Here is a 72089-nt window from a genome sequence, read left to right as displayed (position 1 = left end):
CCTGATTGTGTTCCCTCTCTCGCTGGCTGTCTCTAACACTGTCAAATGAATAAATAAAATCTTTAAAAAATAAATAAAAAATAAATTAAAATAAAAAAGATTTATTTATTTATTTGAAAGTGAGAGAGAGTGGGGGGAAGGGCGGATGGAGATAATCTTTAAGCAGACTCCCCACTGAGTGTGGAGCCCAATGGGGCTCAATCCTCAGACCCTGAGATCATGACCTGAGCCGAAACCAAGAGCTGGATGCTTAACCAACTGAGCCACCCAGGTGACCCAAGAAATCAGGCATTTTTGGTTCCACTGAGATAAACTCACCCAGGGATGGAGCAGTTGTGGTAGTTTCCATTGACTTTATGTTAATGTTGTTACCAGTAAGTTACCATTTATGACATAATGACTATATGCCAGGCATTCCACTACGTATCTCACATACATTATCTCACTTAATCCTCCCAACCACTAAACCATTATGATCATTATCTCCATTTTACTGATAAGGAAACTAAGACTTTCAGAGTTTAAGATTCAAGGGCACATAGCTAATAAATAGTAGATCAGGGTCTTACACCCAGGTTTGTTCGATTCTATAGTTTAGGTACCCCCCCCACACACATACACAATTCTTTATTGCCAATCATATTTAGTATATAAACAATTGTTAACACAAATTACATATAAAATGTCTCTTTTTTATAATATAGTTAAAAATACTCTTCCCTCTAATGTCAACCTTCCTCTTGAATTTATTAGAACTCTGAAGCAAACACACTGGGCCTTACATCAGGAGAGATAAGTTCTGGCCTTGAATTTACCACCAATTTGCTGTGTGATTTTGGGAAATTCATTTCCCTCTTTGGGCTTTAGTGTTGAGATCTGCAGAATAATGGAACTGAATTATATTATCTCTAGAGTCACTCACCATTTTGAGATTCTGTGAACTGCCCATTGGTTGAGAAAGACTTGTCTTCGTGAAAAGATATATTTTATCACAATTTCAATGATCATGATTTTTCAAATTAATGGAATTTTGAGAAATGAGCTTCATCTTTAAAAATTGAGTTATGGTTGAGAAAAGTAACCATCTGAATAGCCTAGCTATAAAGATGGGAAATGCCAGACATTGTGCTAAGTGTTTTCACTAATGCCATGTCAATTCTGAGATAGGTCCCTTTACTCTCATTTTACAGAAAAGAAGATTAAGGCTCTAAGAAGTCAAGTTTCTTGTCTAAGGTTATGTAGTTAGAAAGTGGTACAGAAGTGACTCAGACCCAGACCCCTTTCTGGAATCACAGGCTGTCAGGGGTGGAAGAGGTTCTGTAAGTCATAGCCTAATGTTCTGTCTAAAATTAAGTTAATCCTGGGCTGCTCAATCCTGTAAGTAACTTATGATCCTTTTTACTGGATATAGGTTTGAAATGTATCCTGCATCTCCTGTGGTTTAGATGAAGAGAGAGGAGACAGGCATAAACTCATTAAAAGGAAAAAAAAAAAAGTGAGATCCAATGAAATAAAGGAAAACCTAAGTTTAACACAGTGATTAGGAACTCAAGGCTTTGAAACAGACTGACGTGGGTTCAATCTTGACTCTGACACTACATAGATATGTGACAAGGCAAAGCATTTACTTTAAACTCAGTAAGCCTCAGTGGTGTCCTCATCTGTGAAATAGGAATACAGTATCTACTTCACAGCCTTACTATGGAGATTACATGGGATACTCCATGTTAAACTGCTCAGCAGAATACCAGGTACATAGAGAAAAGTAGGCTACTGTTCTTAGGTCTTTCTCAATGAACTAAAGGGGAGGACATAAAACTGTACCCCTTACTTAGCTCTGACCTCTAGGGCTCCAGCCTTCTCCCTCATCCCCCACTGCCATCACAAAGAAATCACATTTCACTAAAGACAAACTGTGCTCATGGTTCAATAACTGGCCTCAATGCTTTAGCCAGTCATTCCAGGTCTGTGTAGCAGTCGCATTAATAACGAACTCTTTAAGAAAAGATGAACAAATATACAGGTACCAACAACCCCATCATAGAGCTTCAGTACTCAATACAAATCTCAGCCTGCTTGACAACATCATCACAAAACCAGGTAGAAACCTATGCAAGCTTTCACTAAAAAATATTTGGCAAGAACTAGGAATGTCAAAAAATGAGGAGGGAAGGCAAAGCATGAGGTAAGGACAGTACTTCAGCCTCAGATATGAAGGAGATGGATGGTTAGTGATAAGGCTATTCCAGTTACTGGTAGCATGGATGATTTGTCTTGCATGAGCTTGTCTAAAACAATAATTCTTATTTACATGCAATTTTTACACTACTTTCCTTGGAAAACATGAAGGCTCTCAGCCCAGTACCTCAAGTTCTTCCAAGGAACAATTAAAATAAATAGTTCTCGGCTACAGCAAGGTGGACAAGGATTGAAATAACCAGAAAACAATAAGGACCGTGGGCAGCAGATGGAAAATGGCGCAGAGACAATAAACTCTGAGTAGAAGCATAACAAGGGAGGGTAATCTCACTAATGGTGGTAACTTTTCCTCTCACTCCAGAAAAGGCCTGATTATTTCCAGGTTGTCTCCTCCAACCTTCTCTCTGTCACCTTTCCTTTTATATGTCAAATTACAAGGGTCTGGAGGACAGGATCACACTTTCATCCCTGTGTGTTTGACCATACGAGCTCAGTAAATGCTTTTTGAAGGAATGATTGAAATCAGAGTAAACTCTAAGGTGTACAAGCACCTAGACTTACAACACTACATTTTCTGGCTCCTTAAACTCCATAATTTTCATGTTCTAAAATTTGGCATGGCTATGTCTCATTGTCTTTTTTTTCTCCTACGAGTATAAACAACTAAACAATGTGGTCATGAACGTTGTCTACTTGTGAAGGGTGGGAAGCTGTAGAAACAAGTTTTATGCTGCTAATGGTCTCAAAGTCCTTTGGCTCAATATTTAGTCCTTCTTAACTACAAATTAATTCGATTAAAGTTTGAGAGGAAATACATGATCTTATGCCCCTTTCTATTGAAAGATTCTGCTAAGACTTTTAGGATATTTGGTTGACTATTTTTAAATCATGAAATATACATAAAACTATATATAAGATATGTTTGGGTTTTTTTTTTAAGATTTTATTTATTCATTTGTTAGAGAGAAAGTACAAGCAGGGGGAGTGGGAGAGGGAGAAGTAGGCTCCCCACTGAGCAGGGAGCCCAATGTGGGGCTCAATCCCAGGACCATGGGATCATGACCTGAGCCAAAAGCAGGCTCTTAGCTGACCGAGCCACCCAGATGCCCCAGATATGTTTTTGGATGTAGGAAAGAATTCTAGCTTAGAATTTAAAATGAAAACAAATGCTGTGGGTAAGGTAGCATGGTATATCAAAAAAGTTGTTGAATGGGAATTAAAGCATCAGAATTCTGGTTATGTCTCAGCTTTAACTTGTCATGTGATGTTGGACACATTGTTCACCCTTTCTGGACACCTTCTTTCCATTTTGTAAATTGAGATGGGTTATTAACCTCAAAGGGTTCTTCACAGCCCTAAAACTGAAAGGTTGGTAATAAATTAATATGGAGCCAAATTTATACCACACATGTATACAATGCTCCCAAATACGAAAGCATACAATATGTGCTATTTAAAATCTGCCACAACACAGGGCACCTGGGTAGTTCAGTTGGTTAAGCGTCTGACCCTTGATTTTGGCTCATGCCATGATCTCAGTGAGATTAAGCCCCGTGTCAAGCTCCATGCTCAGGTGAAATCTGCTTGAGATACTCTCCCTCCCTCTTCTTCTGCCCCTCTCCCTGTTTGCTTGCTCTTTCTCTCTCAAATAAATAAATAAATAAAATCTTAAAAAAAAAAAAAGAGGGGCACCTGGGTGTCTCAGTCGATTAAGTGTCTGATCCCGGGGTCCTGGGATAGAGCCTCATGTGGGCTCCCTGCTCAGTGGGGAGTCTGCTTCTCCCTCTGCCCCTCCCCACTGCTCATGATCTCTCTTTCTCTCTCTCAAATTAATAAATCTTTTTTTAAAAAAGAAATTCTTAAAAATAAATAAGTAAACAAAATAAAACAAGCCACCATCACAAAAAAAAAAGATTTAAGTTGTATAGCTGGGCAAAGAAATGTCTAATGAAGTAACTATCAAGGAAGAAAACAAAAATAAATTTGGTTCTGAAGGAAATAAATGAGGAAGGAAAAGATTTTGATGACTTTCCAAAACTAACTTAAGTCAAGTTGTTCAATAAAATTTAGCAATATTTATTCAAGATAAAAACTACAGGAGTTGAACAAGTTGTTCTAATTTTAATATCAAATGAAGGATTAAAATGGAAATTAATGCACTAACTCCCACAAGATGAAGAAATTAAAAAAAAACAATAATTTCAAGCAACACAGTGGTAACTTACAGAAGTATTTTAGTTATTTCTGACTAATCAACTAGTAACCATAATACGTATATCAGAACTATTTCCTATAAAGTAATCTGAAAAGATAAAATATCCTTGATTCCTAAAAAAAACAAGCCATATAAACATTTCTATAACATTTTTATAAAATACACATTAAACAGTGCTCTTGAATTGTCTTGAAAATCTAATCAACTCTCACATAACATTCAATCCATGGGAAAATGTCATAGTTTCAAAATAAAACAGAACTCAAAGTGAATTATCTGATTATGGCCCATTATCTGATTATGTGTACTGTAAATACCAGAGAACAGTGTCCTATAAATCCACTTAGGGCATACAAAGCCCCCTATCTGTATAATTCCTTAGGGCCCCAATCTCACACTTCCCCCTTTGCTACAGGCACACCAGGTACAGTATAAAACAGGAAAGGCTGCACATTCTTTTTGTTCACTGTTTTAATTCAAAACCATTCCCTCAGGTCTGTTTCTTGCCACTGACTCTACACTGCCTTCCAAGTTCTGTCTACTAGACTTGCTGCCCATTTTCATCCTTACATTACCTGCTGAATTTGTCACTAACTACCACTTTCCTAAGTTCGACCTTGGTTTCTCTCAACAACACTGTGCTTTTTTATAATATGATTTCCTCTGGTCACCTTGAATAAGCATTCTTAAAGAGTCCACATTGGCCTCAAGACCTCCTGCTCCAGTGTATTCTATAGACCGGGCCACCATTAGCTCTATCCAGCCCACTGGATAAAACAAGACCAAAATTTTTACAATCTAATTGGCAGGGATTGTTAAGGGGTTAAAATCACATAATATGGAAAATGCCTCATCACTGCCTGATTATTTTAAATATTCACTGGCATAAAGAAATAAGAGTATATTACTGGTTAAAATCACGTAATATGGAAAATGCCTCATCACTGCCTGATTATTTTAAATATTCACTGATACATAGAAATAAGAGTATATTCATTTGGCAGGATCATAAAGGATCATTCACCCGGTCAACAAGTAATTATTAAGCACCTACCCTATATCAAGCCCTGTGTCAGGCATCAGGATACAGTAGTAAACAAGATATATTCCATGACCATAGATACTTTAAAATCTAGCAGGGATGAACTTTGACGAGTAATTATGAGATGAAGGTTATGAAGTAGAGGTATAAACTCTACAGAGATGTATAAAAAAAAGGAGGCTTAGCTTATTTTGGGATGTCAAAGAAATCTAGGTGAGGAAGTGAAACAGGGAAAGGACTTTATTAATTATTCTACCTAAACCCTCAATTACAAATAAAGCCATTTCAGGGGAACCTGGGTGGCTCAGTCAGTTAAGCATCTGCCTTCGTCTTGGGTCATGATCTCAGGGTCCTGGATTGAGCCCCATGTTGGGGAGCCTGCTTCTCCCTCTCCTCCCCACCTGTGCTCTCTGTCACACTCTCTGTTTCTCTCTCAAATAAATAATTAAAATCTTTAAAAAAACAGAAACAAATAAAGCCATTTCAAGCTGGAAAGAGGAAAGGACCATTTTGCCCCATGAATTAAAGGCTGACTGGGTAGTAGCTGACTCTATACATACTTCTCTCTCTATCTTGCTACCTATTCTCTAAATAGAACTTTCCAAAACAAATATTGAGTTAAAAAGACTACGATAGAGAGACAGGGGTGTTGTAGGCAAGCAATCAAAACTGTTATGGTAAATAAATATTTAGGAACATTTAATTCAATTCAATGAAAATATTATAAGTAAAAGTAGACAGCACGAAGTAAAATAAATGTTAGTATACACTGACATCACAAGTATTCACTTTGACAGTTTAAATTCAGCTCATCTCTAAAGGCCCAGCCACTTTTTATGTTCTCCAAGAAGCCTTAAATCTGGCCACAGGCAGCTCCTCAGAACTCCTGGCACACTTGACTCCCTGCACCACTCCTATGCCATTAATGTTTATTGCATTATCATCTTTTCATTTTCACACTGTTTTAAGCTTGAGTACAGCAGGAACTGCACATCAAAGCCATATGCATAGCCTTTAGTGCTGAATAATCAAGGAATCATATCATATTATGTTAAGCAGAAATCTAAGATGGCCCTCCAAGATTCTAACCCATGATATATACACCATGTGTAATTCCTTCCCCTTGAGTTTGAGTAGGACTTTGCATATGTTGGATTCCAAAGGTGAAGGGAGTTTTACAGATGTAATTAAGGACCTTAACCAGTTGACTATGAATCAATCAAAATCAAGATTATACTAGGTGGGCCTGATCTAATCAGATTAGCTCTTTAAACAAGAGTGGAAAGTTCTTTTCTTCTGCTACATTTGAAAAAGAGCCACCATGAGTTCTACAGCTGCAAGGAAATGAATTCTGCCAAAACTCATATGAGCAGGAAAGAGTACTCTTAACCTCAGATGCAACTACCATTTCAGCCAACACCTGATTGCACCTTCTGAGCAGAGGACCCCACGAAGGGTATCTATCCTACTGACCCATGGGAAAATGTGATATAAAAAGTGGGTGTTGTTTTAAGCCACTAAGTTTGTGGCAAATTATTACATAGCAATAGAAAACTAATACAGTATTATAATGTCTGTACTCATTGTGTATACCTGTGCAAGATGGTCTGGAAAGAGAAAAGCTGGTTCCTTCAAGCAAACAGTGACAAATAGTGTATTAGTCAGCTTGGGCTGCCAAGAAAAAATACAACAGACTGGAATCTATTTTCTCACAGTTCTGCTGGTTGGAAGTCTAAGATCAAGGTACCAATGGGGTCGGTTTCTTGTGAGGGCTCTCTCCTTGGTTTGTGGATGGCCTCCTTCTCCCTGTATCCTCTCCTGGCCTTCCCTCTGTGCAGATGAGTGTCTCTCCCTCTTACAAAAATACCAGTCCTATCAGATTAGGGCCCCACCCTTATTACCTCATCTAATTTTAATTGTTTCTTTAAAGGCCCTGTTTCCAAACAGTCACATGGAGGCTAGGACTTTAACATATGAATTTGGGGTGGGGTGTAGGACATAGTTCAGTCCATAACAAAGAGGTAATGCCAATGGATGGCAGAGGAGCCAGTGAGTGGCAGTGGAAAAGGAGGAAATGGGACACAGCAGAAAATGTATAAAGGAATAAGGGCCTGATGTTTACTTGGATGTTGAAGATAAAGGAGCAACCCAAGCTGAAGCAAAGTTTTCTGTCTTGGAGAGATCCATCAAAAGGGATGTAACCGACATAAAGGAAATCATTATTACTTTGAGGACTATTGTCCTCTTGTTTTGGTTTTGGAGGGAATAATCAGGAAAAGAGGGGCAGAAACAGGGCAAGGATTTTGTTGAAATTAAGGAATCAGCAAGTCATACACACAGTTTTTATCTCCTAGATAAGAAATACAGTCTCAAAAACGTAAATATAAAGTTCACATTTTAGCCAAAAAAATGATTGATGTGCAAATAGTTACAGAAAGTCTTAGCTGAAATTAATGAAGAACTTATGGATTTTTTCTATTTTTAAAATGCAGTTCTATTTGTTTCATTTCCCAATAAAGAATCAACCTATTGTAGGGACGCCTGGATGGCTCAGTCGGTTAAGCATCTGCCTTCAGCTGAGGTCATGATCCCAGAGTCCTGGTATTGAGCCCAGTGTTGGGCTCCCTGCTTGGTGCGGAGTCTACTTCTCCCTCTCCCTCTATACCTCACTCTCTCTTTCTCTCAAATAAATAAATAAAATCTTAAAAAAAAAGAATCAACCTCTTTTATATTGTTCAATCCAGTTACATGTGAAAAAGTGATCAAATATAAGTTTATCAAAACTGGAAATATTTTGTATAGAAGTTCTAAAGCATGTTTTATAAAACATAAACCTCATAAGGAAATCTATTACAGAGTTTTGTGGTAAAAAAAAAATGTACATCTAGGGGTGCCCAGGGAGGTGCAGTCGGTTAAGCATCCGGGTCTTGGTTTTAGCTCAAGTCATGATCTCAGGGTCTTGAGATCAAGTTCTGCATCAGGCTGGTGATCAGGACAGAGTCTGCTAAAGTTTCTCTCTCCTCTCCCTTTGATCCTCCCCCCTACTTTTCTTGCTCTCTTATATAAAACAAATAAATATTTTTGAAAAATGTACATCTAAGTCACTACTTGAGAGCCATAATGCCCATTATCTTATTAAAGATTCTGAAATCAATGAGGATAGTCTAGATCAGCGGTTCCCAAATTTGGTTGTATATTAGTGTCACTGAGGGAAATTTACAAAAACACAGATAAACAGGATTTACCCTAGGTTAACTGAGTCCAGTCGTGGTGCTGGGCCTAGATGCTTCTAAATTTAAATTGTCCTCAGATAAATCTGATGCATGGCTACAGTGTTGGTCTGGAACAGGTTAGTAAGACATTTACGCTAATCTTGTGCTTTGTCCTTCTGTCATCATGAACAATTAAGTGATTCCTATTAGATGTTGCTATTAGCCTCATAAGACAAAGGAGGAAAATAAGATTTTTAAAAGTTAAGAAGGCCCTTCCTATTTACTGGTAAAAATGGTGTAACCCAATCCAGGACGTTGCAACTCCAAAGCATGTCCTTTCCACTACTCTAAGCTTCCTTCCAGTGTTTGAGAAACCTCATATTTCATTCAGAAATCTATGACTGCATTCAATGAATATTTTATTAGTATCTACACATTCACAACATAAACAGTTGTGAAAGCACAGTCTCTGCCTCTAAGAAGCTTAGAAGCTGGTTCAGGGAAGGAGAGAGTAGTGAGCAAAGGACAGAAAGAAGAGGAGGGAAAGAAGACAAACACTGACATGACTATGATAAAAGCAGTAAATGGTTTGGGAGAGTTTCTAATAAAATGCCTGGGAAGGAGGATGGGAACAAGGCTATGGAGTAGGACAGGGGCAGGGTCTTAGTATACCTGAATGAGGGAGAAGATAAGGAATGGCTTCATGGGGAAAGGGAAGGGGTATTTGACCTGGTTATTACAGGCAAACCCCCTCCTACCACTTACAGAATGGGGAGCAATACAGTTAGAGTGCCTTCTCTTCATCTTCCAGGGATGTGCCCTCCAGCTGCATGGTCCACTCTCTGAAGGACCAACCTGGAAAGGTTCCCCAAAGAGGTCATGGAAAAATGGTTGGAACACTTTAGTTGGAGAATTCTGGAGTCCCAGTTACTTGGAACATGGGGTAGAACACAGAAAGGGTTACTGTGTAGGCTCAGGAGGACACAGGCCTTTTGGTCTTAATGATTTTGTACCTTATAGTGAGAAATATGGCTAAGGAAGGCCAGAATGGGCTCCCTAAAGCCCAGGCTGTCCAGAAGGCAGTACCTCTTCAAGTCACAATCAGATAGGATTCAGAGACAGTGCTGGAGGAGGGAGGAAGAGGCAGGGAGAAAGGAGAGCAAACTGATATACTGCCCACACGCCCATGTGGATGTCACCTTCTCCTGGAAGATTTCTCTTGCAGCCCCTCCTAAATTTTAATCCCACCTTCTCCCCTTTGGCACTGCATTCACTTGTGCTACAGTTACGTATGCACCTGTCTTCTGTCTCTGATGGACTGAAAGCTCTGGTCCAATTCATCACTGTATTCCTGAAACGTAACACAGTGCCTGGTGCAGGATAGGTACTCGATCCATGTTTGTTGGATAGAAATAATTAAAGGAAAAACTTATAAAGAACAAAGCCTATAGGAAAATGCTCATGATCAGTGCTACATAAAAATCATTTTTCTTTCAGATGCAGAGCTACCCTGAGTTTCAATTATTTGGCACTTACTTTCTGACAGGCGTTGTGATAGCTCCCAATAATGCAAAGATGAATCAGATATAGCCCACAGTTAAAGAACGTACAGGCTATCAAAGGACATATTCAAGTCAACAGTCACACTGCAATGTGGTAAGTAGTAGGTTAGAATGCAGCACAGGGTTAATTCTATGGGAATTCCAAAGCAGAAGTGCCTGACCCTTCTGAGGATCAGGATGAGGGGGGATGGGAAAGCAGTGAATGGTCAGGGATAATGACAGCTGAGCTGGGACCAGGACTGGGCCTCCCCACTCTTTTGGAGGTGACTGAACACACAGGACTAGATGGTGGATCTTAGTTCTTCCAGCAATATTTATTTGAACAATTCAGCATTTCACTGAATAGCAGGTGACTGAGCATGAATTTAGAGAGAAAGGATCAGTAGGTGACACCTTTAAAAAACAGCCACCTCCTGCAGTCAGTGGTTACCCCCACCAGGAATGAGATCTGAAAAGGCAGCAGGAGGGATGGTTACAATGAGTTTGCAACAGACTGGAATGCAAGTCCAGAAAGTGCAAGACAGAAGACAAGGAGCTGCCACGGGGGAAAATTCACAAGGAACTGACCTAGTTCTTCAGAAAGGGCTCCTCTGGACACATGGCCCCGCAGGCTCCTGACACTCAAGAATGACCATTGCTTGCAGTCTTGGAAGCTACTCAACTAAGCAGATAATCACACTGTGAAGCAATGGCCCCTCCTTTTGCCTCTATCCCACTGAATTAGTTTGTTAGAGGAGCTATAACAAAGTACCACAGACTGGGGGTTTAAACACCAGAAATTTATTTTCTCATAGTTTCAGAGGCTGGAAGTCCAAGATCAAGGTGTTGGAAGTGTTGACTCCTTTTGAGGCCTCTCTCCTTGGCTTGTAGATGGCCTTTTTCCTGTGTCTTCACATTGTCTTCCCACTATGTCTGTGTCCTAATCTGTTCTTCTTATAAGGGCACTGGTCATATTGGGTTAGGGCCCACCCACATGACCTCATTTTATAGAAATTACCTTTTTAAAGGCCCTATCCCCAAATACAGCCCCCATTCAGATTCTGGGGTGCTAGGGGTGAGGACTTTGATGTGTGAATGGAGAAGGGGACCTGATTCAGCCTGCAGCATCTACTGAAAGGGGCACTTCTGTTCTGTGTTAGACTAAGTTTTCTGTTTCTGAGGAATTTAAGAATTCTGAGTGGGAAAATTACCTCCCCAAGGTTGCTAGTATCCCTTTGGAAGAGGTAAGTGCTCTCTCAGGTAACTAATGGAGCCGGGAAGGACAGGTCCTGAAGAAGGCAGAGGTAGATTGATGAAGCTTAGTAAAGTTTGAGCATCAAGGTCTGCTACCATGAGTCCTAAGAGCTATAGACTAGTTAGCAGGAGAGAAAACGCATGACTGCCATCAAGAAGCATTTCTAGATGAACATTTCCAAAAAACTGACAAATAGATTTCAAGAAAAGAAATCTGAATATCCAGGTCTCCAGTAATGTGTTGTGATTATGTTTCACGTTCTTAACAAATATTTACTTTTATACCTAATTTAGTATTCACAATTTTGCATTCTTTCTCTCAAGTTTTGGCTTCCCCTCAAAACTAGATGTGCCTCGCAGAAGAAGATGAAACAGATGAAATTCTTTCTCATAGCTTGGACATTGAAATGTCCACAAATCTAGGGTGGATGGAGCTCCGGAGTTGGGTGTTAGATATGCCATCTACTAAGGAGAGGCAGGGGAGGGTTGGGAAGGCAGAGTGGACAGAACCTAGACACTGGTGCTGTCTATTCTTCATGGAACTTATCCACCTTTGAAGTATTCAGTGTGGGCCTGATACTCACACTAAAAATGTCCACTGTAAAGACACAGGGAAAAAAAAAAAAAAAGCTTTCACTGGAAAATAGTTTAAAAGCCTATATATTGGCTCTAAAATTATTTTTAACAAGAACTAAGGGACTCTTTTTCCCAGCAACTGAATTCCCCAACTCATCCAAACCAGACCTTTGTAAAATCAGATCAAGGCGACACACAGGACCATACAACTTGTGTTCACCAGAGCTGGCCTGGCCCATTCTGGTGAATAATCCCAGCTGCACAATATGCACCATGCCAAATGCCAGACTTAGAGGCCCCGCACTGCAAGACCTATGCAAAGGAAGCTGTATTGCCTTACATCAAGGCTACTGGGATGCAAAATCTCATTCTCCTCATGCTATTTTGCATTCTAAATGCCAGTCCCTCTAACTATGGCTCCATTATTCCTGGCAATGAGTTTTAACTTGTGAATAATTACAGCTCACTCCTCAGTTTCAGTTTCGGGACTAGTTGAGTGTCAAACATGGCTGTCAGAGCGATGAAGACCAAACACCAGATGTATTACTTAAAATAACTAGATAGGAGGAGGTGAATGAGATAGATCATCACAGTGAACTATCTAATATTTCCTCCAAACTTCAATTTACCCATAAGCAGAGTGGACAATTGTACACACGCCCAGCCAACCAAGTTGCCCTGGTAATCTGACCACACAGCAGAGATACTCTCTTTGCAGCTGGACACATCTGAAAGAAATTGAATCTAGGAGCAGTCACACCAAACTGCCTGCTTCCAAACTCACCCATTAGATAAACCATGTCTATTCCTATGGGAAGAAGTGAGTGGAGACAGGAGGGCAAAAAAAGCCCAGGAGGGTCCCTTTGGCCAGAACAATGGACACAGGGACTGGAGGCTTCCATCCTATGGTATGGGCAACAAATATCTCCTGTCTAAAAAAATGTTTTGATCTTTATATCAAGCAACTCAGTGTTCAAAAATATATCAAAAGAAGATAATCAGTGATACAAAGAGTTATGTACCAATATCCTCATTTTAACATTAGAGCAGGACAAAAGTCAAAACAATAAGGAAAAAGAATAGTATGTCTCTATTAAAATGTTTTCTAAATGTTTTTAATAAAATGAAAGACATTCATGTTGTAATGGTGAATTTTTTTAAAGGCAACAAAAGCATACTGCAACATAATATCAAAACTTTTTTCAAAGTGTTTCCACAAAAAATGTAAAATGGATAAGAAACATTACATAGGTGTATTTTTCTTATATTATTACATATTTTTCAAATGTTCTACAAAGAGTAAATATTATTAGTATAATCAGAACAAGATTATTTTTTCAATGTGCCTAATGTAGCCAATCCATGATGTTCACTATGTACATGAATTTCATAAAATAAAAAGGAATTTCATATTTAAGTATCACTCTTCAGTCATGGATTATAAAAAAAAGAAACCTAAACCTGTATAGCATATTACTATACAGACAACAAATATCAACAAAAAGGAAAAAAACACAACAAAACAACAAACAAAAAAACAAAAAAAATAGCACCTCACCATAAAGATATCAAATATTCATATCTGTATGGATATCCCCATATTTCTACAATATAAAATGGAAAACATATATTTTATCCTACTGTTATAATCTACCTAAAAAGATGAGGATAAATATCTAATATACTATTGACTCTAGCAAAACTAATCAATGATCAAATAAATTACTGTCTGCGAGCCAAAGCAGTATCAACATTTTTTTAAGGATTTTCTTTTCTTTTCTTTTCTTTATTTAGAGAGAGAGAGTGTGAATAGGAGGGGTAAAGAGAGAGGGAGGGAGAGAACCTCCAGCAGACTCTAGGCTGAGTGCAGCCTGATGTTGGGCTCAATCCCACAACCCCGAGATCATGACCTGAGCCTAAATCAAGAGTCAGATGCTCAACTGACTGAGCCACCCAGGTGCCCCTCAACATTTATTTATTTATTTATCTATTTATTTATTTATTTATTTAATTTACATTCAATTAATTGATATATAATGTATAATTAGTTTCAGAGGTAGCGTTCAGTGATTCATCAGTCTTATATAACACCTGGTGCTCATTACATCACATGCCCTCCTTAATGTCCATCACACAGTAACTCCATCCCCTTACACCCCTCCCCTTCAGCAACCCTCAGTTTATTTCCTATGATTAAGAGTCTCTTATGGTTTGTCTCCCTCTCTGATTTCATCTTGTTTTATTTTTCCCTCAACATTTAATTATACACTATTAGGGTTGCCAGATAAAATAAAGTCAGTTCAATCAAATTTGAATTTCAAATAAATAACTTTTTTATTATAAGTATGTCCTTTGCAATATTTGAGAGTCCATGCAATATTTGGAACATACTTACACTAAGAAATTATTCATTATTTATCTAGAATAACAATTTAATTGGCCACCCTGAATTTTTATTTGCTCAATCTGGCAAAGCTGTTCATGAAGTCATTTCAGAAAGCCATGTTCCCTCCCCTAAATATCCATTACTCCAGTTCCAGCAGGGGCTAGAACAATTGAATTAACCAGAAAGCACTCATCAAATGAAAACTAGAGCTTCCTAATTCAGAGGGAAACACTCCCAGGAAGGATACCTGAACAGATCCCATGCTTGTAAAACTTGCTGTGTACACTGCAGTATAACTGCCTTTGCAAACTTCTCCCTATCCTGATTCCTGTTGCAAGTCCCAGGTCAAACAAGAGCAGCAGGGAATCCAAGAGCCCTCATTTCCCAGCTAAATACTAAATGGAATACGTAGGAGCCAGCAATCCTCCCCCCACCTGAGAGCCACCCCGCTGCACTGCTGTACCATGCAACAGCTTCAGGAGGGTGGTCTGCACCAGCAGTGGTTCCTCTGCAAAGCACAGACGTCAGAGAAGCCAGGAATGGCTAGAGCGCTGTCATCACTGGAAGAAACAAGGAAGACGTTGTCTGGCTTCCTTCTTATTCCAGAGATGGTTATCACATATTGTGATCAGAGTAAAATGGAGGCTGAACAAGGGCAGGAAGGGCACTTGGACAAGTGATGTATTATTATCCTCTGGCTCTTATTCCATTGTATGAACAATAAATACAGATACAGAACAAAAGATGCAGCTATTCAAATCCTCTCTATCTCACATATACATAAGAACTCAATCTCCAAGAAGACTTTGGTAGCCAGGTGGCTCTCTGGATCCTTATCAAGTGCTGACCACAAACTCCAAAATATTTCTACCCATTGTTTGGTGCATTACTTCCAGGAAAGTTGTTTTAAAGGAAGATCAGCAACAATACTGAACTCTGAGAACCGTAACAGCAGGAGTAGGAAGGAATCCAGCAGAGGACACGTTCTGCTGTCTGAGCTTTTAACCAGATGACCCACCATGCCAACAGGGACTCACAAGGGCAGCTGCAGGTTCCTCCCTGGGTAATCTGCCCTCTCCTCAATTCTCTGAGACCTGCCCCATCCCAGCAAGGAGGTTTTATAGCCTAGTGTAGAAAGTGACAAAGTAGACAAGTAGACAGCAGCATGGTTAACTCCTGCTATTCAATCACAAAAATGGCCTAAGACTCAAGCCAATAAATTATACATTTATCACCCCGCAATTATACATTTATTCATCCTGCAACTGCCCTGTTCACCTACAATTGTCCAGTACACACAAAGTGAGGATAACACCAATGTCCAACAGTTTGAAATCTATACTATTAGCCCAATGCTGATTGGATGCAAACCAAGAAAAAAAAATCATGCTTTTTGTATTCTAATTCTTGTAACTTAAATATCATTTGCTTTCAAAACTATTTGTGTATATGCGTGTGAATTTTGCATTTTGCTGCAAAGCTAACGTTATCCTCATGTGTGCGTAGCATATTTTCTTTTAGCTCTTTCCTCTGTAATACTACATACTTTACTTATATGTCATTTGCCTTAAGACCCTGTGACAACCCTGTTTCCAGTCCTCTTCACCCAATCTGGCTTCTCAGTTGAAATAGTCTTAACTATCGAAGCTGATTGTCTCCAAATGTCCTGTGGCTGGAAGCTTCCATTCAGCCAGCCCAATAGCATACCCAAAAAAGCAGAAAGCTGAAAGAAATCATTCTGTGCCATTAAGAATAAGTTCTATTCCCATCTCTCTGATCTATTTTTACTGACACTGATGAAGAAGAGGCATTATTCCAGCAGGCTCTGAAAATCCTTAAGACATTGAAAGGACATTGACATTGAAGACATTGACATAAGACATTGAAGTGTTCTCAACAGAACACTTCCAATAAACATTTGCAAATCAGACCTGCTCTTAGAGAACCTAAATGTCTAGGCTTTCTATTGACACAGGCACCCACCAGATTGCTTCTTCTTCCCTGACTCCATGTGAGTATGAGGTGGCAAATACTCTAATTCATCTTGGTTATCACTCTGTAATATGAATGGACAGCATCTAAATGAAAATGACTTTTTCAGCCTGCTTTCCCTTCACAGAAATGAAAGTGGGGTTAATCTACTATATATTTGTATCAGGAAAATAAAACTCTATTGATGTGCATCGTGAAAGGAGTGAAAGGACCACCTCCCTCTTTCGGTACAGTGTTGGGGTGGGGAGCGGTCAAGAGAGAGAAAGGCTGGTTGAGTCCCTGGCTTCTACTTGCCAGAAGAACTGAAAGGGAATTTGCCTAGTGTGCGTGTCAGCTTTCTCATCTACGACACAGGAATGAAACCCTGCCTACCTCCTAGGCCCATTGTAGGAAATGAGTGAGATCATGTGAGCAAAAATATTCTACAAACTGTAATGACCCCAATAGCTGCAAGTTCACAACATTTGAGCTCTAGCTACAGAGGAGAGTCAGTCTCTAAAGATTCGCCTCGAAGCAAGGGCGGAAATGGTGACTTGAAAATAATGCTTTTATTTTAATCTGAGTGTGTTAAACAATGTATATCTGCACCAAGCAGATATGTTACTCTGGAGGAAAAAAATAGCTTGCTGGTATTTCAGTTTGTTTATTTTATGCCAATCCTACAGAATAACACAGCCCTTCTCTCCATAAAAGCCCTTCCCGATCAATAATGTGTTTAATCTCAACGTTAAAGAGGTATTTAAATTAGCACATGATTCTCAAGTTCCTTCTCCCAGAGAAGTTCCACAGAGTAACCTTCTAAATATTGCTTTTGTCTGGGCCAAATCAACTTGAGATGCCAGAAGTACATTACTACAAAGCTGCTTATAAGACAGTGCCATCATAACAAAATGGTGAAAACCAGAGCAGTTTTTATTAATAACAGCAGAACCTAATTTCATGGGTTTTAATTTACCATTTTTACATTTTACTATGACATTATCCAGATATAAATTGTTATGATGAGAAGCTATTCACTAGGGACAAAAAAAATTACAACTCTGCTTTCAAAAAAAGATTTTGCATATATCAGTGAAGGACACGCTAATAAAGATTGGTCTGGAACATTTCTCTTTATGACGATTGACTTATCAGCAATAGTTACTGCCGCAGAGTTGGAAATTACATAATTGCGAGAAACTGTAGATATTTGACTTGGCAAGAACCCTAGGTTTATCTGATTTATTTTTGTAAGAATTGGGCCCCGTGGATATTTAGAAATGTTTAATGAAAGAACAGTAGAATATAAATGAAACAAGCAAAAATCCTCTTTTCAAAGGCTTCATTTAACTCCATCGTCACTGTTGTGATAACACAAATAAACCAAAGACAAACCTCTGGTGATAGCATTGGGGAAAAGCACTGCTCTAAATTAAAACATTATGAGCTACTAACATCTGGACAGTTTCTCCCTCTTCGCAATCATTCTCGTCCATTCTCTGCCTACTATTTATCAGTGGGCACTGCATAACGTGACATTGAGCTTTGGAACACATCCACAGTAATGAGCACAAAACACGATGGGGCCATGTTCATGTGCAGGCATGTTCTGACCTCTGTACTCGGTAAAGAGGCCATCCCTTGGAGAGAGAGAGAGAGAGAGAGAGAGAGAAACTAAGAGACAGAGACAGACACGGAGAGACAAAGGCAAGTGTTTTGTTAAGCCCAGGCTGTTCTCCTGCCTTTGGATCTCCAGTGCCTGGTCAATGCTCGTTACAAAGCTAATTCTCACAGAGTGCTTTGTTGTAGAATTGAAGCAAATGGTTACATGGACTGACTAGCTGGATATAATAAGAAAAATCAGAACACAAAGACCTGAGTTTTTCTCTGGCTGTGTCATCAACACTGTGACTTTAGTTAAGTCATTTCTTCTTTCTAGGCCTTGGTTTCCTCATCCGTAAAATGAGTTCCTTTTGCTTGATGGTATCTGAAATATCTCAAATATCATCTACTCTATTAACCCAATTTTTTAGAAGCTTACTGTCCCACCAGAAATGTCATACTCCCTCCCCAATACAACAAATTGTTTACTGTATTTACTCATTCAATTGACTTATTTTGTCAATGCCCCCCAATAGAACTTCATCAGTAGCTAATTTTTCTGTTATGTTCTTCTTGATTTCCCCACCTAGCATAGTTCTGATAGTATCCAAGCAGTGGTGGGCAGAATCACATAGCCAAAAAAAAAAAAAAAAAAAATTCACATTTTGGAGTCAGGCCAATAAGAGTTTAGATTTTGGTCCCTTCATTTTCTCAGAAAGTTACTTAGCTCCCATGACACTTGAACCTACAAAGCGAGATTCCTACTTCCTTCATCACAGAGTTGTTGTAAGGCTAAAATAAGATAAACACATAAAGCAGTAATTTGGACCTAGCAGTTTCTCAATATTGTGTTTTTGCTTATAATCCACCTGCATCTTGCAGATCCATTTTAGAAATTTAGGTATGTCCCCTCTTTCCCATCCCACAGATTCACATTGTGAGATCAGGCCCAGAAGTGAATGGGTTAAGCAGACCCTAAAGGAAGGGACACCTACCTATTTCAGAAATTAGTCATTTATCCTTCATTCCTTCGGAAACATTTATTGAGGACCATGATGAAGCACGATGGTATCATGCATCAGAATACAAAATATAATCAAAGTGTTGTAGGAAGACAACATATAAATGACAATTAAAATGTCATGTAATATGTTTGATAACAGAGGGATGTACATGAAGATATAGGAGCATCAAGGAGCATCTGAATCTGGTTACAGTTGCCACTGGCTTGGTAGTTTCAAAATTCTCGTTTCCATTAGTAAAAGGGGAAGATAGTGCTGGGTTAAATACTCTCCCCCTTGAGGACCTTTTTTTTAAAGCAGAGTACAAAATGATAGGAATGATAGGAATTGACTCCCTCCATAGGAATATAAGTAATGGGATTTTAGTTGAATACTTATTTCACAGATATCTATGAATGTAAAAGGATTATTAAGTAAGATCAATTTGTACATTAAAACATAACAAGCTTGTGGTTTTCTCATCACCATAAAAATGTTCATGCACACAAATACTTCAAATGTCTATAACAGCTTTATATACTCAAAGTCATAAGAGTAGCAAAGTTCCTCATTTTAGAATGTTATTCAGATTTAATAATGAATAACTATCATATAGAACAAGTCTTTTCAATGATCCAGTTGCTAACTGACTGGCAAAATGAGTAGAACTCTAATCTAATACTTACATAAACACAGTAAGTGTTGACTCTGTTTTCAAATTTTTTTTCAATAAAAATGACCCAAGTTCTTTTTAGATCCTTTGTATTCTATCTTTCATTGTCTCTTGAGCAGTAAAACAATGGTTGTAGCATGTCAAATATTTAAAATTTGGTCTGGAAGCTATGTGGAGGTAAGAAATTGGGGCAAGAAACACTAGAGGCAGGGATACAAGGAAGAAGACTTTTAATTTATTTAACGAAACCATATTTACACAGTGTTATGAGTTAGCAATTCTAAAACTAAAAAACTCTAAACTCTAAAGTTGAGGAATAAATTATGCTGGGGGGAACCGAAAGAAGGAAGTTACAAATATGAAAGGAAGGTTAGAATGAACCCTGTAAAGCTGGATTGTGATTGGAGATCTCAGCATCAATTTACGGTTTTTAATATCATAGATAGGTAGGCAGACAAACAGATGTATAAATAAACATAGGTGTGCGCATGTGCCTCTGTGTGTGCGTGAGTGTACCACGTAGCCCATCCACAGGAAGGGCCTAGCAGCAATGACACACTAGAAGCAACAAGCCACTTAATGCCTTCATACTGGTTTCTATATACTATCGTTCACTAAAAGGAACTAGAACTCTAGAGAAATAGCTGATTCCAGGGATGGAAGAGAAAAAGTATAAGGTAAATGTAGAGAATTCTGTTATTCTCAAAAGTAAGAAAGTGCTGAAGAATCACGGAGACATTTCAAAGGTATAAAGGAAGCCACTTGGAAGGGTTCCAACTAGCCAAATCTGGGACAATATGAGCACCTAAAAAATATGATAACAATGAATACATCCATTGAATAAAATACAAATATGAGTCTACACATACAGAAATGAGTAAATGCATGAAAAGAGAAGGTACTTTATTAAAGTAGAATGCCATCTAATAAGTAAAGAAGGAATGGAGCTAGAAAATCATCAGTAAAGCTAAAACTAGAGGTGAAAGTTGGTGAGGATGGGATATTTGCACAGTCTCTCAATGTAGCTCCTCGCAATTATGCATTACACACAAAGGGGCAATCAACAACTTCATTATGGAGAAACCTGGAAGACACAAATTCAACCAAATCTTCAAATTAAAATCACCAATATTGGGACAAACTGAAATTGTGATCCTCCTGATGAGATGCACTGAGAAGGGCACAGTATCGCTTCAGGGGCATTATTCCAAAAATACCTGAATCTAATGAAAAGGAACAGACAGAAAAACCCAAACTGAGGAGCATTTTAAAGAATATTTTGCTAATAATTCTCAAAATGCAAGGTCAAAAACAAAACAAAAGGAAAGGCTGAAGAATTTTACCAGAGATAGAAGATTAAAAAGACATAAAAACTAATGTAACTTGTGATTCTGGATTAGATCCTGAATAAGAAAACCCATAACTATAAGAAATATTATATTGCGACAGTTGCCAGATGGGAACAGAAACTCAGGATGAGATAATAATATTAGATCAATGTGAACTTTCCTGATTTTAATAAGTACATTGTAGTTATGAAAGAGAACCTCCTATCTTAGTAAATGCACACTGAAGTATTTAAGGGCATAAGGGGCACAGCTTCTCCAACTCTCAAATTGTCAAAAAAAAATTATCTATCTATCTATCTATCTAGAAAGAAAGAAAGAATGAGGAAGAAAGGCAGAAAGAATTAAATGGAATAAAATATAAACCATCGGTGAATCTGAATAAAGGGAATGCAACAGTTCCTTTTACTATTTACTTGTCTGAAAATTTTTAATTACATTGAAATCAACTAAATCATGCATTTATTCAATAAACATAATTCTGGCTCTCAATCAGTTCACAGTATAGTAGGGAGAATTTAAACTACTACGTGGGACACCTTGTGCTGGTAAAGATATTTACTGGCACAGTGGTAACCCAAAATAAGAAGTGGTCACCTCAGCTCGGGGAAATCAGTGAACCGAGTTCGGACGTTCCTATCAGAAGTGATGAGGTTTGCACCCAGAGGAGGGTGTCAAGAGTATTTAAGAGATGTCATGGGGGGCGCCTGGGGGGCGCAGTCGTTGAGCGTCTGCCTTCGGCTCAGGGCATGATCCCAGTGATCTGGGATCGAGCCCCACATCAGGCTTCTCCTCTAGGCTTGGGAGAAGCCTGCTTCTTCCTCTCCCACTCCCCCTGCTTGTGTACCCTCTCTCGCTATCAAATAAATAAAAATCTTAAAAAAAAAAAAAGAGAGAGAGATGTCATGGAGGTGGAATCAGTAGAACTCAGGGACCAGATGAATGGCAGGATGGCAGAGCGAGGAGAAGCTTTGCATGCCTCTTGTGTTCCTACTCAGGTAACAGAGCTCATGGGATAAGAAAAACAGAATGAAGAAAATATATTAGAGGGAGAGAATAAATCCAATTTTGGACATATTGAATCATCATCAGGCATGATCATCAGGCAGCAATGACACCTCTATTTACTTAAAATAGTCTTTGTCAGATATCAAGTAGACTAATTAATCACTGAGGACACTTGGCCGAGAGTTGGAAAACCCCAAATAAGTACAATGTCATTCAAACCTCCCATTGGTGGAAATACAATCGGGGTCTAATTTTAGGGTCATAGAAAGCACCTCCTCAAACCCTAGTCTGGCCTCTGATACAGAAAGTCTTTCCAAGGGACACAATATCTTTACACTTGTTTTTTTTTTGTTTGTTTTTTTTTTTAATTCATCCAGGAAACATTTACTTCAAACACTGACAAGGCACTGGAGATACAGAGATGATTAATTCATAGGCCCTGTCCCCCAAGGCTTATCACAGACTAGTTGAAAAGAAAAATAATTATAAATTGGTGTGCTTAGGATAGAGGCAGCACAGGATGGTGTGGAAGGGACCAGAGTATGACAGTGAACATGGGATTAGGGGTGTGGCTCGTTTTGAAGATATTAAGGAAGTCAGGCTAAAAGATGCTAAGAAGTGACCTCACTAAATGTGACAGGGAGGAAAAGGGATCTAAGACAAAGTCAGGATGGATTCTACCTGAGCTACCTGAAGGCCTTCCACAGGAATAAGAACACAGGAGTAGAAGGAAGCTTTTTTGTTTTAATGGGGAAGAGGAAGCAGCCAGCAGAGGGGACTCACTAGAAAAGAAAGGAGAGGCTATCAATCTCAAAGCCAAACTCCAAAAAACCGAAAAATGTCACGAACGCCAATTTTGTCCATATGCATTAGCAAAAATACCGAATGCAAGCTGCACTGGACTTGGGACTCTGCTCTGGGTTACGCAGCATAGACACATTCATCTCTGACCTTTATTTTGCAATAATAGCGAGGGGAAGCACCTCTGAAAACAAGCTGCTTGCTCCTTAAATAGCAAACACACATATTTTCTCACCAGGAAATCACAGAGACCCCAAATCTAAAACAAGCCAAAGGAAAACAAAGAGAGAAGCCTACTAGTCTCCTGTTCATGGGGCCCTGAAGTTCAGGGCAAGGCCCTCTCTAGGTGGTCATGGGGTCCTGATAAAATCCTCCCAGAGCCCCTGAAATTTGTTTATGCAGGTGAATCAGGAGGCAGGGGCCCTGGGAAGAGGGTGGTTACTGAGTGTCTGCTCTGTGCCAGGCACTGAGCTTCACCCTTCATGTTCCTTGTTTCCTGTCTCTCCAGGAGGTCAGTATTATTATCATTCCTATTTCACAAATGAGGAAACAGGCTGTGAGGTTAAGCAACTTGCAGAGGCCCCTGGGGAGTGGCAACACTAATGTTCAAAGCTAAGGCTGCAGATGACAAAGCTGTTTCTTTTCTCAGCAGTGTGCTGCCTGTCTCAAGGAGGTAAGCGCGCTTGCTGGGCGTTCCTCTTGGCTGGAAGGGAAGCACCTAGGACTGCCACCTCTGATGTGGGAAACAAATGCAGAAGGAAATGGAGGTAACATTAAATGTCCTTACAACCTGCAGCCCGTTGACAAACACTTGAGGCAGGCAGAGTATGATGTTCCTCCAGAAATCTCCCAACTGTCTCAATTTTAATGCCTTGCTAGAGGGTAAAATATCCTTGGTTTGAGAACAGCAAGGTCTCCAGTATCCTGTGAGTCTTCTTTAGCTGTGAAAATCCTTTTGGAACTTCTCTTACCTTTACTTCCCCCAACCCCAAAGTTGCTCCTCACAATCTCCGGGCAGCGGCTCTTTCTGCCCATGGGTCCTATACCCATGCTTCAATAAAACCACCTTTTTGCACCAAAGATGTCTCAAGAATTCTTTCTTGATGGTCGGCTCTGGACCCCAACAGCACTACTCCAAAAACTACCTCACCTCCACACAGGAGATAACCTGAGGACAATGCAGGGGCAGTATGATTAACGTGTGTATGGGCAGGTGTCTCAACCATCCCTTTTTTGTCGTTTTCCTTTCCTTTCCTTTCCTTTCCTTTATTTATTTATTTATTTATTTATTTATTTATTTAGATTAACCTAATAGAGAAAGCCCCTTAGTCCCTATAGTTCCTCTCAGATTATGGGCTGTCTGAGCAAGCTGGTAATGTCTTGAAGGTCTAAGGCCAGGAGGCATTTCAAAACTTGCTCTGGAAAACAGAAGCATCAGAACATCACACGGAACCAGAGAGCTCAGAAGGCTGCTGTGAAACCCAGGACACATCTTCCTTCCCACACGGCAGTTCCAGGTGCGGTGGTTATTATGTGCCATGAACATGAGGAGGGCACATACTGAAGTCCCATTTAGCACTTGGTTCATCTGACCGGCATGCAGCAGGAAACTGGATAATTTTTTTTTTCCCCTTGGATGAGGCATAGCAAGCTGATTAATGATGTGAGGGAGAGTGGGCTAAGGAGGGGAGTTCTACAAATGTTTCCTTTCCGAGAGCCATTGCAGGCATGGGGAAAGAAAGGTGTGCATTGTAAGGGGGTGGCAGGCAGTACTGGGCTAATTAGGGTTTGGTTAATGCTGGTGAGTGCTGTTACTAATGGGAGAAATGGGATCATTTGTTAACTTTACTTAGGAAAGTGAGTGTTGAAGGCAGGATGGAGAAAAAAGGTGAGCATGGCCCATTCTACCTAAGCCAAATGAAAAGTGGAAAAAACTCCTCATGATTTTCCTTAAAAAAGCAAGACCCCGATTTCACACGGTTACCAAGCTCCCTCGCCTTTGTAAGAAAGTGATCACCAATTTCTACCTTGCCTGCCTGTTTTTCAGGACCTTTGGCCATCTTCCAGTTGACCTTTTCTCCCTGTTCAACATGCAGATTTTTAAATGGAAGTTGTCTTGAAGGCATGTGTTATTAAGAACTTACTGTGAACTGTGCTCTGTGCTTTGACTTGCATGATTTCATGCAAGTTTTACAACACAATTGTGAGATGTATATATGCATCTAATTCCTATTTTACAGATGCAAAGATTAAAGCCCAAAGCCCTAATCTACACAACCAGGTGGCACTTTCATTCTTCAAGGCCTTATGTTTTGTAGAGCATCTTTACCTTTAAGACTCCCCAGGATAATCTTTACAACTTATTTTCTAAAGCACAAGAGTTTTCCTTTTCTTTTAATTCTTTCCCAATCCATCTGACACATTCCATTCCAGTGTCCCACAGAAAGAGTTCTCTGGCCCTTTGAATTCATAGTAACCCCTGAGTCATGTGGGTAACCAAGATGGACTGACCCAAGAAATATGAACTTGAAAAACAGCTTATTCTTTGCTAGTGAATTCTGAATGGCATACTCTCCTCTCTGGATAGCCTTCCCAGAACTTGTACATTGCAGACGTGACCTACATAGGTGGAAGGCTGACATAAAAGTCATCTGGGCAGAGCCTAGTGTATGTGCCCATTGGCCTTCAGTCAATATTTTGAACAAAGAAGTTCCACTTATCAGCTTTCAGCAAGAGTGCTCTGCATAGGCACTATGCACAGGGTCGATATGATGACCCCTCCTTAATCATGTTCCCAGACCTGTAAAGACATGGTCTCACCCAATAGGGTTTATATTTAGAAATATGAAGACTCATTCTTTAGACTATTGAATTAACTGCACAGGATTTCAGATTGACCTGTTGTTAACCTGGGTATTGGAGAAGTTCCCTCAAGAGGAAGTACAATTAAGCAGTTATTGAAGCTTTAAAAGCAGGTAGGACTGAGAATCTTGATTCTACCAATTGTCAGTTTTGTGACTTTGGACAAGTTACTTCACTCTGCTTGGTAGTTGAAAAGTAGTAAATAGTATAAAATGTGTAAAGTGTCTTTTAATTCCTAAAGATTTCAAACCATCCCTAGGGAGCAGCATCCAAAAAGGGGAAAGAAAAATTAGTCGCTGAAAACCTGTGAAGACCTGAACACTTACACAATGTTACTTCCCCAGAATTATACAAGATAAAGCAAGTCATGGGCAGGCCTGAATTCAAGGGGTGGGAAATAAACTCTACTTCCTGTTGGGAGTGGCTGCAAAATAATGTGCATGACTCAGTCAGCCACAGAACCAGGTACTCTGAGCCGAACATACTGCAGGTATTGCCCATGTAGTTCTCCCTTAAAAACTCTCAAAGTAGGCATTACACACCCATTTTATAGACATGAAAAACAAGGCTTAGAGACATTAAGAACTTATCTGAGATTAACCAAGTAGTTACTAGCACATCTCGATTTTAACAGGTTTTACTCCAAAACCGACACTGATAACTTAGATATATACATTAAAGGCCAATCTCATGAGCAATGCCTCCATTTCTATAGGAAGGAGCTAAGAGAAATATATTACTTTATCTTTACATTTATTTTTTTAGGACTATTCCAAAGAAAACATCTTGAGTTTATACACTCTCTATTAGGTGTCAAGGTGCTTCCAGGTCTGTTCAATGCCAGCCTCAACAATCTATCGAGAGAGAAGTGTCAACCACTCCTCCAAAAATGTCCAAAGACACAAATCCAAGGAACTTAGAAAGAGGCTCAAACAACTCTTCATATATTACTTTTCCCAGCCCATACTCTCAAAAAATAGGAAATGTCTTTAAATCAAGTGCTAAGAGCAGCCCTAGTTAGCTCATGTTCCCAGAGATAGATGATGTCCGTTAAATGAGTGTTGTAAGCAAATTTTTAAGATGACTCCTCCACAAAAAAACACTCCCCTTTGAATAGCTCCCTCCCCTGTGAATACAATGGGACATTACTTCCATGATTATGTTATTGTACATGGCAAAAGGGATTTTGTAGCTATAGTTAAGGTTACTCATCAGTTGACTCTAAGTTAACTGACAAGGAGATTATCCAGGTAAACATAACCTAATAATGTGAGTTCTTTAAAAACAAAGAGTTTTCTCTGTCTGGTAACAGCAGAGAAAGGGAGTGAGATTCAAAACATGAGAGGAATTCAACCAAGGCAGGTTCTCCATTAATGAGATGAAGAATGTAGGGCAAGAATCTGAGAATGGCCTCCTCACGCTGAGAGTAACCCTTGACCAACATCCAACAATTTGGACTTCAGTCCTACAGTCACAAGATACTAGATTCTGCCAACAACATGAATGGGCTTGGAAGCAGATTTTTCCCCAGAGCTTCCAGATAAGAGCCCAGCCTGGCTGACACCTTGATTTCAGCCTTAGGAGACCTTGAGCAGAGAACCCAGATGAGCCTATCTAGATTTCTGTTTTACAGAACAGTGAGACAATAAACTGACATTGTTGTAAGCTGCTAAATGAGTGAGGATTTATCATACAGCAGTAGAAAATGAAAACAGCAAACCGATCCAAGTGGCAGATGGAGGCAATAGGACAACCTGAGTCTTTCCCTTTCTCCAGAACCCTCCTCTATCATCTCAGGCAAGGCATACCTGTTGACTAATCTTAGGCCTGATATTCCCCAAACTATTTACTCTGTGATATGGGCAGTGTCCATGGCTTACTATATTAAATTTTCTATGATAGTCTTGATTTGAAATATATCATTAGACCACATGTTTTCATTTTCAATACCTCGCCTTATTTAGGTAGTAAAGCATTAGTCATAGGATCACAGCAATGCTTTATGCAATATTCTGTTCACTCACCAAAACAAAATAATTAACACCCATTATTGCTAGGCACCTTATTATACTAACAGTCATCTTCACAACCTCTCTGACAGGTAGATATTATTCCAATTTGGAGGTCAACAGAACTAAAGTTTGAATGGAGTTAAGTGGTCCAGAGACACTGACCAGCAGCAGTTGGATTTGAACCCAGCTCAGTCTTACTCCAAAGTTCAGAACACTATTGGAGAGTGATGCATAGATCTGTAAAATGGGCTGTGAAGAAAGCATATTAGTGATTACCTCATGCTGGAAAAGGGGCAGATGGGGCATGATATCTCAAGGGTGCTAGTTTATTTTTGAAATGATGACAATATTCTAACATCGATTGTAGTAATGGTTGTAAAACTCTGTGAATACACTAAAAACCAATGAATTACACACTGTAAATGGATGAATTGTATAGTGTATTAATTATACCTCAATAAAGCAGTTTTCTAAGAAGAAAACTGAGAAGGATCTTGTAGAAGAAGTTGAGGTATATGAGGCAAGGGAAGCAGGTGAGGAATGGGTGTGGGCTAAGTTATGGAAAGCCTTGCATATCAGGCCAATCTGACTAAAATCTGTTCCTTCAAAAATAATGGGTCCCTACAAAGGGTTTTAAATAAGGGAGTGAAAAAATCCTATTAGTGTTTTAGAAAGATACCTCCAGTGGCTCTGCAAATGAATTTAAGAAGAGGGATGCAATACTGTAGACCTGGAGGTTGATAAAGAGACTCTTGCTTAACTCACTGAGAAGATGGACTTGACCTAAAGCTAATAGAATGGAAGAAGGCCTAGTGTTTGAGAATCAATGCAGACAGAAAAGAAATGTAACTTTTTGAAAGCCTGAGATAAGGAAGAAGGAGAAGCAAAAGAAAACTGGACTTTCTAGTCTGAGAGGCCAGCTTTGTAAGGACAATGCTGCCTGGCATTTTATAGAGCCTGGGGGAACTGGACCCATGGCAATTCTGGGCGGTGGAGGGAGAGGGAGTTGGGTACCTGTAAATTCTACTTAGATCCAAGGGCTCAGCCCTCTAGCCAAATATAAATGATACTGATATGTGGGTCCTATACCCAGAGATTCCGATTAAGCCTGCCTGTGATTATGGACTGGGCAGTGGAATTTTTAAGAGCTCCTAAGTCATTCTAACATGCAGCCAAGCATGTGAACCTCTGGCTTGGATGTTCCTTTCCAGCTGAGGCTGGCAGAAGAGGGCACAGCTATTCCTTGCCAAATGCTTATAGCCTAGCCAATAAAACATGGCTCTGCTGAACAGAGGTGTAGCCCCATCATCAGTTACTTGGGGTCTGACGGGACCATCCAAGAGGCAGTTTCACTGATGGTGGGTTTTACTAAAACAGATAAAATTTAAGGTAAGGAGAAGACTATTTGAACTGGTTAACATGGAATCAGTGGGCTAGCTAGAGCTGTACTGTAGAGTAAGAATTCCTAACTACTCTAGTGCAGTGATTCTCAAAGTGTGGTTCTCAGACCAGCAACATCAACTTCATCTAGGTACTCATTAGAAATTCAGATTCTTGGGCTCTAATCCCAACTTAATGATCACAAACCTTGGAAATGAGGCCCAACAATCTGCGTGTATTTTTTAAAGTAAGCTTCTTAAAAATTTTGAAATAATTATAGATTCATAGGCAATTGTAAGAAATAATACCAGGGGTGCCTGGGTGGCTCAGTTGTTAAGCACCTGCCTTTGGCTCAGGGTGTGATCCCAGAGTCCTGGGATCGAGCCCCACATCAGTCTCCTCCGCTGGAAGCCTGCTTCTTCCTCTCCCACTCCCCCTGCCTGTGCTCCCTCTCTCGCTGGCTGTCTCTCTCTCTGTCAAATAAATAAATAAAATATTAAAAGAAATAATATCAAACAATCCCATCACCCTTTGCCCAATATATCCCGATGGCATCTTGCCAAACTGTAATACAGTATCACAGCCAGGATATCAACATTGATACAAACAGGTTAAAAATACAGAATTCTTCCACCATCATAAGGTATCTCTCATGTTGCCCTTTTATAACCATATCTAATTTCTTCTTGCCCTCACCTACTTCTTAAACCCTGGCCACTATTTTCCCCATTTCTATAATTTTATCATTCAACGATGTTATATAAGTGGAATCAAACAGAATATAACGTTTGGGGATTGGCTTTTTTCACTCAGTATAATTCTCTGGAGAGTCATCCAGGTTATTGTGTGAATCGAGGGTTTGTTTCTTTGTATTGCCGAGTAGTGTGATGTTTGTGTAACCATTCACCTATGGCAATCTTGTTTCAACAAGCCGTCCAGGCAATTCTGATGCATGTTTGTTTTTGAGAACCACTGATCTCTAGACAAAGAACTTAAAAAGATAGGGAAGAAAAAAGGCATTTTTCTACTTCGACTTCCTACTCTGAACTTACAGGTCTTCTCAGAGAGATGGGAAACCACTCCTTTTCATCTTCACCACTACTGTTAACACAGTACTCTGTATCCTGCTATGGCTGCTATGCATTTCTTAAGGGATTGATGTATTTATTTAAGAAATATTTATTGCGGTGCCTCCTAGTAACTGTTTCAGGCACCAGGAAGACAGCAGTGGAAAAGGTATACCGGTCCCTGCTCATGAATAACTTTCAAGACAGTGAGGCCAGAGGAGACAATAAACAAATATAGTCAGGTCGAAATAAATGCCGTCAGCTTACAGCCCAACCAACCCGAGGTGGCCCTCTTGAACACAACTCCAACATGAGCACTTGGATTCTGATAGGCCCATCCAGCTACATGTTTGAATCTACTGGTCACTGTGGAAAGATTTTGTACGAGGAACTTTACTTTAGCTGAGAAAGAAGGTACTCAGGAAAATATTATTCATAAGAGCAAAATCTTGGATATACTCCAAATATTCAATAGTAGGGAAATACTTATGCAAATTGTAGCAGACCCACTCTAGAGCATATGGAATCATTAAATTGATGGTTACTCGGAGCAGGTAATAGCATGAAAATACCTGTGTTTAATCTTATATAGAAAAAAATCAAGATACTGTGTTATGAATCCTATATAATTCTAATAATATTTTACAAAGGAAGAAAGATTAAATTTCAAACAAATGGATGAAAAAAACTTTGGAAGAATATAATTGTGATTATGACTATCAGGATACTGAGTTCACAGACGCTTTCTTTTTTTGAACTCTCTAATTTTCACTAAATTTTATTATCTTTGAACCTATCTATCTACATACATATAAACATTTTAAAATACTAATAAATGTTGACATTCTGACATGTTAGTGACTTTTGTGTCTTTACACTCAGAGAAGAAAAGCTATGAAAGCAACAGAGCCACTTTCCACAATATTAATTTCAATAGATCAGGGTGGACATGGTGAAGAAAAAGATTCTTCAGGTCTTCGCAGTATATTAGTGCCTAGTTGTATTACTCAATATGTATCCTATGTTATGAAAATCTCCTGGCTAAAGGAGAGTTTACTAGTGTCCTCAGAAATTTTGCATAATATCACAACCTCATAAGAAAATAAGAAATAGCAGGATAGCCAAGTAGGAGTCATGTCCCACAAATGACTCTGCAATGCTCTCTTAGCTCTGTCAAGGGAATGGGTATATTCCTCTCAGAAACCATGGCAAGAATCAAAACACATTTGCCAAAAATAGATGGAGAATGCCTATTTAGACATGTTTGTGGTATTCCACAATGTCTTTTAAGCCTTTTATTGAGCTCTTTTTTTAAAACAAAAACTAGAACTGACAATGAAAATTTCATTGTAAAAACCAACTTTGGGTGATCTGGAAAGGGTGCATGACAATGTCAGAACATTGCAGCATCTTGGCTTTATTATTAAGGTTGAACTCACGGAGAAGCAAATCCAAGACAAACAGAAGATATGTTGCTGTGATGGTTTTTTTATGTAACAACTGGACCGGGCTAAGGGACGCTCAGATAGCTAGTTAAACATTATTTGGTGTGCGTACATGATTGTAATCTGGAAGAGATTAGATCTGAATCAGTAGACTGGGTAAAGAAGATCCACCCTTACCAATGTGGACAGATTTCATCCAACTCACTGAGGGTTCAAACAGAACAAAAAAAGGTGGAGGAAGGGTGAATTCTCTCTCTCTTCTTGAGGTAAAACATCCGTCTTCTCCTCCTGCCCTCAGACATCAGAGCTCCTGATACTCAGACCTTCAGACCCTGGGGCTTAAACCAGTGGTCCCTTGGGTTTTCAGGCCTTTGACCGTGGATTGGGAGTTCACCATTGCCTCCCCTGGTCATTCAAACTGACGCATATCACTGGTTTTCCTGGTTCTCCAGCCAGCTGATGGCATACTGTGTGACTTCCCAGCCTTCACAGTCATATGAATCAGTTTCCATAGTAAACGACTTCTTATATATCTGTGTATCTCCTATTGATTCTGTTTCTCTAGAGAGCCCTGACTAACACAGCTGCCTACACATATGTGTAGTTTTCAGTGCTCCACAATAAAGTTAATCATCAAAAGATAATAAAGAAAAACAAATCAGGAAATTTGAAAAAATACAAATAATTATTTAATATCAACCTCAGCACTCAGAACAAAATGATATATTTAAATCTCAGTACATAAAATAATTCAAAACATTCATGAGGCTCATATTCTATCCTAAGCTGTGTGTTATGGGAAAAGACCAATAATCAAGGAACTTATTGAATATATGGATGCTGATTTACATGGAAGAGTCATGGAAAGGACCAGAAGGAAAAGCCTATCTTGGCTGTAGACTAGAAGGACCAGACAGAAACCAAAGACTCTTTCATTCCCTCCTCTCTGAAAAGTCTTCCTCCTGTGTCTCAGAGCTCCCCAGCTTTTGTTCCTAATTGCTACTCTAACTGCCCCCTCCACCAGTAGGGCTAGAGAGTTTAGGGTATGGGAAGAATCACCAAACTGACATTTGATTGATTATACATGTATATGAACAACGAGTATTTAAACTTCTGTTCCTACAACCAGATTGCATTGGAGACCAGAGATGTCTATTTGAATTCTCTAGTATAGCTACAGCAGAATTATAAATAAAACAGTAATAGCTAACAATTTTTAATCACTTATAAATACCAGGCACTGTCTTGAGTACTTCATACTAGTTCAACCATCACAACTACCATTTGATGTTGATCATTTTCTCCACGTTATAAATACGGAAATTGAGATTTAGGAAGGTTAAACCACTTGTTCAGGGTCACCCCAAGATCCTGGCAGGGGCTGAGTTGCAGGAGGACAGTGGAGAAAGAATTCAAACCCAGGTCCTCTAAACTTGAGCCTGCATGTTTCACTTCCTGGAAGACCCCTTAGAGACCTTCGCTCAAAGTCAAAAACTTCTTCTGATTTTGAAACAAAGTTATCAACTCCAATTACAAGAGGTGGAAATCTGCCTTTGTTCATGATGGTTCCACCAACTCAGGCTGGTATGTGAGTCTCTTATTTAAAGCTTGGGTGATGATAAAATCAGAGCCATAAAATGCATTATATTAGTAGACCCTGTAAACCAGAGTTGGGGGCTGGATTTACATATTTTCTGTGTATATACAAGAGGGACAAATGAGTGTTTAGAAGTTCAAGGATGGGGCAAATGGCAAGAAAGATGGGGAAAATGGCAAGAAAGATGGTGCGAGTACCATTCTACTACACTGTGTCTGGTCATAGGGAGAATGCTTTGAATTTGTGACATAGAAATGGTCTTGGCACTGTGAAAGACCCAACACTAAGGCTAAAAACGAGTCTAAACTCCTTGTCTAGAACGAAATCTCAGCTATCAAAAACAGTCTGCAGATTGCAGAAAGTTCTCCAAAATCTGTCAGGATGAACAATAATAAATGATTGGGTCCACAAATGAGTTTACCATTCATTTTGGCACTGCCAGAAAATGTACAGCCACAGTGGGGTTTATATCATGAGTAAAATAGTAATGTTTAAAAAGAAAGAAGCAGTAATATTGATATTGTTTCATATTAAACATTTTAACATTGTTTAGACATCACTTCCTAAAAACTCTAAGAATGGTTATGAGTGGATGTACTCAAATATGAAGAAATACTATTGCTTTTTTTATAATCACATATTCAGATTCAGTTTGTTACTATGGAATCACATATGATGTCATAAATTTGACATTCTAAATGCAAACCTAGGCAGAGCAACAGAAACATCAGGAAATGGAGCTGGGGAGAGGAAAACCTGCATAACAACAAAAGAAATTCAGGACTTAAAAGCAATGAGTCAAACATCTCTGAAACAGAAAAAGAAGGTGAGTGAATTGAATGTACTAGCATCTCGCCAAAGAGCTAAGGAAATGTAGACATCAACAAATGTAGATATCATTACCTCTGGGAATGTTCTGCAACAATTAAATCACTTCAGATAACGACTACTTGTGGAGTACAGGGAAGGAAAATAAAGAATATGAAGAATGGAGAAAAATGAGATTAAAGCATTCAGAATCAGTCAATCTAATAATTCAGCATTATTAAGCATATGCTCATATGTTAGTGGCAAAAGGTGAAAACACTGTTGCTATCTTTGAAGAATGCACAGCCTAGTAGGAAAGAGAATACATAAACAAAGTACAATTCGGTGCTCAGTAAAAGTATGTACAAAAGACACAGGCAACACGAAGGAATGTTTAACTCTGGGAACTTTTCCCAGGTCATGCTGAGCTGGGTTTTGAAGAACATAAGGAGAAGAGGAGGTTACAAGGAGATAGGGTGATACATAGGCAAATACAAGTGATTTAGCACAAGCAAACATAGAGATAAAAGTGTACCATGGAGGGCAAGTTGGAGGTAGACAGGATACACCATGAGGCTCCTGGTCTGTAAAACCAAGTGAATGAAGAGTGTACACAGAAATGAAGCATAATTAGATTAATCCTTTATAAATATCACTTTAAATAGATAGGGTCAATGGATCTAGAAGTTGGGAGGAGTTGGGGTTATGAAATCTAATCAAAAGTCTATAATTCTAAGAATTCAGGCCCATAATGATCTGAGATCTGGAACAAGGCAATGATAATAGGGATGGAGAAAAGGGATTGAGTTTTAAATATCTTTTGCAGTTATAAGTGACAGGATGTGGGGAGTGGCTGGTGACGATGTGGGGAGTGGCTGGAAGGATTTTAGGATCAGTTCCAGGACCACACAGCTCTGCCATTCTCTGCAGTCACAAACTCAATCATCCAACTAACACTGATGCAAAAAGAGTATTATGCATCAAACTGAGGGCTTCAGAGGGGAGGGGGGTGGGGGAATGGGACAGACTGGTGATGAGTAGTAAGGAGGGCACGTATTGCATGGTGCACTGGGTGTTATATGCAACTAATGAATCATCGAACCTTGCATCAGAAACCAGGGATGTACTGTATGGTGACTAACATAATATAATAAAAAAACATTTAAAAAAAAAGAGTATTATGCAGACTGCTCCCGAGCACATTGGTCTAAGCTAGAAGATGAGCTCTTAAACACAGAAATAACACTAATCTCGATCGCAATACAGCTACCGAATTAGCATGAAACAATACAAATAATGCTCCAATACGATGGTATTTCCTGCAATTGAAAATGAACATATTTGAATAGTGTCCATGACACAAATCATCTCCCTGTGCTCTCCTACAGTCTTCCCCATTAGTTTGTTCACAAGAAACCTCTTTTTACTCTAGCTTGAAAATATGTACAGAAGGCAGGACTGTCAATAGATCTGCACAGGATTAAGAACCTTGATTTTAAAAAACAGGCTATTATGGGTGAGGTTTAGATCCACAGAAGATTAGAGTTAGGGTTTATTAAGGAAACAAACAAAAGAAGTTTCAATTCTACACAGCCAAAGGAAAAGTTCCTTAAGTAGCAACCTTCAGAGTAGTAGAGAAAATAAGTTATTCTGTGTGAGCATGCCACATTTAAATCAAAGTCCTGCTGAGCTCTGGAAAATTCTCCCATAGCCTTTTGCCTGATATCATTTGTTTAAATGATAAATGCCTCATGCCTCAAATCTATAAACCAACAAATTTCTATATTAAAGATTGTTTACATAGTTCTCTGATATGTGTTATTTTTATTAACGTCTGTTAGAACAGAGGGAAAAATGTCTAAAATTTATATATATCTATATATATTTTATACTGGCAATGAGACAAATTCTAATTTTTATTCATCCTTTTATTCCCAAACTCAAGGTTTCTAATGCTCCTGAGATTAATTAATAAACATTCTTTGTTTCCATATTAAGAATGAGACTGGATCGAGGAACTCAAAAGACAGCCTAGACACAGACAAAAGAAAGGATTCTGAGAAATCAGGAGTTCGTCTGAGCACTCAGGTGAGCTGACCTCTTTTAGAGTTGGAGAGAGAATTAAGGAGCAGAAAGCATAACGGAAATTTAAGGGAACAGGAAAGTTCTGGGAGAGAAGACTGAGCTGCCAAGATTTCTATTAAGGGACACCTAATGTCCTCATGAAGAGGTTAAGGACAAACTAGGAGAAGTTGGTCCCTGCCTTCCCCACCAGTAGACAACCCCACCGCCATCTTCTCTGCTCAGCCTATGGGAGGAGACTGATCTTTGCGCAGATCAGGGAGGGGAGGGGAGTCTGGCCATCGCATTGACCATTTTCTGCACAATCTTTCAGATGAGGCGTGCAGTCAATCCGAATCACTTGCTGAGATGTTGCCCCATGCGAGGTCACTCGTCGTGTNNACGCTGCCTTTGTGCAGCTGAGGGAACAGTACCTCTTGGCCCCTGCCGCACAATACGTATTTATATTCACATGTGCCTGTTGTGGGAGCAGGGCCGGCAGATCACCATGATCAGGGTGAGCAGAGATCAAACTACTGATTTTGGAGGGGAACCACAGGCAATCTGGGTGAGGGGAAGGATACGGGGAATAGAAACTTCCACTTGCCTCTCCATAGTGTCTTCCAGTCTGATTCCTCCCAAAGGAAATGCTAGAGTGCTCTACTCCCCCTTAGGCCGCTGCTTGGGAGCCCTGATGCAGCCTCACTTAGATGCTAGCCGCCCATGTCTTTGTAATGTGCTCAAAAATGGTAAATGTGTCTTCTTAGCTTCAGCTAACAGGCTTAACCTTAAGGGAAGAAGTGGGCAAAAGATCAGAAAAATGGTCAACTCTACCATGTTCCATATAAGAAGAGTCACAGGTGAAAAAATACGAGACCAGATTTGTTTCTTAGTTTTGGATTCTCCTCCAGGTGGATCTCCACTTTTTGCTCATCACAGAATTTAGGATTGGGCCAGAGCTAGAATAGTACCTAAGGGTCAATGTTGAATTAAGGTCATATAGGACAGGGACCTTCTCATCGGGTTCTACTATGTTTAGCTTGAAATGGTTGTTCTGTAGGCATGTGCATGGCAGGAGTGGGTGGTGGGGTATTACACCCCTGGGTCTCTTCTTTCCTCCAAAGGGATCGCAGGAACTATCACTGCCAAAGACTGATTCTCGAGGGTACCTTGTGCGAAATCAGTGGTCCCGAACTTCACGAAGCCCATCCACCAGAGGTCCATCAATAGACGAACCCCGAAGCAAGAGCACCAGTCTTAAGGTAGAGATGGGAGATGAAATGAAGGAGAACATGATATAATAATGATGATAACGATAATAATAATAGTTAACATTTATTGATGCTTTCTATGTCCCAGGCCCTGTTCTATATACTTCACATGTTTTAGCTAATTCAGTCATCATTACAACAAACAAAAAAAACAAATCCATAAGCCTCATTCCACAGTTGAGAAAATTGAAACACAGAGTAACTTGCCTAAGATCTCATATTAATAACACTAATAGAGGTAGATTAAGACCCAGGGTCACTAAGTCTATAAGCTGTACACTTATTTAATGATTAAGCCCTTTGACTTCTCCTTCCTTTCTTCATTCATTCAACAATTATTTAATGAGTAATCAAGCCTTAGAAGACGGAATAGATCAATGTTTATAGCAGCAATGTCCATAACAGCCAAACTATGGAAAGAGCCCAGATGTCCATTGACAGATGAATGGATAAAGAAGATGTGGTATACATATATATAATGGAACACTACTCAGCCATCAAAAAAATAAAAAAGAAACTTGCCATTTGCAACAACGTGGATGGAACTAGAGGGTACTATGCTAAGTGAACTAAGTCAATCAGAGAGAAACAATTATCATATGATCTCACTTATATGTGAAATTAAAGAAACAAAACAGAGGATCATAGGGGAAGGGAGGGAAAAATAAAACAAGATGAAATCCAAGAGGGAGACAAACCATAAGAGACTCTTAATCACAGGAAACAAACTGAGGGTTGCTGAAGGGGAAGAGGGTGGGGGGATGGAGTAACTGGATGATGGACATTAAGGAGGGCATGTGATGTAATGAGCAGACTGATGAATCACTGAACTCTACCTATGAAACTAATAATACACTATATGTTAATTAATTGGGTTTAAGCTAAAAAAAAGAAGAAGAAGGGGTGGAAAAATCAACAAAGTAGAAAAATTGTTGAAAAGTGTTAGATTGTGTGGTGCTTTGGTCCCTTAATTAGGCCTGGCCCCATGAGAAGAAAATGCTAGTTTTGAAATTAAGTTTTTGGATGCACAGAGAGTGACAGACCTCACCACTGGGAGAACATGTATCTCTGTGAAAAGTGGCTCAATAGTCTAACCAAGAATATGCCTTTTGAAACATGTGAAACAATCACAAAATCTGAAATAATACATAGATGCCTAATAATTTATTGCACACCTTACTAAAGGCATTTTTCTCTAGAATCCTTCCTTTTTATAAAGGAAGATTCTCTCTCCAAATAAGCTCCACTGACAGAGTTCTGAAGGCAATGGGAAGATACTTGGTTCTCCAGTCTACCAACCTTCCCAGCAATCACTGAATTAATCACAGGGCAAATGTAGAAAGAGATACCTCCAGGTACTTTGTAGAGTCTGCTGGTGGGAGCATCTGGTCTAGTTGCTCATAGAGTTAACTGGAGGTCACAGATAAAGGCAGTGGTTAGCAATGACCTTTACTCAAGCCCTCCATCCTACCTGGAGGTCTCTGACTGAGCAAGCATAAGGGAAGCAAGCAACAGAACTTTGCAAACTACAGGCCAGCTGGGTTGGCTACCGGCAAGGAAGAAGATCTGTCAACTCCAGGGGGAAAAAAAGTGCGAAGTGCTGATGGGAGAAGGTAGGGGAAAATAAAAGCAGTCTATCTCTGTGTTCATGTAACAGAAATATCCAATAACTGGGGCCCTGAAACATCCGAGCCCCTTCAAGCCCTGCTGAAAGGAGCTAGGATGAACCAGGATCCAACTAAGGGCTAAGAATGGAACAGAGGGAAGGGGAAGGCTTCTTGACTCCTGCCAAGCAGAGATGGGGACAGGTGAGCATCTAACTCAGACTTCCGCTTTCTTGCTCCAGCTCCCCAGTAGCTCCACGACCTCCCGGACTTCATCCACCTCCCCCAGCCAGCAAGATTCCCTGAAGCAGCTGCCAGAGGAGCCCTCGCCGCCCACGCCGCCTATGCCTCCCACTCCACCCATGCCTCTCGACTCGCGTCCTCCCACCCCCCCGGAGCCCCATAGCTCTTCCCGGCGCAGCACCAAGATGCATGAGAATCCCGAAGCCTGGGCTCACGGCATCGTGCGGGACATCAGGGACTCCCGGGACTCCACGCAGCTGCGGGATTATCCGCGCACGCCCCCCACCGAATGGAAGTCATACGCCCAGCGCAGATCCACCTACTCCTCCCAGCTAGACCGGGACTGTCTGTCGGAACTGCCCAGGCAGCATCATCAACGGGAGGAAGAGGAGGACGAGGACGAAGCCTACTGGGCCTCAGTGAAAACTCTCTATGAGAAGATCCCGAGCTGCTCCCGCCCCCGACCGGTGAGCAGGGCCCACCCATCTGGTACTGGAGACTCCCCTCCTGGCAACCCTCCAAACCTGAGTGTCCCCCAGCCTCCCCTCTCTACAGTGTGTAGGGAAGTCCTGCCCAGACCCCTGCTTCTCCCCTACCCCTGCAACCTCAGGAGTTGGGAGGGAATCCCAGCCCTTGGCTGTCTCCAGCATCCCAGCGCCCCAAAGCGAGGCCTAGCTGTTTTCTTCCCTCCTTGCCCTGGCATGAGCCCCTTTCCAGAGTCCTTCCCTCTGTGTGACTGACCTTCCTGCCATTGGCGCCCCTCTCTGCAGCCCAAACCCAAGAATGCCATCACCATCGCTGTGTCATCCCGGGCGCTTTTCAACATGGTGGACGGCAGGAAAATCTATGAGGAAGAGGGTCTAGAAAAGTACATGGAATATCAGCTCAACAACGAAAATGTCATCCTGACCCCAGGGCCCGCATTCCGCTTTGTTAAGGTACCCTGCAAAACTGTGTTTGGAAGGTCAGGACCCTGGATGGAGAGGGAAGGACCCAGGCAGGCCCTTGGGATCTCAACCAGTTTCCCTTATAATTCCTGGTCCCCCGTTGTAATTCTTGCCCTTTTCGAGTTGACCCCAGGTCAGCTTACACTTCCAAAAAGGCTCCTAGACTGGTGAGGAAGGGCCTCCAGTTCTAGATTTGGGATGTTGAGAAGGCCCTCAGTGGAGTTCTAATCAAGACACCTGTAAGAAAAAACCTTTGTTCCCTTCCTAGGAGTGGTAACCAGAAGCAATAATGAGTTTACAATCCCAGCAGTAGAAACAAAAGCCTCATTAAAATGAGATGAAATTCACTTTAGCTGCTTTTGCCTCAAACATAACATACTAAGAAAATCAAGATGATCTTGGTTGGCTCTTGGGGGGGGGCATGATTTTAATACAATAAGTAAGGTTCTCTGAACTTACACTGAAATGTATAGCACTTGTAACACTGATCCCCTATATAACTTATACAAATGTTACACAATAACATCATAACCAGCCAGAAAAAATGACAACTACAAGTTGTGAGTAGAAAGTACTTATGGAGCATGGTAGAAGCATGGGTGGAAACCACTAACCTAAAGACTCATGTTTAAAAAATAGACAAAGTGAGTTGGTAGCACATATCCTAAAATTGGAACAATACAGAAACCATTAGCATGGCTCCTATGCAAGGATAACATGCTAACTTATGAAGCATTCTATAGTCTATATTTTCATAATAAATAATAATCACCAGATGATCAAGAAAAGAAAAGCAGATTTCAGGAATTAAAAAAAAAAAATTGACAGGGCCTGAAAGGGTTAGCCTGATCCTTCTCTCTACCTACCCCAAAGAGAGAATTCTAGGAAACCAAATATTGTAACAATTTTCAACAAACGTTACCTATCTATTCAGCAAACACTAACTGAGGTCCTGTATATAAGAGGCTGAAAATAGAGAAATGAATGGCATAACCCTGCCTTAAAGGAGCCATAATCTCTTAGTGAAGAGTCTTCAGAGTTTGAATTTGACACCAATGATATCCTTTCTCTCCAGACTCCAGACTCCAATGGCCACCTTGCCTGGCCCTCTTTACATGCACTCATGTTTGTAACCTGCAGGCACTGCAGCATGTCAATGCTAGACTCCGTGAGCTGTATCCTAATGAACAGGACTTATTTGATATTGTACTGATGACTAATAACCATGCCCAAGTGGGAGTGCGGCTTATAAACAGCGTCAATCACTACGGTAAGTAAAATAAATACCATGTGGAAGAACAGCTTGCTGCTCTGAGAGAGAGAAGCCATGTTATTTTGCTAACTGTAGCCTAACTAATGCAGTGTCTTTGATACTGACACCCCCTTCTGCGTGAGGAATGTTTATTTGCCTATGTCAGAGAAAGAGAGGCCATGTTCATTTTTAACTTTAGCACAGAGTTGGGCCCAAAGCTCTGGACTTAACTTGTCAAGTGCGAATTTCAAAGTCTTAATCCCAGCTCCTGCAATATATTTCTCTGTTTTATGTTTTTCACTTCTGAACTTGACTTCAAGGAGCCATCAACCCAGAGGCTTTCTCTGTATGATCAAACTTCTTGCTCACCACAGATCTGGGTTTAAGGTTTATGGGTTTTCACCTTTCCTTTCCACTCTTACAATCTGATTCTCCCTGACTGCTCTCCCCACACATCAAATCCATACCCATGTCAGCAAAATTGTCTTTGTTCCTTTACATGGAAATTTTGACTAACTCTAGTCTCCTCATAGCATTTCCATCAGTGTGTTGGATTCTTTAAGAGAAAATCCCCAGTTTCCTGCTATGGAATTACCTGACTTGTTATTTAGGGACCTTTTGACCATTTTCTAAGTGACCTATCCAGGCTTATGGTTATGTCGAGTCAAAGTAAGGTTGAACTTTGGCATATTTAAATTCAAGGTTTAAAGTGGACGTAATTATAAATAATCAAGACGTATTACAACTTATGAGTTTTACATTATCCTAATTATAAGGCTGATATCTGAGGCGTGCCTGGTGGCTCAGTCAGTTAGGCACCTGCCTTTGGCTCAGGTCACGATCCCAGGGTCCTGGCTGAGTCCTGCATCAGGCTCCCTGCTCAGCGGGGAGCCTGCTTCTCCCTCTCCCTCTGCCACACCCTGTGCTTGTGCTCTCTCACTCTCTCTGTCAAATAAATAAATAAAATCTTTTAAAATTAAAAAAAGGCTGATGTCTGAGACATAGTTTAAAAAATGTTTGCCTTTCAAAAAAAGCAGCTTTCATAGTGTTATGACATGGAAAGAGAACACAGATAAAAGGTTTAGCATACATGAGTAGCATAATCACTCAGTATACAGTAGTGATTATTTTTTACAACATACGATCTTGCACAATTTAGTAGGTGACTTAGGCCTATCTATCCCTCACCAAACTGAGCCCAACAAGGCTAGTAGCGTTACGGAAGCAGAGTTATCTACCCATCAATACTGCTAATGAGTTTGACTGAGCTCCTTCTTCTCATGCAGCCTTATTCATGAACTAACAGCCTTTCACCTGGAAGAGTTAGTTAGTTACTTCCCTTCTCTGGGTGTTGAAGGCAATTTGTATCTTCTGCTGCTATGGCCTATTAAATTATCATTCTCTGTTTTACATGCCTGGCTGCTCAGTGAACTGTCATCTCCTTAAGGACAATGATGTTTTGTTTCTGAAGTCCCCAGTGCCACCAAGTAATTTCTGATCATTACATTAATATTATTTAAGGATTTGTAGAATACACTTTTGTGCCATTTATGCCCAATTTTGGCTTAAGTGAAAAATGTCCAATTTTGGCTTAAGTGAAAAACTAAGAGTATTTCCCTAATATCATAACAAACACTTCCACCTCAATTGTTGATGAACCCTATCTACTCTGTGGGTCCATACAGATGAAAAACAACTGATAAGCCTCAAAATTCTGCTTTATATCGTGTGCAGCTACCCAATTTATTATGTATCTAAAAACACTTCGAATGGGCAATACACTATCTTATATGCATAATGTTATACTTTATTTAACTGTTCTCAAATCGTTAAACAGTGTTCTGCTTTTATAAAAAATCCTGAACTGAGCCCTTTTCACATAAATCTTTATCAGAGTTTCAGATTATTCCCTTAGAATGAACTAAAAAAATTTCAAAAGGTATAAACCAATTAGATTTCTTGATACATGTTGTCAAATTACTTTCTAGATAGCTTGTACCAATTTATACTTTCATCTAAAGTGGAAATGGGTGCCTATTTTACAAACGTTTCACCAATATCTAGCACTTGTTTTTAATTGTTGATTTGGAAGACATTTAATGGTATTTTAATATTTAGTCTCCTAAATAATTACATTTAAAATTTCAAGTCAAGGGACAGCTGGTTGGCTCGGTCAGTCAGGCGCCCGGCTCTTGGTTTGGGCTCAGGTCATGATCTCAGGGTCCTGGGATCAAGCCCTGACTCAAGCAGGGAGTCTGCCTGAGAATTCTCTCTCCCTTCCCCTCTGCCCCTACAGCCCCCATTAATGGTTGCTTTCTCTCTCTTTCAAATAAATAAATCTTTAAAAACAAACAAATAAATAAATAAAAATTCAAGTCAAGAAAGGGACAATTTCACACCTGTTTTTGGAAAACAGTTTACATCCTAGCACTGCTTGTCATTACTATTACATTGTTCCTGAAGAAATACAGAAATGGTACTTAAAATAGAGCCACACATTAACTATCTCTTTCAACAAGTGAAGAGCCTATGTTTGAAGAAAAAGTACTCTGTCTAGTCTAGACAAGAGTCAATGTGAATCAGTGGGCTTAGACAAGTCTTTATGTCTCAGTTTCCTTTTCTGCAATGATGATAATAATGCTTATCACACAATTGTGAGAGCAAATTGGCAAGGTCTATATGGACATACTTAATAAATTATCATGCACCAAACATATCCACTATTATATACAATAGCTTTTTTTATATATAACATAACGATTTTCCAATATTAGTGCTACAAAGGTAATTCTAAAACCTCAAGAGGCACTCAATTATTCTTAAGATAACTTTGATTTACATCTACAGTAAGTATATTGTCTTTAGTCTCTGACATAACAAAGTCTTTCTTGCCCAATAATAGGCTTACTAATTGACCGCTTCTGTCTGACTGGTGGAAAAAGCCCTATTGGCTATTTGAAGGCATATCTTACCAACTTGTATCTTTCTGCAGATTCCGAAAAAGTACAAGAAGCAATACAAGAAGGTATTCATTTGGTTTTATCCTTCAAGTTAATAAAGAGGTTTGCACTAATGTTGACTTTCATTGGACTTCGTATACGATTATGTGGCTTATGTCCTTGTTAAATTTTCTGCTAAGTTGTTTCCACAAGTAGCAGCCCCTAAATCTGTCTTTTAGAGCTCTGACCTTCGCGGAGGTGGACATTCTCAGTGACTGGCCTACAACCCATTTTACACTTTCCCATCCATTACAGAAATGGAGGCAGTTGTGTAAACAACTGTTTTGAGATATGTGGTTACAAAGAGCAATTGAGTCATGAAGTTAGCTAGAAAAAAAAAATCTTGCAAGGTCTGGGAGGACCTTTTTTTCCTTTTTTTAATCATTAAAATGGTAGAGGAAACTGATGCTCCTGAGAAGAGTATTAATATATCTCCATGGTCTGCCAGGGATCGCATCTGCAACAATGTTTGATGGCGCCAAAGACATGGCTTACTGTGACACACAGCTCCGCGTGGCCTTTGATGGGGATGCCGTCCTCTTCTCTGACGAATCTGAACATATTGCCAAGGAGCATGGGCTGGACAAATTCTTTCAGCATGAAACACTATTTGAGAATAAGCCTCTTGCTCAGGTAGGTTCAGTGAGTTCTAATTAATTTTTATCTACTTATTTTCCAACATATAGATATACATATTTTAAATTATTTTAAGCAGGTAACTCTTCATTTCTTATCCTTTATACTCTTCCCCCTTTTATGAACTCCTCCTTTTGAAACATCTGCTGCCCGCTTAGGTTTTTTGTTTGTTTGTTTGTTCTGTTTTGTTTTGTTTTAACATCCTTTTATCTATCCTTTTTGGAAGTGTTTCTATGCTCTTCTCATGATAATGAGTTCACCTCCAAATTACAAGTAACAGAGGCAATATGGCTTACCAGTAAGCTATTTCTATATAATAAGTACTCAGAGTAGTAGAGTGATTTCCAATTTTTCAGTAAACATTTGTGGACCTCTCTGCAAACTCACTAACGGCATTACTTAATTGAGAAAATCTGCACAAATGAGAGCTCAAATTGAATCAAAATAATGAGCCTCAAACAAGTGCAAGCTATGAACACCTAATCAAAATGAAACTGAATATTTAGGGTTTTTGGAATCAATCCATGAACTGAAGTGTTAAAGTCACAGTGTGAAATAAACAAAACTTACAACTTCTGAACCAAAGGAAATCTGAAACACCAAAATATTCTCCAAACTGAATCTGAACTGATTATTTAGTTTTAATCTAAGAACTTTATGGAAGAATTGGTCTTTTTTTCTCAGCTCCTCTTGAACTTAAGATAAACTTAAATGTTGTTATTTTTATTACACTCATAAGAGTATAAATAGACTAACTGAAAGCTGAAAAGTTTCACTAACTCACCTCATGTTACAGCAAATGATATTTAAGCTGTGTGTGTGTGTGTGTGTTTTAATCAGAACTGTTGAGGTATAATTTATATATAGTAAAATTAATTATTTTTAGTGGAAGCTTCTGAGTTTTGACAAATGTATACAGTTATGAAACCATGACCAAACTCAAAATACTTATTATCCTCACAAAATTCCCCCATGCCTCTTTGTAGCCATCCTACCCTGCTATCTCTAGGATCTATCCACTACTAATCTGATTTCTGTCCCTATAGTTTTGCCTTTTTCGGATGTCACATAAATGGAACCACACAGGATACAGTCTTTTGAATTTGACTTCTTTTATTTAGCATTTGAAATACATCCATGTCATTCCATGTAATAGTGGTGTCTGTTCCTTTTTATTATTGAGTACTAGTCTCTTCTTTGGATGTACCACATTTTCTTTATCCATTTACCTGTTGGAGGATATTTAGGTTGTTTCCAATTTTCAGCATTTATAAGTAAAGCCGCTTTAAGCATTTGCATACAGGGTTCTGTGTAAACTTAAGATCTGATTTCTCTTTATAAATACTTAGGAGTAGGATCACTAGGTCATATGGTATATGTCCCACTAGGTCATATATTTAATTTTATTAGATACTTACAAAGTATTTTCCAAAGTGACCAGACTGCTTTGCATTCCCAATAGCACTATATGTGAGATTTTGTTGCTCTGTATTTTGTACTGGTAAGTTGTTTTTTGTTTGCTTCTTTTAAGTTGTTCTAGTGGTTATATAATGGTAATATTGTGGTTCAAATGTGCATTTCTCTAATGACAAATGATATTGAACATGTTATCAGTTATTTATCTGCCATCATTTGTACTCCTTGGCAAATATATCTGTTCAAATTTCTTGCTCATTTGTATTGGGTTTGTTTATTATTGAAGTTTGAGAGTTCTTAACATATTCTGGATAGAAGTCCTTTATCAGATGTGTTTTGCAAATATTTTCTCTCAGGCTCAAGATGAGCATGTCTTTTTATTCTTTTTATATCTTCAGTGTCTTTTGATGAACAGAAACATAATTTTGATGAAGTTCAATTTATCAGTTCTTTTATGAATTGTGTTTTTAATGTCACATCTAAAAACTGTCAAAGTCACATAAATTTCCTATGTTTTTGTACAAAATTTTATAATATCAGGGTTTTTTAAGGATTATGACCTATTTTGAATTAATTTTTGTATTTTTGCAGAGTATTGGTCAAGTTCACTTTTACTGCTTACGGATATCCTAATTGTTCCAGTGTTATTTGTGGAAAAGACTGGCTTTCTATTCCTTTAATATGCTTTTACCAATATCACACTGTCTTGATTAGTGCAGTTCTATAATAAGTCTTGAGATCAGGGTAGTGTGAGTTCTTCAAATTTGTTATTTTTCAAAATTCTTTGGGATATTCTGATTCTTTTGCATTTTTATACAGATTTAACAACTAGCTATGCATTCCTCGAAAAAAAAAAAATCCTGCTGGAATTTTGATTATGATTGTGTTGAATTTTTAGCTTAATCTTGGGGAGGGGGACTTCTTAATATCAAGTCTTTCAGTCCATGGACATGATATATTCTCCATTTATTCAGGTCATCTTTGATTTTTTTCATCAGTGTTTCGAATGTTTTTGTCTACAGATATCACACATACTTTGTTAGATTTCTACCTAAGTATTTTATAATTTTTTGGTACTATTGTGAATGATATTTTAAAATTTTTATTTCCAATCTGTTTGTTGCAAATATACAGAAATACGGCTGGTTTTTGCATATTGACTTTGTATATTACAACTTTGTTAAATTCACTAGTTAGTATGGTAAAATTTTTGTAGATTATTTGAAATTTTCTCCAAAGACAATGCTATGAATAAAAACACTTTTATTTCTGTGTTTCCATTCTGTATGTCTTTTAATTATCTTTCTTGCCTTATTACCTTTGCTAGTACATCCAGTACAGTATTCAACAAGAGTGATAAGAGGGCACATCCTTGCCTTGTCCCTGATCTTCAGGGCAGATCATTCACTCTTTGACTCCTAAGTATACAGAGAGAATATATTTTGTATGATTTCAGTTCTTTAAATTTGTTGAGGAGTGTTTTATTCCCAGAATATGGCCTATCATGGTGAATGTTTCATGCGTACTTGAGAAGAATGTTGATTCTGTGTTGTTGAGTAGTCAAAAATGTCCATTAGCTTAAGTTGACAGTGTACTAGTCAGGTAATACTGCCCAGGTTTTCCACATTGTCAATGATTTTCTATCTATTTCTGTCCACTACTGAGGAGGCAGTGTTGAAGTCTTCAAGTATATTTTGAGGATTAATCTATTTCTCCTTTCAATTATATGCATCTTGCTTCATGTATTTTTAATCTCTTTTGCTTACTGCCCGAAAATTTAGGATTGTTATATCTTCTTGGTGAAATAATCCCTTTTCATTATGTAATGTCTCTCTGATAGTCATATAACCACTCCAGCTTTTTGCTTTTTGTTTGTTTTGTGGACACGTGTTTGTATTGTATAACTTTTCTATAGTTTTTACTTTTAACCTATTATGTTTTTACATTTAGATTGTTTCTATATTTAAATTGGCTTTCTTGCAGATTATGTAGATTGAGATAGATAGATAGATAGATAGATAGATAGATATCATGTTTTTTGGTACAATCTGACAATCCTGTGTTTCATTGCTATTTTTAGACCATTTACGTTTAATGTGATCATTACTCTGGTTGGATTGAAATCTATCATCCTTCTACTTTTTTCTATATGTTCCATCTGTTGTTTGTCTTTCCTTCTCTTTCTTTTTGCTTTTGTATTTATTGTATGTATTATATGTCTCCAGGATTCCATTTTATCTCCACTATTGACTTATGACTCATTTTAAATTTTTCTGTGATTATGCTAGGATTGACAACATACAACTTTAAGTAATCACAGTCTACTCTCAAACAATATAACGACACATCATGTATAGTGTAAGAATCTTACAACAGTATATTCTCAATCCCTTCCTCTCACGTTTTGTACTATTGTCACACATTTTATTTTCACCTATGCTATCAACTCATAATACTTTGTTATTATTTTTTATTTGATTAATCAATTATATATAGAATGAATATGGCTAAGATAAAAAATATGTCTTTTGTATTCATCTTCATTTTAACCATTTCCAGGAATCTTGATTTCTTTGTGTAAATCCAGCTTTCTCCCTGGTATCATAATCAGTTTGCCAGAAAGCCATTTTTTAACACTGCATGTACAACTGATATGCTATTACCAAAAGCTCTGCTTTTCTTTGCTTGAAAAACTCCTTATTCTCCATTTTTGAAAATATTTTGACTGGATATAGTTTTCTGCATTTACCATATTTTTCTTTCAGCACTTTGAAAATACCCATTCATTATTTTCTGACTTCCATAACAGTCTCCAATCCCACTTCCTGTGGTGGAGGGGTTTTTCTTTCCCTTTCCCCCATAGCGGTGGATCTTTACCTGTGCCCTAGGGGTAACAGTGTTTGAAGCCCTTCTTCTGGCAGTGTGAGACTTTTGTTACTTAGGAAACATGAAGCAAGGTGGAGTTTTAGGCTTTTCTCAAAGTGGTAACTGCCCTTGTCCTCCAAACCTGCACTACCAAGGACTGCTTTCTCTCATTACCCATCCTGCCTACAGTCTTTCTCATAAGCAACTAGTAAAGTCCATGAAAAAAAGCATGTAAGAGAGCATTTCCTGGGTCTGTGACTTTCAGGGCTTCTTTGTTCTCTCATTAGTCCACATTTGTCCTTTAGCAATATTGTTTTTTTTTAATTATCTCAATTTTTCATACTTGCTTATATATGGTGTCTGGTATGTTGTCCTCCATTGCTTTGCCAAAGATGTGCCAGTTCTTGAATTCCCTATGTTGTTAAAGAGAACCTTAGATTTTTCCCTTAGACTTTTTTTCTTTACATTTCATGTTAGTCTGTTGTCCTGTTACCTCAGCTCTCTAATGGGTTCAATAAATGTTATCATTTTTTTTTTAGATTATCTGGGTTTTTCTTGTTGTTAAGATAGGAATATCATCTGTCTTTCCAACTTTCTACATCCTAGGCAGATTCTTAATGTTTTAAGTCATACAGCTTCTCAGGAAAGTATTTTTTTAGTAACTTTACCTCAAATTTCTATATTTTTATTGACAAATTATATACCTGTACTACTGTACAAATGTCTAAATTATAAAACAAACCCAAAAATAGGAATACGGAAGGATGATGTGGATACCTGTTTTGAATATGGTGACATAAACGGACTGGTCCCTATTTATTCCCTCTGGAAACTACTCAAAAGCAGTAAGGAGAACTGTATTCCTCTGTGTTTCAAAGCCAAACTAGTCATGAGTTGGGTGACTCCTGCCAACAGTCACTATCCCCACTTTGCTATTGTTGCCAAAAAAAAAAAAAAAAAAGTTAATGGTTTTTTCACACATATATAGATAGATATAGAGATCTTTCACCATTAGAAAGTGAATTTTACTTGTTTTTTTTCCCCAATATACACTGCCTCAGAGAAACCGTGATCTAAATAATGTACAGACCTAAACAGACAAATGATTATCTAAATAAGCCATGTTTATTAAAAAACAGTTTGTTTCCAGGACAGCAGAGAAGAAGGGATCTTTTGAATTATGAAATCAAATCAGCCTTAGAATATTAACCTTGACCTTTGCCATAAAACCTCTAATTGTTCCAAGGAAAACCAATCTGTTTCAGTGATGAGTAACAAAAACAGAACCAGCACAGAATATAAGCAAAGATACTGAGAAAAAGACAAAGAAGGGTAAAATCTAATAAGAGACACGGATCTTTCACTAGAAATAATAGCCAAAGTATAGGTAAAAATTGTGCCTAAACTTGAACTTTTAAAAACTTAATAAAGCAAGTCAGGGTCATAAAGTAGAAATGTAAGAATCAGGGGACAGATAGTAAAAAGTTAAATGGTAGAACTCTGGAAATTAGTAGAATTGAAAAATAAGATCTTAGAGAGAAAATGACAGAAAATAGATCAGAGGTAAAGAAAATCCAACATACATATAACTGAAATCCCTGAAGAAAAATACTGACATTATGTTCTGAGTGGAGAAGGAGAGGGTTATGTGTGGTAAATACAAAGATGCAAATGTATATAAAAATATAAACCAGAAAACATGTTAAATTATCAAAGATTTTAATGCATACATTAAAGTATTAAAATAAATCGAACAAAATGATCATCATCAAGATGTGCCCTAATAAAATTTTTTGACATCAAAGATGAAGTAGCAATTCTTTGGGCAGCCTGCACATATGAGTGGGGTAAAAATAAGCTGTCCTCAGTCTTTTCCATAGCAGCACTCAATAGCAAAAGACAGTGGAGCACAACATATAAAAAATCTAAGAAAATGGAAAGAAAATAATCACAGATTCTGTATCCAGCTAAAACTTCATTCAGGTAAAAAGAAAACAGATCAGTTGAGAATATCAAGGATTGTTATTTCCATAAGATTTTCTTGAGAAAACTAGAAGATAACATTTTGGCCAACATGTAGATGACTAGAAACACAAAGGGACAAATAAGCACAGAATATATTTAATCACAGATCTAAAACTAAAACAATTGTAGAGAATAGGGTGGTAGAAAAGAAAGCACACATTATGTGTCCTAACAATGTAGAAATTATATAACTAATGAAAACTGGAAAATGTGGAGGAAAAAGACCTAAGGAAGAGTAAGTATGTTGATATCTTCAGTTATAATAGGTGATCAAAGGATAAGATGTAAATCTAATAAACAGAAATAAAAGAATCTTTAATAATGAAAATTTAAACATTTAGAAAGAGGAAACAAGTAAAATTGGATGGTTGCAGAAGAAATCGAGGATAAGAGAGAGGTGAAAAAGTACTGTAATTTCATTTTTCTCACTGTAAAAAAATAATAGATCCTGGATTTTTAAAAAAAAAGAACCAACAGTACTATAAAAAGTTATACTCACACAGGTAACCAATAGAAAGAAATAATACAAACCTTCCTAAATCTTAAACGAAGCACACATACAGACATGCACAAAGGAAAAAAAAAAACAAAACACCCAATGAACAATCTTTTAAAATCTTTAAACAAGGAAAATGCAATAAAAATCATAAGAAAGAACCATTATCACATATATTTGTAATACCAATAAATACAAGTGGCCTAAAACTCAACTTTGTTTAAAAATTAAGACTTCCAGGTTGGAACACATAGCAGAATCCAAATCTTGCTCTATTCCAGAGAAACAGCTAAAATTAAGTGTTCAGAAAGGTTGACGATAAAAGTAAGTGTGAAGATACACACAGGTAATTGTAAATATAAGACAAGGTTAGAGTCAAGCCACGAAGGCAGCAAACTAGATAAAGGAGTATACTTCATAATATTAAAATGTGCAATTCACAAAAAGAAAACTAAAATAGTTCTTTTGGTGATTAACCAAACTTTCTTCAGAGTATTCCATTTTGCCATGGACAATTTATGTCTGTTGCCCTTTTACTTTTTATAGAAACTTTCACTCTTAAAACATCAATGTTTAAGTAATAAATTATATGATCATCTTACATTTATTCTGGGAATGGCAAGGATAGTTCCATACAAGGAAATAGGCTCACATAAATGCAAGGAGTTTCAGGACTGTTCCATTGGCCTTAGAATACCGCAGGTCTAATGCAGTACTATAACCTTTTATAAGCTCTTATAAGCCTCTGTTTTTTCAGCATTCACCTCCTTCAGCTCACTCGATCACAGCTGTGACATATGTTCCTTTTACAGGGTCCCTTAAAAGGCTTTCTGGAAGATTTAGGCAGACTGCAAAAGAAGTTTTATGCCAAAGACGAACGGTTACTTTGCCCTATCAGGACCTACCTGGTTACAGCCAGGAGTGCAGCCAGTTCAGGCGCCCGCGTGCTGAAAACACTTCGCCGCTGGGGTCTAGAGATAGACGAAGCTCTTTTCCTTGCTGGAGCCCCCAAAGGTCCCATTTTGGTGAAGATAAGGCCCCACATTTTCTTTGATGATCACATGTTCCACATTGAAGGCGCGCAGAAGCTCGGCACCATCACAGCTCATGTACCTTATGGCATTAATCAAAAAATGAACAATTAGGGATGGGGAGGAGAAATAAAGCAGTAAGTCCGGTATTACAGAAGCCACTTCTTGTGGATCTCTAGGGTAATTAGATAGGTATTTCAGAAGATTGGACCAGAACTTAGTTCATTTGGAAAGGTTTCCTCTTGATTTTTTTGAAAATATTTTGAACCCTCAAGTTAATTTCAAGCTACTTCTCTTTGAGCTGTCAGTGCTGTTGAACACCACTGCACCTACCCTTGTGTGTAACTCATACTGATGACTCTTTAGGATAAGCTTAGAACTTGAATGTTTGAACGCTGAAGGGGCTATAGCCTAGTTAGTTTTGCAAAGCATTGCTCATTTTTGGATGTTAGTAGATAAAATGAATTGATAACCATCATCATTGTAGAATATTGGTCTTCAAACAAGGACAGAGTAGGGTTAAACACTCTTCGAAATTAGAGCTTTTTATTCTGTTGCATCTGTGACCAGCTTTTTAATCAATGCAAAATTAAAAGGTCACTCCACCTACATGAGTATACCAATTCTGACATCACTCATTCAGAAATAAATCAGCAGGTTATTCAGATAGGGCACTTTCCTTCTAAGATGAGCTCCAGACAGAAGCTCCTGGCAAAGCTTCTTCGAAGCTTACCTGGTGGGGGCATTGCCTCTGGACCACAAGGCTTCATATTTGAAGTCTCTGGCTCTGGGCCTGGAAGGTAGATCCAATGTTTACATGGAAAAAATGTCTTGGCTACCACTTCAAAATGTAACATGAAGTGTAGTATCCTAGCCTTTCACTGTTACCATTCTTTTGTTATTTTTATTTGTTTTCAAGAAACACTGACTGGTTTTTAACAATAATCTACTGCATAATAGGCACAGTGAGCTGGTTATTTTCATGCCACCTCATTTTCTTACAAACCAAGTGTTTGTAACAGAATAATATTATTACCCTCATTTTTATCAATGAAGAAAGATTCACAAAGAAAAAGTAGCTTGTCCAGTAATGTGCAGCTAATAAATGGTAGAACTAAAATTCAAAATCAGGTCTTACTTCAAAAGCTATATTCTGTCTATTTTCTCTGTGTTATATAGCCTTCCACATCAAGCTGTTTTTATTAATTCCATGGCCATAGGACCCATCCTGAATAGATTAGTCATTCCATTAAGTTCTAGGCTTAAAGTACACAGCAGTTACATAGCAGATCTGGGGATTTCCCTCCTCCTCCCCTCTTCATGCCCTCTCTTGTTCCTTCTACCCCCACCTCTTTCTCTAGTGCACCCATATACATACTCCACCCCACCTCTAGTTAAAGAAGACTGCTGCTGACATATAGCTTTCGCTCTGCTGCTTAATTTGATGTAAGCTAGTCCAAAATATATCCGTCAAGACACTCATTAAGTACCTACTGTTTTCTATACATTCTCTAGTATGAGGACCACAAAAGAAACTCAGACATAATCCCATCCTTTAGGAAATTTAAAACCTCGAACAATCCAGTAGAGTAAGTCAGTCAAGGATGCAAACTGATATAGTCAACACTAGATGGCCGTTTGTCCTCTGTGCCAAGCGAGGGTCACACAGGAAGTTGAGGCAGAGATCTACATGGGCTGGAAGTGGTCAGACAAGAGAACTGAGGTGAATTTTGAAGGATGGAGAAAATACGGATAGATTGTAAAAGAAAGAGGAAACAGATATGCTCCGGGATCAGTGAGTTTGAGAGGCAGCTTCAAATTACAGAAAGGGTGGAATAAAGCCCCATCCCTAGTGATTTCTGCTCTGGTGCCTTGTGGAACCCCCAGGGACAGCTCTCCTTCCCACCTGTGAGCTCCATCTCCAACACTCACATGAAACCTTCTTCTGGCATTCTAACCCTCTTCTATTTGTAATGTGACTGTTCACTGCATGTTACATCCTTCCCAAGAGAGTTTATCAAAATAATCTAGGGAGTTTATTTCAAACTATACAGGGTGTGTGTCTCTTCTCTTGTCCTGATTATTCTAGAATGGGGGCTGTGGCAGGGGATGTCTCTATCTCTGTACCAGACAATAAGCACCTTGAGGGCAGAAATGGTGTCCTATTCCTCTGTGACTCTCACAGGGCATCAGGCCTCGCACATATCAGATGGGTGAGTAGATGAATGAATGAGGACTTGAGAAGAGCTTGGTCTAAAGCTATGAAGTTTGCAGCTTGAAGATGGGTCCCTGTGGCAATAAACCCTGATATTTTTCAATCACTTTATAGTGTACAAAGCACTTCCCCTTCCATTATTACATTTAATCGTCTCCTGGAGAAGGGGTGGAAGCACTTGTGAATGGGCCTACTCAGAAGTCTGTGTCTAGATTAAGTCCAGGCTTTCCCACTGTATTTCTACCAGTATCAAATAAGACCACTGGAGGATGACTTTTGCTTTAGAGAGCAAGGCCACAATGGTTTTCAGTTCTCAGACTGAAATCACCTGGGAGCTTCTTAGAAATGCAGTCTCAGGTCCCATCTGGAACCTATTGAGTTCTAAACTCTGGTACTGGGCCCTTCAGTTGGGGGGGGGGGGGGGGGGGGGGAGAGTTGTGTTGTTTTTACGAGCTCTGCGGGGGATTCTGATACTATGGTAACGTCTGAGAACCACTGGTCCATTTTGTTTCCGACTGGTTCATGTTGCTAAGTTCTTCGCCTCATCATACTAAAAAAGAGCTCTTCCTCAGACTCCATAAGGGTAGGAACCACTCATTCTCCTGAGTGGAGTAAAGTAAACTGCATGGAGGAGTAACAAGTCCCAGGAATACTTAAAGGAAAACACACTAAGCAAGCCCTGATATGTGGGATTTGTAAATTCAAAATATTCCTAAGGCATTCCCACCGGGTCGACCACCACCACTCTGGGGTATGTGCTCACCCTCCACGCTCAGGCTGGGGGCCGGTTCCACCGAGTCCACGCGACTCAAGGCGCTGCACTCCCCTAACCAATCCCGTGCCCTCGGAAGGAAAACTACAAGTCCCAGCATGCCCTACGCCGCCCCGTCAGGCCTCAACAGGCCCCGCCCCAGAGTTCTTCGCGTGCAGGTGGCAGCTCCAGCCCCGCGCGTGCGGCGACTCCGGAAGTCCCGCGCGGGGGCCGGTGGGCCATCGGCCCCGGCGGCTATGGCCGTGGCTACCGTAGCGGCGCTCTTGGCCGCACTGGGCGGGGCCCTGTGGCTGGCGGTCCGGCGGTTCGTGGGGCCTAGGGTCCAGCGGCTGCACGGAGGCAGAAACTCGGGCCTCATGCACGGAAAGACCGTGCTGATCACGGGGGCGAACAGCGGCCTGGGCCGCGCCACGGCGGCCGAGCTGCTGCGCTTGGGGGCGAGGGTCATCATGGGCTGCCGCGATCGAGCGCGCGCCGAGGAGGCGGCGGGTCAGCTCCGCCGCGAGCTCCGCCAGGCCGGGGGCCCCGAGCCGGGCTCTGACGCCGGCGAGGCCGGCGAGCTCGTCGTCAAGGAGTTGGACCTCGCCTCGCTGCGCTCGGTGCGCGCCTTCTGTCAAGAGATGCTCCAGGTGTGGGGCTCCGGGAGCCAGCTGGAGATCGGGGACCGGCGCGGGCCTTGGCGGACGGGCGAGGCGGGGCCGGGGCTTAGCGGGGGGGCCGGGGGGGGAGGTGGTACCGCCCAGAGTCCAGGGGGTGTGACCTTGGAAAGACTGAGCATAAGACTCAAAACAGTCAAAGAGTAAGAGAGAACTTGGGAGTGCAAGGCTGGGGAAATTGGTAGGAAAGGCCTCTGTTTTCCAAAGATGCTGAGAAAACAATGGCCCCAAGAGGAAAATAAACCAGCATCTGAATATTTCCTTTATTATGTGAGGGTGGCCCAGGGGGAGATCCGCCAGATCTTCAGATTGTTTTTTTCTGGGTCTGAAGTCAGTGCACCAAGCCATATTTCAGAGAGCCTGAGAGCCAGGGACCTTCCCCCGCTGGGGTGCCACCAGTGGACTCATTAGCACCAGCTCCTTAAACAGTCTCTGGCCTGATTTCTAAATAGATTGGAGCTCAGAATCCCAGTAGCCATGTGCTCTAAACGGTTATAGAAATATAATACTTAGTTATTTATTGAAGGTTTCCTATGTGCCAGAAGCTGTACCAAGAATTTCAGATACTTAAAAAATTTTTCTTTTAATGAAATTAAAGTGCCTTTCGCTATTATTGTCATCGAATCCTCAGTAACCCTGGTAGATATTATTATCCCCATTTTACAACATTAGGCAACAAAGGCATAGGTAGGCCAAATAATTTGCCCAGGCTGTCTCCAAAGCCCTTGTTTTTAACTTCTCTAGTCCTGCTGCCTGCTGTGAGGTGTTGGAATCTTTGTTTAGGTGATAAATATTCCACTGAAGTGGATGTCCTCTGTTGAAATTGAGGTCTAAGAGTTTCCTGCAGAGGTGACTTGCAAAAGGGCATATAGAAGAGTGAAATTTAAAATTAGCTGGTGTGGGAAAGGTGCTCATGAGAAACCGAGCCTCTTGAGTCTACAGCAGAGGTTCCCAAACTTTCTAATTTTTTCATGATGCCAGTAGGCCAGAGGAAATATCTATCCGTTTATTAAGTAATTAGGTCCAAACAACCTAATAAGTATTTATGTCCTAACAACTTAGTAGCTGTTTGAGAAAATAATACACGTAATTGAAAGAAAAAAGATATTTCATTCTTCAATAACCATAATTACTAATGGGAAATGTACACCTGTTGTTCACTCCATCAACTTCTCAGTCTTTGAAATCAGATTGGAAATGTCCACCACCATTTCTTGTTCTAAACTGATACTTAACATTGTACTTGCATTTTACTAAAACCTCAGCTTTACAAAGATAGGACACCATTGAAAGGAATTTAGCACAATTTAATGTTAAAGGTGTGGACCATTTGCAGCTAGTAGTTTTTGAGATGTTGAGCAAAGTATCACTTTGTTTCCCTGGAAAATTTAAAATCCATAGCACCCTGTGGAGTTCCTTGTGAGGCTCTGGGGCATCTTGGTGCACAGTTTGGAAACTATTGCAGATCTAGAGAGGTTTTCTGTTTGTTTGTCTTAATGGCTAGTATTTCATTGTCAGGTAAAACAGGTTAAGAAATAAGTACTAGTGTATAAAAGATGTTGAAGCATTAAAAGTGGGTCTTCCTATTGTTCCTTAAAAATGTAAATGTGTCTGGGTATGCTTCTCACTTCTGATACTTGAGGCATTTTATTACTTTGGCCACTTGAGACAGAACCAATTAAAAGTTAAGGAGATAAACTTTATTAAGTTTCTTTTTGGCTCTGAAGTCCAGTGACTATAACCAGATTTTTTTTTTTTTAATGGACGTATAAATTTCCCACAGGTTGGTATTCATGGTATTTATGTCATTTATCTCCTAGAATTTAAAAAACAGTGAATGATAAAGTCTTAAAATAACACAAGCCCAGCAAAGAATGATGGCTCAGAAATGATTAATACAGGAAACTCTTCCAAAGGATTAGTGAAAAAAGAACACTCCTTTCTTTCCCCCACGGGTGAACTTTTGCCTTCTTTTTGAAGTTGACTGTTGGAAAAGCCAAAGGTGCTTAGACAGACAGAATGATAAATAGTTAATCCTCTGACAGGTAGGCTGTGATAACAGTTGTGAAATTTAACACATTTTTCTTTTTTCTTACACTTGGCAAAAGGGCCAGTGAAATTTGAAATTTGACCTCAAATTAATTTAATTGTAGGTCATCACTGTGTCTTTACACCTGGAACATGTTGTACATTTCTTTTTCTCTGCCCATCAAAAGAGACAGAGAGGAGCCAAGAAAGGGTTAGGGAAAACCAACTTATATGAATTAAGGAATGAAAAGACTTCCTTTTGAGGACAGTCTAAATTTTAGCATTTTACTCTGGAGAGATGCAGGAGGGTACAAAGTGTAAAATCCTGACTATCTAGATCCCGTAAGCTGGGGGCCTTTCAGAGTTTGAAAGAGGTAGATTTTATATAGGGAAAAAACTGAATTCTAAATTTATAATAGAGGTTAAAGGTGTTTGTTGGTCCTAACTCCTCTCTAAATGTCCTTTGCTTTTACTGTGAGACTTAGTATTTATGATTCATTGCTTTGTTTCTGATACTTTTATATTACCTATTTAATTTTTTTCTTAACATTTCTTTGATTTAGTCATGATGTTCTCTCCAGTTTTGATTTGCATCCCTGACCCTTTCTATTGCATGTCCCAGTTTTAAGGAAACCACTTGGAGGTGCTCCATCCCCCTGGTACCATTTGCCCTTAGAAAAGTACAGAATGAAGCAATCCTAGTTTGCCCCTGGTGTTGTTAATAGCAGCTCTGGGAATAAACAATGCTGACCTACCTTCTGCCGGATTTCCACTTCCTAGCTCACATCAACTCTCTAGCTATGATGTGAAACTCCCAATTAGAAAAGCAAGCTAGCTTACTAATTAAAAACAGGGGCATCGGTGTCAGAAGATTTCATCTTCCAGTTTTTGTTTGCCACCCAAGAGCCCTGTGATTCCGCACAAATCACCTAACTTGGGTGCTTAGTTTGCTCACTGAGTTGGTGAGGGTAGATGAGAGAATATTGAAAAGCACAAGGCCAGGCCCCCATTAAACACACAAGTCTTTCCACTCTTCACCCCCCAATTGTTGAAAACCCACAGAGGCACTTTATAGAATTTTCGTAGTTTGCAAAAACTTTTAAAAATTTCATTTTAGGCCTGTGTTCATAATTGCCCCATTCTCTTTTTGACATTTAAAGGAAGAACCTAGACTGGACGTCTTAATCAACAACGCAGGGATCTTCCAGTGCCCTTATATGAAGACGGAAGATGGGTTTGAGATGCAGTTTGGAGTGAACCATCTGGGGCACTTCCTACTCACCAATCTTCTCCTTGGACTCCTCAAAAGTTCAGCTCCCAGCAGGATTGTGGTAGTTTCTTCCAAACTTTATAAATATGGAGACATCAACTTTGAAGACTTGAACAGTGAAGAGAGTTATAATAAAAGCTTTTGTTATAGTCGGAGCAAACTGGCTAACATTCTTTTTACCAGAGAACTAGCCCGCCGCTTAGAAGGCACAAACGTGACTGTCAACGTATTACACCCTGGCATTGTGCGGACAAATCTTGGCAGGCACATACACATTCCACTGTTGGTCAAACCACTTTTCAATTTGGTGTCATGGGCTTTTTTCAAAACCCCATTAGAAGGTGCCCAGACTTCGGTTTATTTAGCCTCTTCACCTGAGGTAGAAGGTGTGTCGGGAAAGTACTTTGGAGATTGTAAAGAGGAAGAACTATTGCCCAAAGCTATGGATGAGTCTGTTGCAAGAAAACTCTGGGATATCAGTGAAGTAATGGTTGGCATATTAAAATAGGCACAAGGAGTGAAAGAGAGCTATTTATAAATCTGGCTGCCAGTTATTTCTATAATCAGAAATGGTGTGGCTTGAGTACTTGCTACTTGAAAACAGTTTTGGTTTTACAGTAGTATTGCTGAGATACATATGGATGTTTTGAAGTTACTAAGAAGTTATTTTTTGGAGAACATAAAATTTCAGAAAAGTCTTAAATATATAATAAACATAATAGCAAAATGAGCAATATAATTATACTTTAGAAATTATAATTGAGCAAGCATGAATTGCAAATATTAAAGAATCCAGTGACTTAAACACCTTGAGAAGTTTTTCATATATCTTTTGAGTTTCATGGCCAAAGTGTTAAGTATTTTTATTGCAGTGCCGGGTTTTGTGTGAAAATAACATGCCTGTTATGTGCACAATTCTTACTTGGAATAAATTTAATGATGCAAGTTCTTAATTGTGTATTTTTTTTTTACAAGTTTCACTGAAGTGAGTCCTTTATCATCTTATTAGCCTCCACTGATCTTGGTATGCACAGTGTCCTTTCTTCCCACATATCTTGCATGCTGCATTAAGAAGTAATATTTCTAAAGCCCAAATCTGTGTCATGGTGTCATGTGCCTGCTTAAAAATATGTGGTGGTTTCCAGTTGCCTCTGACTGTGGGTTTCTAGCCTTTTCTTAAGCTGCAGAATTCGTTCTTCAAAAGAAGTCTCAAATACAGAATCCGGATGGGTGAAACAGGTCATAACAATATTGCAGGGGTAGAGTCTCCTTACAAATATGTTCCTTTTGCCGGTTCCTGAAAGGACTTTGCAGCATATGGTAATTTACAAATCATTTTCATTTAAAGATTAAGCTCCTTAATATGCATATGAGACTGTCCATGAGCTGGCCACAGGCTTACCTTGTCCTCTTAGTCCTGTCCAATAGAACTTTCTGCAATGATAGAAATAATTGTGTCCACACTGTCCTATGTGGTACACTCTAGATACTTGTGGTTATTGAGTGCTTGAAATAGGACAACTGAAGTTCTAATCTTATGTTAATTTAAATTTAAATAGGCACATGTGCCTAGTGACTACTGTCTTTGACAGCACATCTCTGTTCGTTCTGTTGAATAACCCTGTCCTCAGTATAGACCACACTCACTTGTCTCTTGGCCTTTCCTTATATTGTTCTTTCAATCCCTGTAGGCAGAACCAGTCCTTTTTTTACTTTGTTTTAATTGATCTTGGCAGCTTTACTAATTACTTGTTCAAAAATCCAGTTGGATAATAAGAATTTTCCAAAGAAAGATTTTATTCTTTTATTATATTCTTATTAGTTTTCCTTCTTCAAATACCAAGCATCGTACCTGATACACAGTAAACATTGAATAATGATGTTTGAATGAATAAGTAATGAATCAGTGGTGTGCATAAAAATAACAGTCTGAATAGGGATATTTTAGGTATCTGTTGAAGCATCAAAAATAATTGGTAATTCTTTGTCTTAACCATCTGTTATTAGAAAAAGGAATTATGACAGTAAATGATAGACTGTACTATACTGAATGGCCATTTTGGTCAGGAGTAATCCTTGATTGATTATTATTTTTAAGACTATTTATATTATCTGGTTACCAGTATCAGTTCCTTTGGAGAATGGCAGGATCTTGGCAGATCATACAGAAAATCTGTTTTCCGTTAGAGCATTGGGTTGTGAATATGAGAAACAGTTAGTGTTTGTACTGTCACAGGTGTGTCTTTGCAGGTGTAGTGGGTATATCTGCATCATGTTCTTTGAAATGTATTTTTTTAAAATAATCCTACAAAGAGACTTGCTGAACTTAGAAATATGGGCAGGAAATACACTAGAATGCAACTTGGAAAAATGGAAGCTAATAAATCTGTCCTACACCTTGACTTCATTAAAAAGAGCACTTTTTTTTTTCCTTTTTTTCTTTTTTATTCAGTTAATACCATCTCTTCTGGCTGCATTTTGATACCTGATGCTTTTCAGGGGAGTTGGGCCTTTCGTAAGAGTTGAGCCTTGCAGAGTTCTTGTTTGTGGCACCATAATAAAATGGGATATATTAATTTATCATGATGGGAAACTAGAAACTCATCTGGAAACACCAACTATTTAGGTAAAATGAGCTGCCATTTGGAAGATGTCCTTCCCACCCTGTGTTAGATGGAATCGAGGACTAATAGCTATAGTACGACTAGTTGGATTTTGAAGATTATTAAACCCTTCTGTTCTGCTGACTTTTGTTACATTGATACTTACTCTCACCCTTAGCAAAATAGTCTTAGAAGGATGCAATGTGCCAGATAATGGACTAATTGAGCTGAAAACCCATTTTCATGTTGGTTTCTGGCTTTATCTTTTGAAATGTTGATTTCAAGCAACTTGTTCTGAAAAGAAGTGAGATTATAACTCCTCTGTCTCAACTCTACTCAGAGTAACTATTTTTAATAGGAGGTCCCCAGCAGCATCTCTCTGGGAGAGGGATCTCAGGGCGTGAACACACCACCACTCTGGGTTCCATTAACAGCTCTACCGCTCAGCTCTCCTGCCACATTGGCAAGATGCTTCACCACCCCCACCCCCATCCCCCCCTCAGCTTCTGTTTTCTTGGCTTTGCCATTGGGATAATCCCTTAAAGGATTGCTCAGTGAAGAGATTAGCAGAGTATATAAAGTGTTTAGCAAAGTGCCTGGCACATAATGGGTACTCATCTGTTTCCCCTTCCCCAATGCACCTGATCATTACTATTAATAGTAATATAATTAGTAATAGTAATGTTTACAGGTGTACATATGATGGAAACAAAACTAAACCAAGGGTCTGCAAACTTTTTATAAAAGGCCAGACTGTAAATATTGGTTACTAAGCCATATACAATCTGTTACATGTCTTTTTTTTCTTTTACAATCCTTTAAAAACGTAAAAACCATTTTTAGCTTATGCAGGCCATACCATTACACTGATGCAACAGTCTCATGGACTGACTTTTCTCTCTCTCTCTCTCTTTTTTTTTTAATCTTTCAGACACTGTGCATGATAGCAGTTCTTGAATGTTCTGTAATTCCAGTTCCTTAATATGGTCCTGTTGTTTCTCCGTATCATTTTTAATCTTGTATGACGATTTGTTTGCAGACCCAGGAAGTCTAGAGAATGTATTTTTTAAATCTCTCTCCAGCTATCGATTCTGGTGTGAGGAAATCACAGTGATCCGCCGTCAACTCTCTCCCCTCCCAAACCTGCTGGGCCTGGCCCGAGATCTGAGAGAACCTCTATTTGAATATTTAATTGATTCCAAATGTCCTAAGGAACACTGAAGAGAGAACATGTTACTGATCACCCTTCAGGAGCTGGGCCCCCAGAGATAGCTTCAGATGTTTCACAAAGCTTCACCGGACAATAGGGAGTTAAATTAGTTACAGGTTAACATGGAGGAAGGTAGTTTATTCCTAAAGGAAAGTTAGGTGGAGCGCCCCTTTTTACTCAGTAAGAGTTTTTTGCTAAATTAGGTGTTTAACCGAAGTACAGAGAAGCACCTTTAACCAACCATTGTCTAACAGACTTACTGTAATAATTCCATTCTTTTTGGAAAACATGCTGCCTGATGCCCACATCATGCAACTGTTCCAAACTGGCAAGCTCCCCTCCAGCCACCCCCCGCACTGCTGTTCCCACCTGCTGCATCATATTTTTAGGGAGAGACTTGTGTAGCTTTCAGTTATTCACTTAACAAATATTTATTGAATGTCTATTGTGTGCCAGTCATTATTCTGGGCTTTGGGACGCAAGAGGCAACAAGGAAAACCCAACCAAACTTGTGTGGGTGTTAGTTGTACTTGTTATTAATCATAAGAGAAGTTATTCATCGTAACGCAAACCAATGAAATACGAGTACAAAGAGAAAGAATTTCTATGAAAATTAAGTTGAGTGCTTTCTAAAAACTAAATGAAGGCAAATCACTAGAAACACTCTTGAATGAAGTTTCATAACAACCATGAAATACTAAAAATAGATACTATAAAATCTAAAAGGTGGCTATATTTAGTGCTTTGCAAGTGACTTTAAACTTTGACTCCATTTTAAAGACACAAAAGCTGGAAATCATACACTGTACCATTTAAGGGAGTATAATGCAAGAGGATGGAGTTCCCAGTGAACGCACACTCAGAAAAACAACAAAGAAAAGCCCTGAGCCTTGTGTCAGAAGACAGGCAAATGAATGAATGCACCGTATGTTTCAAGTTCGGATAATAAATCCCGGGTGCATATGATTCATCTTTATGATTTCCTTCTTTAATCAACTTGTTCAGGTAACCAGCCGATTCCAAATAAAAGGGCTAGTACCGTATAAAATAGAGCTATCACTGACATCAGAAAAGTTGCAGTTTGGAGGAACTGACAATAACTGTGCTCTGCATAGTGAGTCATATTTTCCCAAAGACTCCTCATCTAAGTTTGAGATACACATATTTTTAGTGCCCCAATTTACCTAATTGAGTATTGGATTTATTGGGTCCTGTTTTTGCAGCCTAAGATTTATTTTCATCCTCAACCCTGTGTTTGTTTCTCTTCTTCATTCAAAGCTCCTACTAATTGTGTTAAATAGGTTAAGTTCCTGAATATTTAAGTGATTTTTTTCAGTATGTCATTTTCCCTTTAGAAATTGCCATGTTACGTATGATGTATGACAGCCTGGTCTGTCCTCAGTTGCAAGTTTTAAAGTCTATTCAAAAAACAGCAACAAAAAAGAAGATGCTAACTTCCCTTGTAAATTCTGACTTAAAAAAATACTTGTACCTTTTTTTTTTTTCCCTTTGGGGGTCTACCCCATAGTCTAGATAGTTATCCAGTTACTAGCAGAATGGTTTCAAATCCTAATGGCACCTTTTCTGCCACTATGAGAGCAGTGAGATGAATGAGTAAATAGGGATTTAAGTTGTAAATATATTCAAAAGGTCTTTGTACAGACCTACATACAGTGTCGGCATTTTAGGAATGTCTTGAAGTTGTACACATGGTTTGAGGAAATGCTGAGCTCGGAGAAATACATAATCATTATTAGTTTGTGAAAAAAGCAAAGCAAGTTTCTGCCACCAACCCATGAAAGCACAGGAAATGGCTTCATGTAGTAGGTGTCGGAGTCTGAGCATTCTGTTGACAGAAGCGGGTTCTACCCAGGGGTTTTGTGTTAATGTAATCAAACACTTCAGAGCTGCAGCCTAGCAAGCTCAAGTCCGCCCACCTCAGAGTTTATCTTTAGCTCATCTGGAAGAGTTTATTTTAAACATTGAACATTGTTTGCTGCTGTTGAAATGAAAGTGAGAGAGTTACAAGCTTTCTTCCACTGCCATCTGGCAGATTTACTGATGGATCGGGTTCTTTAATCCATGTAGCCCCGTGTGTGGGAGCTATTGTCTTTGGGTTGATCATGCAGCTGGCTTGGCTGAACTTTAAAAAGCTCACACAAAGCTATTAAGAGCCATCCTATAGATAAATGAAGTTGGGGGGGTGTTGCAAAAGTCAATGGAGCCTTTTGCAGGAGAGTGGAGAAGGCTTGGATGTATACTTTTCATTCTGAACGTACATTTTCAAATCTATAGTTCTCTTTGTGACCCGGAAAAGAGGAAGATAACCATATTGGAATATTTTAAAAGAAATAGTTGAAGCTACAAAGAAGTGACTATAGCTAAATTAGAAAAGCATGAAGCAGAGTAGAATAGAAAGGAACAGTAGATTTGGGGGGTTATATCTCATTAAAGGTGAGATTGCAAGAAGTCAAATGCGTGTACGCTTCTTTTCAGTGGGGATGCCCTGTTATTTATTTATTTATTTATTTGCACTTTGTGTCGTATGGGGACATTCAAAGATACACACGTCACGTACCTAATCCTTAGTTGTAGCCTTTGGGAGTATGGAATGATGCGGGATCTCAGTACATTACACTGAGTATAATTCATGACTCATTTCAGTGCATAATTCTTATCATAACCACAAATGCATACACATGCATTAAGAGATTGCATGTGAACGATGGGCTATGTGCAAAGCAGGATACCTTCAATATACCCTGCATTAGGTTTATAGGAACACAGAAGACAAATAGAACCAGAAATATCTCAGATATGTTCGATTGGCATTCAGATTTCTTTCCTAAAACTGAAAACAAAGAACTACATGGTGCACATTCTGGATGAAGACAAATTGGTGTCCTAGTGTGAGATTTTGAAGGGAGGATTAAAAGGAGGTCTTCTTCTTACTGTTTTGTTTTGTTTTGTTTTTGGCTATTTTCTGGTAGTCCTGGAAACAGAGTTGCTTCTTTTTATTCAGTTTTGTTTTTCTTCAGTTTTGCTTTTTCTTCAGTTTTGGTTTTTGTTTTGATGACAAGAAGCAATTGAGGTAGACCCCATAGCTCAGTGCCCACTCACTTCTCGCTGGGTGTTGAGGGGGGTTGCCGTGGTAACAGCATCCTGATTCTGGTTTCCTGATACCAGAATCAGAGCAGTGTCTCCTAACTAAGTATTTCTGTCAGCATCCTCCAGGTTCCCACCTTCCTGACCGCGGCAGAAGGAGCAGCTTCCTCTTTCAGGTCAGCTCTGTAGTCTTTCAGAATTTATTCCTCTTACTGTCACCTAACCCTCTCTCTCAGCCCTTCCCATTATTTTGTAGGCACCTCCTGAACTACTTTACTATATTCTATCTCTTTCTCCTTAAAATATCTGGGAGGATTCAATTTCCTATTTAAACAATAACAACAACAACAGCAAAGCAAATTAATCAGATGACTGACCAGAGAGAAGCAGCATAAAGTTTCAAATAAAAACTACCCTGCTGATGATCAAGTGATGGCATAGACAGAAGACACAAAGAAATTGAGCATTACAGCTTGAGAGGGAGGGGGCTGATGAAGGAGAGGCAGCCATGATGGCATTTCTTTGGTGAAAGCACTGATGTCAGAACGTCAGTTTCCAATGTGAAACTACCAAAGGAACTGGAAACCTACCAAAGGAATTTGGGTAGCACATAATATCCTGGTGAGGAGATCCATTTGGGGAACTAAATTATAACCAGAAATTTGATTATAGGATCAGAAGGAAGGACGTGAATTCTGTCGGAGGTTGAACGTGGTGACATGAGCAGTGATACCCGTATTAGGTGAATTCATAAGCAAGTGCTTTATGCTCCGGATGGCCAAGGCTCTTGAAGTGGGCCTTGTGAGGATGTGTTCTGTTATTGCTGACTACACCACCTTCTGAGTGACATTTTCTCCGTTCTTTTTTTAAATATGTGCTTATCACCTAAATATTGCTAGTCTGCCCCAGGAAATATTTCACCTCTATTACACCCCACAGAGAAGTAAAAGGGGCCAAGTGAATTAGCCATACTCAAAGACCCAGGTAGGGGTAGAGGTATATATTATTCATAGTTGGAAAAGCTGACCTGTGAGAGAGTATCTGCGAATCTTTCCTAATATGAGATTTCTGGTGAACAGATTAATTTATCACAGCTGTTTTCCATTTAGAAAAAATGTAATAAATACTAGGCTTCCTTCAGCAGGCAATTTGATGAAGACTGTAGAATGACGTGTGATGGATAATCCTGTATGTGTTTGGGGCAGTGTGAATAGATTAGAAAGACATTCATAACCGAAAACCCGGCTACCCTAGGAATATTTATTTCTATTTATCTGCTGCAAGTCACATCAGAGAAGTAAAGGTAAGAGGGGATTCAAAGTCTAGATGTGAGTTTTTAAGAACCAGATTGCAGTGCATTGAAGGCAAGGACATGTTTGAGTATTTTCTGCTTCCTGCTAACATCTGCCGAGGGGCTCTAAGATATCAGTGACTCACAGGATACTCGGGTGATTATTTGATTAATTATTTAACGACCAAAAACTAAGGTGTCTACCACCCTATCGATGGCCAGGGTAGATGGAGCTGATTTAAGTGGCCTGACAGATGGTCTCTTCCTACACCCTGGAAAATAAGTTCAACCTTCACAGCGAGTAGAGGGTTCTTTTGGCTTCCGACAGAAATGCTGGATTCTCCCGTACACTCTTACTCAAAACATGGAATGAGCCATATGACAGAGCCTTGAGTAAGTGTGTTATCGTTTTTGACAGCTATAGTCAATAGTAAATTGGAACTTCGTAGGAAGGAAACTAGAATGTCAACAAAGAAAGCTCACAGGCTAAAAAGAATTTACCTTGCCACAAATTCCCCTGGAAATATCTATATAGTTCATTCAAATTATTGACTAGTGCCTCCCAGTTCTTTCTGCAGATACCTGTGGATTCTAGTAAGTAGTCTCCCTTCCGTCCTTGAAAGAGGATTTACCAAAATCAACACAGTTAATTCTGCCACACCCAGTATGTATTTACTCTGGCTAATAATTAATTTTCAAATAAGTATATATGCACGAAAAAAAATAAAGAGGCCTTCTTTTCTTTTTAAAATAATGCCACCATTCTTGCAAATCCCTGAGATCATCAATTCATAGGACAAATTAGAAAACGTGATTAAACTCACTAGAGAAAGTTCTTTCTAGAATAATTACTATTTATGGGAGATATTTCACATATATTATCTCTAGTACTAAGTGACATGCCTGGAAACCGATGGGCCCATAATTTGAACCAAAGTTTTTCAGGTTTTAGAAGTTTTGGCTCCTTCCTATACTAGTGCATTTCTTTTAGTGAACTAAAATAAGGCCCATGGAAAAAGTTAAAATTTTCTCTAAAACCAAAGCAATAGTAGATTTTTCATTTTCATATTTATAATCATTGTTTTTCTCAGTCTGTCCCTTTAATATATTCATTTTCTAGAGTAGATGATATTTTAAGTAAGGTTATGTCTGCCTGATAGGTCAAGAATGTGTTAAATTTTTTTCATTGACTACTATATTTAGTTTCTGTCAACACAAGTTAATTGAAAAGGTTTCTGCATAATATCCCTAAGTGTAAATTATTTATCAAGGTGGTTAAAAACTCCAGTGCCCCATCCAGAGTGTTGGTTTCCTGCCAAAGGGATATATATCATCTTTCATGGGTTTGCAGAAATTGCACAAACAATGAAATGTCTGAGTTAAATCATAATACAATGATCAAAAGAGCTGTATTACTGTACTTTATAGTAAATGCATCCATTTCTTTTGAAATAAAGCAGTTTTCACTCTCCAACATCTGCTGAAAACTCAGAAATTATACATATCCTATTATTGAAAACCCTCTAAAGAGTCCAAATTCTTAGAATAGTTTTCCCACTTTGCAATTGATAACACATTTGGCGTATCAATATTATTTCATGTAAAATTTTCTGAATAAAGTAAGAGGTGACAAGGAAAATACTTTTTGTGTTTCATCTTCAAAAAAATTATTTGAGGGAGCTTTGGCTTCTGGAAATGACAGGCTAGGTTACTTAGACCAATACTTATTTAAGGACAATGGACAATTCTGGATAAAAATAGAAAAAAATAGGCAAACAAGGTGGTGGGAAATTTTTAGGTCAAAATCAGGCAAACATGAAGTAAGAATCCTAGAAGTTAAGAAAGAAGGCAAATTACCTTTGTCCAGATGACATTTGTCTCCTTAGCAGAAACAATGATGAATGTAAAGTTTTGTTTTGACTCCCCAGAACCTGAAGGAGGATAGAAAAGAAATCTTCCATAAAATCTGGGATTCAATACAAACTCTCACAAATTTAAATTAAGCTGGGATTCCGAAGGACTCCACACTCATGGTAAGTAGGAGAAAGAATTAACTTTGAATTATACTCCTGACTGGCCCATGGAATAGGGACATTGTCTTCACACTGAGTGGAAGAGGGAGCATATAATAGAAGAGAAAACCCATACCTGCAAGTAGGGCTAAGCCATGGTCCCCAGGCAGAAGTACATATGGTTTCACCACAGCGATCCAAAATCAGCTCAAACCATCAATTTGGTCTAAAGTCATTTAGGACTGGCAGTACCCTAGGTGACCAGCAGAAAGAAAGCCAAATCCTCCTCTGAGGAAAGGACCTTCATAAAAGGGCTTGGACAGCCTCCATAATTAATTTTTTTTCAAAGTCAATGAGTAGCTAAGGTCCACGCACAGGTACCATGAGTAAGAATCAGCAGCACTGATCCAAGAATTTCAGAGACGGGAATTATCAGACATAGATGATATAATAACTATGTTTACTCTGCTCAGAAAAGTAAAAATGAGCTTGAAAAGTTCATCAGAGAGAAACTACAAAAGTGACAACTTTTACAACTATGTAACACTTCTAGAAATGAGTTCATTTAATTTGTAGCAAATTATAACAAATATAATTTATAATGAAATTCTAACAAATGAAAAATTCAGAAGATGGATTTGGCTGCTGATTGAACACAGCAGAGGAGAGAAGTAATAAACTAAAGAGACGGATCAGAAGAAATAATGCAGAAAGCTGCAAAGGGACACATAAGGATGGACATTTTAGGGGAAAGATCAGGAAATGTGGTTGCTAGAAAATAATATAGTTTTAGGGGTGTGTGGGTGACTGAGTTGATTAAGCATCTGACTCTGTTTCAGCTCAGGTCAGGTTTTCGTATTAGGCTCTGTGCTGAGCATGGAGCCTGCTTGAGATTCTCTCTCTCCTCTTCCTCTGCCTCTCCCCCCACTTGCTCACTCTCTCTCAAAAAAGAGTATATATATTTTATTGGAGTTATAGAAAGAACAGGAAGAGAGAATAGGGACAGAGGCAATATTTGAAGAGATAGTGACAGAGAATTTTCCAGAACTGATGAAAAACAATAATCCTCAACTTCAACAAGCCTAATTGTAAAAGCAGCATTCAAAAGGCACACACTGAAAACTTACGTCCACACAACAAACTGCACAACAGATATTTAGAGGAGCCGCACTCCTCAGTGCCAAACCTTTGAAGCAACCAAGATGTACGTCAGTAGGTAAATGGTTAAGTAAACTGTGGTACATCCAAACAACGTAATGTGTGTTTTTTTTAATTTTATTTATTAATTTGACAGAGAGAGAGACAGCCAGCGAGAGAGGGAACACGAGCAGGGGGAGTGGGAGAGGAAGAAGCAGGCTCCCAGCGGAGGAGCCTGATGTGGGGCTCGATCCCAGAACACCGGGATCACGCCCTGAGCCGAAGGCAGACGCTTAACAACTGAGCCACCCAGGCGCCCCCAAACAACGTAATGTTACTCAGCACTAAAAAGAAATGAGACCTCAAGCCATGAGAAGACACAGAGGGACCTTCGGTGCATATTGTTAAGTGAAAGAAGTCAATCTGAAAAGGCCACATCCGAAATATATACACATGTGAAAGGTAGTAATGGACTGAATGAAACTAACTGCCAACCTAGAATTCCATACTCAATCAAAGTATAGATCCAGGATGGGTGTAAAATAAAAATGTGAACAAACATAAACATACCAAAATGGAGAGAACGGCCACAGCTGAACCCCATCAGAGGACATTCTAAACAATTCACTTCAGGCATAAGGAAAGTAATTCCAGATGGAAGTCCTGAGGAGATAAGACCGAAGAAAACATTAAGTATAAAATAGATAATTATATTAGAAAATAAGAATTCTATGAACATTTATTGTATAAAGATAATAATGTGAAAGAATAGACATAATATACCTGATAAGATTTAGGTAGAAATCAGGAAGGGATGATCTGAGTAAAAGTGTTCTAAAGGTTTTCCATTATCCAGGAGTAAGATTAAAAAGTCAAGATTGGTATTATAAAGGGTGCATGGTGTACTAGAGAGTAACCACCAAAATAACTTTTAAAAGGTATAATCT

General features: G+C 39.0%; 2 protein-coding genes and 1 non-coding gene across 7 annotated transcripts; all 3 read left to right on the top strand.

Moving 5' to 3' along the window:
• The first annotated feature begins 33983 nt into the window (after positions 1 to 33983).
• On the top strand, positions 33984 to 52957 carry NT5C1B (5'-nucleotidase, cytosolic IB). 5 transcript variants are annotated; one of them, XM_040622911.1, is made up of 10 exons: positions 33984 to 34016; positions 35996 to 36084; positions 36443 to 36575; positions 37183 to 37320; positions 39176 to 39643; positions 39947 to 40114; positions 41264 to 41393; positions 44278 to 44400; positions 44823 to 45007; positions 52625 to 52957. In XM_040622911.1, the coding sequence occupies exons 1-10, from the start codon at positions 33984 to 33986 to the stop codon at positions 52955 to 52957; spliced, it is 1800 nt and encodes a 599-aa protein (XP_040478845.1). The 5 variants fall into 5 exon arrangements, with proteins under 5 accessions (XP_040478845.1, XP_008698623.2, XP_040478844.1 ...); XM_008700401.2 differs by having other exon boundaries at positions 35996 to 36085; positions 36393 to 36575; XM_040622910.1 differs by having other exon boundaries at positions 35996 to 36085; positions 36393 to 36575; positions 37183 to 37324; positions 39174 to 39643.
• LOC121101135 lies at positions 40768 to 40870 on the top strand. The gene has a single exon (XR_005833080.1). It is a non-coding gene; the product is annotated as a U6 spliceosomal RNA (small nuclear RNA).
• A 3012-nt stretch (positions 52958 to 55969) lies between the features above and the next one.
• RDH14 (retinol dehydrogenase 14) lies at positions 55970 to 60733 on the top strand. Its single transcript, XM_040622913.1, has 2 exons — positions 55970 to 56459; positions 59675 to 60733. Exons 1-2 carry the CDS (start codon positions 56067 to 56069, stop codon positions 60290 to 60292), a joined length of 1011 nt encoding a protein of 336 aa, XP_040478847.1. The 5' UTR covers positions 55970 to 56066; the 3' UTR covers positions 60293 to 60733.
• Positions 60734 to 72089: the final 11356 nt, after the last annotated feature.

This window comes from Ursus maritimus, unplaced genomic scaffold (assembly GCF_017311325.1).
Source record: "Ursus maritimus isolate PB19 unplaced genomic scaffold, ASM1731132v1 scaffold_6, whole genome shotgun sequence".
NCBI classification, from domain to species: domain Eukaryota; kingdom Metazoa; phylum Chordata; class Mammalia; order Carnivora; family Ursidae; genus Ursus; species Ursus maritimus.
Note: the sequence above shows the minus strand (reverse complement) of the source record. Positions and strands in the feature narration are given on the sequence as shown.

Excerpts from the sequence above, each read along its gene's own strand:
- RDH14 (XM_040622913.1), top strand. The coding sequence starts at position 56,067 with ATGGCCGTGGCTACCGTAGCGGCGCTCTTGGCCGCACTGGGCGGGGCC. Across the intron at positions 56,460-59,674 it reads TCTGTCAAGAGATGCTCCAG|GAAGAACCTAGACTGGACGT; the intron begins GTGTGGGGCTCC and ends TGACATTTAAAG.